Below are 72,089 nucleotides of genomic sequence, written 5' to 3' on the forward strand. Positions count from 1 at the left end.
GCACTCGAGCCTAGGCCGTCGGCGTATATTGGGTAAGCTGGCACTGACGATCAAAAAGTTGAATATAGGCAACCTGCAGTGTAGTTTGTCGGTACATGTGACGCCGTCTCGTGGTCGAAAGGGACAGCACTGAGTAGGCAGCTCGGCGCGGCCCGGCCGGCTCCGCTTCCCGAAGAAGGCGCCAACAGCGAAGTTGTGCAGCTTTGCGGATTTTCTGGAAGCTTTACCTCGGCCATCCTACACCATGGATGTCGGTTGTACTCGGAAAAAAACTAACCGGAGATACTGTTGCGTGAAGGACTGCCACAGCCGAGAAGGGAACGGAGACGTGAAGCTGTTTCGCTTTCCTGCAAGGCCGTACGAGTCAACCCAGCGACTGAAGTCGATCGTCGCGGTGCGTCGTGTCAAGTAAGTTGTGCTGGTGTTAAAATTCGTGCGAAGCAAAAGAAAAAAAAAGCATAAATGCGGAGCGGCTGAATGAAGCTATAATGATGAGCATTTATTAAATTCGCCGCTAGTAGTTTTCTCGCTTGGTGTCGTCGAATTTCGGTCGCGCTCCCGCGCTAAGGAGCCGTTTTTCTGGTTCTGTCAGAATCACGTTCTTCAAATCGAGATTCGTCGTGTTCGAAAGCGGGGCTCTTGGTCGCGGTTTTGTCCTATGCCGGTACTCAAGTACGTATGCACAACGTTAGCGCGTACGTGTGGAGGTACTTTGAATTAACTTAGCAGCACGCTTCGCAAGTTATTAATTCAGGCCCCACCTCCCGTTTGTCGTTCCCTTATGCTTTTGCGCGTCTTGCGCAGATTTGCATGCTTTGTCTATGAGGGTGAATTGCTTTTGCAGTGTTGTGTGTCAAATTTGGTTGCATTGTATTTCAGTGGTGAAGACTTCTCCAACTGGAGCCCAAATGACAACACAAGAATATGTTCAAAGCACTTTGTCAATGGTGAAAAGAGTACCATTGAAACGCATCCCGATTATCTCCCTACAATCTTCCCACCTGTGTACAGGAAACGGTCGAGGGATTCTGCTGGCCAGTTGTGAAGATTTAACAGCTAGCTTGGTTATATTTATTTACTTCACACGAGACTGTGACTCAAGTTTTTCTTTGCGTTAGAGCTAAACGTATGCATGGATGTTGAATAAAGAGGGCCCCTCATTTCTGGATTTCCAATGGTTTTGCAGGTGGATGCAAAGATCTGCAGTGCCGGATACCGCAAGTCCACAAGAAGAAGAATCCGTGGCATGTGCCACTGACGATGGCCATTCCCCTACATCTGGCCCATCTGAGCTGGACACATCCGGTGGAGAACCTTGGAATGGCCTAGACTTCCCCTGTGCTGCAGCTGAAATCCATTCTGCAGTTGCTTCTGTGGTGGGCTTCGTTGTCCAGTCAGGAACGTTTCACTGCAGTTTGGCAGCACAAGCGCTGTGTTTGCAGCAATATATATGCTATAAGCACCAAAAGAACATTTCCAGCATCACATTAGGTGCAACTGCCTCGCTTTCCTGCAGTACTTTATGCTAGGGCTCAGAAATGTGACGCCACAGTGCAGATTTTTTTTAGCTGTTGAGAACCACATGTTTCTGGTTTTATTACCAGGTCAGGAGCAGTACACTAAATGACCAATTGTTTTGAAATATGAGCTAACTGATGGAAGTGAAAATCAGTAATTTTCTGGGAAATTAAGAACAAATGCCTGAGGGCTTAAAGTTGCAGCGCTCAAGTAAAAATATATTTCTGAATTATGAAACTTAGTCATATGTAGCTTTCTCCCATGACTCAGCTGTGGCTTTTATTTTGCATCCTGCTTTCTATCTCTGTGCATGACGGGCCAGGAAAGGCGATCTTTCCAAGGCATTCGCGTAGAGTTCTGCCTGCTGTGACACATCGTCTTCCTCCACCTAATGTGACGCAGAATGCAACAGGCAATTTTTTTTATCTTTGTGGGCCAGCAAGGACATTTACAACATAAGCTACAAAGAATAACACTGGCTACAATTGTTTTTTAGTATGGCCATGGTAATGGCATTGTAAACTCTTATTCGCTTTGAAATTTGTTCCATAAAACTCAAACAGACCACGAATGTGCTGGCAGTGGCAGCTTTTCTGTGTTAATTTGCTGTGCCCAAGGGTGTGACGTGTCGACCCAGATCACACGTCGTGAGACCCTTGACTGTGAAGTGCACCGTAAGCCAGCTGTTACCACCACCTTCAGCGGGCCAGACCACCGGCCAAGCTACTTTGCTGGTTATCACAGCATTGAAAAGTTTTCGGGTGCTCTTGAATATTTGTGCAGTGTCAACTGTGTAGTTTTTGCACTATTCCTAAGTATGCTTCCCATATCTCGTGAGCGGAAGTGTGATGTTTCGAAAGAAAATAGGCTCCTCATTTCCTTATTGAAGCTCAAGCTCGGTATTAGCTATTCGTCATTGGGCAGCTTATTTAACATCAATGAAACCTCAGCATCACGGCACCTCAAAAGCGTTTTAAAAACTCTTGCATTTGCTACAAAACTGATTTTTCCGTCCACCAACTTGAGTTATTCAAGCTACAATGCCAACTTGCTTCAAAGCACACTATCCTGGCTGCACTATGATTATTGACTGCACAGAATTTCGCACTGAGCAGCCACCAACAATTCGGCAACAGAGAACTCTATTCCATGTACAAATGTGGATACACACTGAAATTTCTGGTTGGCATATTGCCATCTGGAGCAATTTGTTTTCATTCAGATGCTTATGGAGGCAGGATGTCCGACACCCACATCACTGTTGATTCCGGCTTTCTTGACTTGGTTGAGATTGGCGATTTAATTCTAGCAGACAAAGGATTTCCTGGAATCCGCACAGTTTTGGAAACACAGACTGCTGAGCTTGTGATGCCTCTATTTTTATAAGGCCCTCAGTTCACTGCACAAGAGGTCAGGGACGCGTATAATGTGGCACAAGTGAGGATTCATGTCGAGCGAATTATCCAAAGGATTACAATGCACATTTTAAACAACAGGGTGCCAGTTGAGCTAATTCCGTTAATGACAGATGTGTTTCACATGTGTTGTGTACTAGCAAATCTGCAGCCTCCACTTTTTAAATGTAAAAAGTGTATCTTTTTTTTCCTCCCAATGATTTTTTTTTGTTTAATGACAACCCTGCGTTGATTGATTTTGTGACGTTTAACGTCCCAAAACTACTCAGGCTATGAGAGATGCACACTGGTTTTGTTGGTCACGTTTTACAAGCCACGTTCAGCCACTTTTTTGTTAATCATAGAAATTGTAAATTGTAGGGTTTAACGCTCCAAACCAACACACGGAGTATTGCGGGATGCTGTAGTGGAGGGTTGCAAATTAATTAGACCACCTGGGGTACAGTATGCAGACACTGCACAGCACGGGGGTGCTTTTGTATTTCGCCTCAAACTGCGAAAAACAGGGACCTTCGGATCATTAGCCGAAGGCCATAGCCACTGAGCCACCGTGGCTGGTTTCTGTTTTTGTCAGTCCCTGAGTCAATTTTTAGGGTGGTCGACATTCAAGGCACCTTAACTGAGTTGCAGCCACTGAAAGCCCCTGCAATCTGATGTACGCCGGGGCCCGAACAAATGGCACGCGGAGAGCATATAGTGTGTTTTGTCTTTGTTTGGTATCTCAGTGTCTGTGTCTGGGTGTGAGGAGTGTCCACTGTAGGGACGTGCTATAACGTCATGGACCTAAGACTGATCTAAAGGGTCCCCCGAAATTTTTGTACACTTCGTTAGTACACAATTCTTGTTTAAAACAAATAATTACTGCACATGATGTATTCCTCTTTTCTTTCTTTAAAGCACACAATGTAATTTATTAAAACATGGTTAAGGGTTTTAAAACCTTCCCGTAACTATTCTGTCCCATCGACTCGTAATTTTGGCGTAGTTTCGCAGGCGAAGGAAGGTGGGCTCTGAGGCCACGGTGACGGCCCAATCGCTCAAACAATTGGGAAACGAAGCTGCTACGATTAGGCAGGCGGTGGCTCTAATTTTGCGCCGGAATGAACTTTTTTTACTCCGCTCCCAGAATGAACGGATTACAGTCGCCGATTCGGCCGAAGAGCTCTATGACAGTATCTCGGTTCATAATCTCACAGGTTAGCACCGGTTAGCAGGAAGGAAGCTGCCCTCAGTGAAGCATGCTATTCGCTGGATTCAGGCGGCCATTGTGAGGTTCTCAACGGCTGCATTGTGAAGCTGCAAAATCATTGTGCATGTTCGAACTGTCGTCTGAACTGAAGTGCCGATTGCTTGTCAGTGTGTTTGAACCGTCGGAAAAATCGAAAGCTGAAAGGCCCTCAACACTTGAAGCCAAAGTCTTGTAACATGTAGATAGTTTTGTCCTGCACATGGATGATACATTTAAGCACTTTATAGACTCGTTCCCCCAATGTACTCTTACTGCGGCCAGGGCTTTCCGCTCTTCGCTTACACACTGCGAAAAGCACAGCAACGTTATTTGTTTTCGATTAATAGCATATTGCGTTGGCTTACGGAGAATAGATACTTTCAAAAAGCGAGGTACCAGAATGACTTTATTTTTCTCGGGCACCACACACAGGCGCCTGGCTTTCATTTTAAATAAGGTTCTTTCATCTTATGTAACAACAAATCCTGAAAAACTAAGAAGCAGACGCCCAGCACTAAAATTTGCGAGCCGTTAATGCGTTCTCCTTTATCCAGTAAGCCACATACTTCTTAGCTTAGAGCACATTCAAGCACTGGTGGTATCAAGCGCTCATCTTTTTCTGCCAACGCTTGTACTCGTGTTTCCACGCCAACTTCTTCAGTTTGTAACATGGTAAAAACTTTCCAAATTAAGACATTACAGAGCAACAAAGGTGCAGGTGGAAGTTCACCATTGCCGCACGTTGCAAAAGTGCGCCACTAATATTTTGATTCCTCATGTGAAGGTTGAAGACAACCAGAGAGATAGTTTCTTTAACGGCATTTTGAAGGCCGGTATCTCTGGAAAGAATTATATTCCACTTCCAATATTGTTGCATTCTAAGAAGGCCTGCGGGCTGTCTGCTTCACTTGAAATGGATTTAGTTCAATCAAAAGTTTCAGCAGCGTTCTCCCATCAGGAATAGCCGTAAGTGAATTATTATTCCGCGCATTGAAGCCAAAGATCCATATTGCACTTCTAGCTGCTGCGGCCCTGCTAGCCTTGGGTGAAGTTAATGAAACCACGTTTGCAAGCAAATAGAGCTTATGCATCGCGTCTTCATGACGAATAAAGACACTTTCACGAATGAAATACAGCGTGTGAAGCGTGGTTTAGGACTTCAAACGGTTCGTTTCTGTTCGCGAAGGAACAGAAGAAGGCGTTTTCGAAAAAAAAGGCACTGCATTTTGCAGAGCCATTCGCAATTCTCACACCCCTGCTTTCCAAACGTGCATAAATTTATACTTTTATTCATTCACAAAAACGGCAAAGGCAAGTACTAATACTGAACACGGAAGGATGTCTACTTTAAAATGCGAAGCACGCCCGCAGTTTGAAGGTAAGACACCGACAAAAAAAATTGGGGAGTGTACAGACGATACGGCTACCGCAAGGAAGCCTTGTTCACAAGCGAGACGTCAGTATATTCTTCTTTTATTAGCCGGTGTCTTTTCTCCTTAATGTACGTGTCCACACAGACGAGTTTCCCTGAAACCATCCAGTTCATGTCCACGGTTTCCCGCAGAAAGTAGCCAACACTTGTTAGCCGCGCAGAAGCCCCGCTCGGCAGTCAAGTGTTCCGAAGGGGCGGTAGCGGACACTGCACAAGCTACCCGGCGACTATATATGAACTCGAAACAGAGAACGAGTGTGAATGCTTGTATCACCCATATTACGCTTGCAGCCGCGGAACGCAATGGGCATCGCCGTCGCAATGCACCGTGCACTTTCCTGCCTGCATCGAGGCAGATTGCTAAAGCTGGCGAAGAGATGTATTGCGTCCTGGGTGCAGTTGTATCTTTCCTGCCCCTGAATTCCTGGAAATATTTGCTCTACGGGCAAACGTAAAGGAGTATTTGATACACTCTGAGTGCCTCATTCTCTTGATCAGACGACCCACCCAATCATTTTACTTCTGTCTTTCGCAACTGCTTGAAAGTACAGGTCGACATTTTTCAGGCTTGATTTGTTTGACAAAAAATAACAGCAGAAAAAGGAATACGCATGGTGGTAAAAGGAGACACCATTTTTTAACTCATAGCCAATGCAATGGGGTGCAGAAATGCGAAGATCTTGCGCATTTTCCATGTTTAGCTTAGTGGTTTCGGGAGAAAGACGGAATCTTGCAGGTGCTTACCAAAGAGGAAGTTCTCGTTAGCACACTCGAGATGACAGAGGACGTTGTTTGAGAATACGATAAGATTAGGTCACTTGTTAAGTGCCTTTGCGCTGTTGCTTGCAACACTGGCTCAAGTTATCGGAGGAAGTTATGTGCAGACAACCGTAGGGCAAACGGGCAGGTGCCTCAACATCAGGCTTAGGAAACACGAAAGATCACGTGAACAAGTCGCAACATCCGGGATACTGGCACCTCATTGCGCACACTGTAAATGCACTCAAATCCTAAAAAAAACACCAAGGTAATAGGCCATGATAGAAACAGAAGGGAATCGAAAATTATTGACCCTTTCGCTATGCATGTTGGTCCAGATAAGTAATGCGTCAGCTTGCCTTAGGTCATACTAAGGAGAACAAAATTAGACTACGTGAAAAACAGTAGTCTTTGCTGTCGTTAGCGTACGTGTTGATCGTGCTCGGTTTTTCGTTTTTTCTTTTTATTTCTTCGTTTCACCCTTAATTGTTAGCGCGCTGTGCTCTTCCCTCTTCTGCATGTGACATGACGTTGATATGTGTATATACTCATGTTTCTCCAGACAATAAACAGTTGCTAAAAACGCTTCGTCCTGTATTGACGAAGTTAGTGCGAGGGAATATGGCCTGTTGGACTTAGAAGTTGTCCAGGCGTGGAAAAATGCGATCAGAAGGCTCTATATGAGCGCCGAAGAGCGTAGACGGTCTGTGATAATACCGATGGAAACATGACGGAAACTCGATGACGGAAACATGGAAGCTCGTTCAGTGCAGGACCCTTTTGAAGTCAAAATACACCGCAACCTGCTCTCAGTACGCGTACTTCCGGTGAGTAAAGAGGGTGAACGAGTATTGAGTAACTCGACAATTACTTACCGACCACTCTGAAAGTAGGCCGGCCTAAGGACTTTGCAGTGACTCTCCAGACGATGGGGCTTATAGAAAGCAGCACGCGTTTACCGCTTGTGCTTGAGGAACACGGCGGCGGTTATTCAGACCCGACAGTGATGCGGTAGTTATACCTGACCACTTTCCAGCGTACCGTCATATGTAGACTTTCCTCCTGTAGTGATATAGGAACTCGAAAATGTGGAGCACCTGTCTCAGGTCAATTCGTAACCATGGTAAACAAAGCATAGCCATTCCTTAATAAATATACATAGACAAGCGCCTTCTTTTCCCCATGCAGTTAAACTACGCGTAGTCCTGGTGCCGATTGAAAGCAGGGGTAGACGTTTTTCAGGCTTGAATCGTTTGACGAAAAATAACAGTAGAAAAGCGAATACGCATGGTTCTAAAATGATGAAAGCATTTTTGACCTTATAGCCAATGCAAAGATCTTACCCCTTTTCCATAATTAGCTTAGTGGTTTCGGGTAAAGGATTTCAACTTTTGCAGGTACTTACCAAAGAGGAAGTTCTCGCCAGCGTACTCGAGTTGACAGAGGACGTTGTTTGAGAATAAGATTAGGTGACTTGTTAAGCGCCCTTGCGCTGTTTCTTGCAAGACTGCCCCAAGTTATCGGAAGGAAGTTAAGTGCAGGTAACTTTAGGGCAAACGGGCAGGTGTCCCAAAGAGGCCTAGAGAACACGAAAGATCATGTGAACAATCACAAAATGCGGGAACCTGGCACCTCATCGCGCACCCCGTAAATGCGCCCATATGCAAAAAAAAGAACACCAAGGTAATAGGCCATGATAGGAACAGAAGGGAACGCGAACTTATTGAAAATTTCGCTGTGCACGTTGGTCCAGATAACGAATGCGTCAGGTTGCCTTCCGGCATGTTAGAGAAAACGGAATTAGACTACCTGAAAAATAGTAATCTTTAGCTGTCGTAAGCGCACGTGTTGATCGTTTTTTTTTCGTTTTTTGTGCACTGACATTGCACAACACACGGGCGCCTTAGCGTTTTGGCTCCATGAAAACGCAGCCGTCGAGGTCGGGTTCGAACCCGGGATCCGGAGTTCCCTGGTTCGAACCCGACCGCGGCGGCTGCGTTTCGATGAAGGCGAAATGCTAAGGCGCCCGTGTGCTGTGCGATGTCAGTGCACTTTAAATATCCCCAGGTGGTCGAAATTATTCCGGAGCCCTCCACTACGGCACCTGTTTCTTCTTTCTTTCACTCCTTCCTTTATCCCATCTTTTACGGCGCGGTTCAGCTATCCCAGCGATATATGATAGAGATACTGCGCAATTTCCTTTCCCCCAAAACGAATTAATATTATTATTATTATTTTCCTTTCTTCCTTTTACCTTTAATTGTAACCGCGATGTGCTCTTCCCTCTTGCGCATGATGTGGGGTTGATATGTGTATATATCCACGTTTCTCCAGAGAATAACCAGTTGTTAAAAGCGCTCCGTCCTGTGTTGGCGGTTAGTACGAGCAAAAATGGGCTCGACATTGAAGTTGAGATCGAGGCGTGCAAAAATTCGATGAGCAGGCTTGATATGAGCTCCGAAGAACAAAGAAGGTGCGTGAAAATACCGATGGAAACATGAGAAAAGAGCAAACTATGAAGCCACTCTAACTCGTCCAGTGCAGGATCCTTTTGAAGTCAAAATGCACAGCAAGCTGCTCTCCGTACGCATACTGCCGGTGAGTAAAGAGGGGGAATACTAAAGAGTATTCAGTAACGCGACAATTACTTACCGACCACTGCGAAAGTACGCGGGCCTAAGGAATTTGGAGTGACAATCCAGAAGATGGCGCTTATAGAAAGCAGCACGCGTCTACCGCTCGTGCTTGAGGAACACGGCGGCGGTTATTCAGACCCGAGAGTGATGCGATAGTTATTCTTACCACTTTCCAGCGTACCGTCATATGTAGACCTTTCTCAGGTAGCCATCTCGAAACTTGAAAATGCGGAGCAGCTGTCCCAAGTCATTTCGTAAACATGGCCAGCAAAGCATAGGCATTCCTTATTAAATATACATAGGCAAGCGCCTTCTTCTCCACATACAGTTAAACTACGCGGAGTCCTTGTACCCGAGCATAGCACGCGCATATATAACCTTCACACTAAAGAGGGGTCTCAGTCTCCCGTTGGCGAGGACCACGCCTAATGATAAAACACCTCTGCTGGCAGTATATGGGGTTCATCGTCCTTAAGCTCCACATGAGCTTTGCGAGGTGGGCTCCGGAATAACCTCGACCACCTATGGATCTTTATTTGTATCAGAAATCGGAGAGCCCACGGGTGTTCTGATTTCGCCTCCATCGCCATGCGGCCGCCGGTGCAGAGATCAGATTTCGAGTCTTCAGGCTCTACAGCGCCACAGAAAGTATGTCACGGCGGTGGGTAACATCTACTCTGTGAACGTCCTTCATTTAGGTATGAAAGCATAAGCGTTGTGCTGTGCTCTAGGACGCTCAGCTGCGGTTGGCGAGTAAAATACGCGGACTATGACCCTGTCTCCTGTTAACCCTGCAGGCGTGCCGGGAGCTGTTCGGATTCCTTAGAGTGTCTTTTTCGCGGCAGGTTGTGACTAAAGGACGCCAAACCAAGCGCGAAAATGTCACAGGAATGCAACGAGCTGACCGTGCATGCTTGGGCAAGAAATAAAAGCAAGCAGGAAGCATAGGCGATGGCTAGCACCATCACTTGGCACAAAACGACGGACTGATTAGAGGAACACTCGGGAGAGGGACAGAACGGCTTTACAGAAGGATTCAGTGGTGCTATCTTTCGCAGCCAGCATTTTAGTGGAGCAGTATCGCTCAGGCGCGGGTTACACAGCGAAGATAGTGCAATGTTGACACCGGCAGTCAGTGACTGCGATATTTGTCGCAGAGTCGCCGCTAGGGTGAGGTCGCGAGAACAATGAGACATATACGACATGTAGGGTTGCTCATGGCCTTATGGAGCTTCAAAGGTGTAACGGCAGGCATTGCGAATGAAAAAGTTCTCAATCGATGTCGCCACGGTGTGGTAAGGAAAAGTGCGGTGTTAATATCAGAAAAAGCGGCGTCCGTGTCCGTAAACTCGAGAACGCACACACCTTCGACGCGCACTTCCCTAGCATTGTTTGTAGAAATCAACGGCTTTGACACTTCTGCCCCATGAACAGCGGCTGTCATTCGGCCTCAGGGAAAGTAGGAGGTTGGTGGCACATGGTAAACAGAGAACGGTGAAGGGAAAGTGACCGGAGTGAAACTGCTGCTGCTCTGCAACCTGACTTTCTCAATTTTTAGAGTGCGTTGTGCCAAGTCCAGTTCGATCACATTGTTTTTGCTTTGCTTTTGATAGGATTTTGGCAGTCACAAAAGGTGCGGCACAAACAGTGGTGGCACAAATAGGGCACGACGCATCTTTAGTGGATAAGAAATCATTGTTGAAAGATACCTCGTGTAGCCATTGGCTTCGTTGGAGCGGAAAGAGCCGCAGTATGTGTCGGTGCTGTAGATCAACGCAGATGTGCATCGATTGATTGCAGCGACAACAGTAGCCACGCAGTGTTAGTTCTAACGGCATTCATTATCCAACCACGCTGAACACCAGCTTTTTGCTACGAGTTATGAATTTGACTCCTCCGCCAATCTTCCCACCGCATGCGGTCAGCTCAGCTTAAGTCGCCACAACGATTAACCCACGTGCGCGACTGGCGTCCATAGACATGTGCGCTTACCTACACGCCTGCCCGCAAGTGCGCTGCATCGCGCTCTGCTCTTAAATGGCATTGGAGTGAAAACCCGTGGTACACCGCAAGTTAGCGGGCGGTATTTCGGCACAATGACATCACAAAGTTGAAATTTAGTTAGACATTAATCCCGTTTTTATTATACGCTGTGGAAGGTATATCTGAAAACCCAGGAATGATCGCATACTTCTATCTTAATGATTTATAAATGGAAGTGATAATCAGTTGAAGTAATGGCGTTCATAGTGACGAGGCATTACTTCTTCTAGAGCTTTTCTGCTATCCAGTAACAAAGTTCCTGACCACTTCTGCAGTGCGGAGAGCGTATCTGTAGTCTTTGGGCAAAAGATGGCCTCCACATTTCTGAAAAAATAACAGAAAGGTATGCAGACACGTAGGTCAGCACACTATGTCATAATACACTGTGAAATTTCATATGCGCAGTTCCGAAGTAGCAAGCAGAACTTTGCATTTATCTCCTGCTTTTCTGGTGAGCAGAGGTTAGATTCTTGCGTCTTCTTATAAGTTACCCCAGAAATCGCGCCGATAAGGACAGAGAGAGGCAAACTCGTGCATTACAGGAAATGTGGACACGAACTTGAAAGAAAGCTCTGAAGGGGCCAGTTCTAATTTAGTGCGCTAGAATTGAGGCTTCCAATCATCCAAAAAGCCCCTGCGTGTCAGTTCGTGCGGTCTCTAGTTTGGCAGCTGGCGGGGTGGAAACCTTACCTCTGGATTGTGAGCAAACTACCCACCTTGGCAGGCGGAAGCTCAATTAATAGACGTTTTCAGCATTTCGGAGACGTGCTAGCGCAGAAGTATACCGGTTTACCGGACCCCTCCTGCGCACGCGCAGTGGCCCCACCTGACGGCAACAACGCCACTGCGCGTCCGCAAGAGGGGTCCGGTAAACCGGTATACGTCTGCGCTAGCACGTCTCCGAAATGCTAAAAACGTCTAATGTTTGGTTGTCAGACTAAGCTCGGGAATAGCAACCTGTGCCTCACAAGCTCCACCGATGCCAGCATCTGCCATCTCAGGGCAGTGGAGCGTCGCGTAACCACTGGAACGCTGTGGCAGGAGTGGTATGAGGACTCCCTGTTGTCTATGAATGTAGAGAAAGACCAATTCTACTGCAATAGAAGAATAACATAATGCAATATCACGCGCACTTACAGCACATGGTTTATCAACCAAGGTAATCCCCTTCAGGTCAAGCAAAACCATATAAAGTCAAGACAAACCATGCAAAACGAGGACTAACCGTGCTAGCGCATGACAATTAGTAATTATATCCAAGCTAAACCGTCCGTTAATTTTTTTTTTCCGCATAGTTGTTTAACCCTATTCTTGGGACTATTTTCTTCTGTGATCTTCACAACAAGCTACTGTGGGCATGAAAGATTTAGAGATGAATACTGCCAGCAGCCTATCGATACATTCCCTGTACTTGTCCGTGTGAGCTCGGCTGTGATCTGAAATAATGCTGCACAAACTAGCGCGACAGTGCTGCAATAGAGCTTCCTCCGTACCCACATATACTCACGACACGCCTCAAGTGAAAATGATGAGTCATACAGGGACAGAAAACACATTTTCGAGGAAAGTGTGGACTTTCTCATTGTATTAGGGAATCGAGTTGTGGAAGGAGAAGCATCTCATTTGCAGAAAATGAGAGACCCATGCGAAAACAACGGCTAAATGATTTGTCGTCTTCACGCGATGCCGTCACAGAGATTGTTTCACAGAGAATCCGGCATCGTCGTCGGCGCTGTTTGCTGTCTGCCAAAAATTCATGAAAAATGCCCAGAAAAGCAAACTGGGAGGCAGGCGGGCCACCTGTTGTTATTATGGCTTCTTAACATAGGGCGAGGTATTTATGTATATGGCTTCATCTTTTTCTGTTTCGTGTCTTCTTTAGCACGTATGATGGTGAACATCCATTTTATAAAAGTTAAAATATTGCCTTTTCTGCTCAATGTGCCAACCGAATGCGTGCCCATAACCAACAGTGAAATGTCTAGCTGCGCGTATTAAAGGCAAGTTCACTGTACAGCATTAAGTGCGAGAAACACCATCCACCGCATTTCCAGCCAAGTGATGATGATACGGCTCTCCTGCGTGCTGGGCGAGTGAAACACGTGTCCTTTCTTGGCCGATAACCCCGTGCGGGTATGTGCCATCTTTTGAAAGGCTAGCAACAACAACGTGTCCTTGAATCAACATGGGCGGTTCCTTTTTTTCTTCACCCAGCGATGCAGTTTCCTGTTTTGTTTATTGCAGATTACAAAGCGTCTTAGGATATAACTGGATTGCCAATCTGGCTGTAATGTGCACACACAAGTACTTCCAGTTATGTGAGAGATGTTAATAGAATCATAAAAGACAACTTACGAATATCTTGGCGGTAAACTCTGTAACGTTCAAGTTGTAGTCTTCAAGGTAGTGCTGAGAAGAAAATGCAGTTTAAGAAACTACAATCCATCAATCTCCATGCACTTATCCACACATTTCATGTGGTGAGTGACCCAGCTCGCAGCTTAAAGCCATCTTTTCTTGAGCCGGTAGAGGACTTTATATTCCATGCAAGAAATCGAACTCAGCGAAATGGAAAAGGTGGAAACCTGATCTGTTGGTATTGCCATATTTTGCATTGGAAAGAAGCAGTGAGCGCACGAGAGAGGTGGTTGTAGAAGCGACACTCACATCAACGGCTCTAATACCACAAAGGCATTGAAAAAAAGCACAAGTACATACATAAAGAAAAACGGTTTACTGCATATATGTTAACACAAAGTAGTGCACGAGAAGCCAAAGGAGTGCAGACTTGCGGTCGTACCGCATGTCTAAACTACAAGAACTACGTGTCAAGGTATAACTAGTGCCGTGCACGGAGAAGGAAGACATTTTCAAGGGTGCTGAGAGCTTAAGAGCATAAAACTGCTGAAAGGAAGCAGGGCCACCGCCCGCCAAAATGATCTGCTTCATTGCATATCTGTACGCCTCTGCCATCTTCTACTTACAAAGGAGAAAAAGCAAGCCGCTATCATCTGCGCGAATTTGATTGCCTTCTCAACAAGTTAGTCCCTCGCCTGCTCTATTGTGTGTGTTTGTACCTATGCATCGCTTTGTGCCTGCTTACTTCATACAGTTTTATTGCTCTCCAGTCGGCGCTGCCCGGTGGCACTGCCCGCTCTTCGTTGTCTCCTACGTGGCACCAATCCGGTGATTCTGACTAAAGAAAGATCATCTCTGGCGTGTGCGCAGCTGGCCTAGCGCGTGCGCTTAGTCCAGCCGCAATGCCCGGTCATCGCCGTCTTCTACGCAACAAAATTCCTTGCTTTCGCACTGATTCAAGTGTAGGAAATATTTTCTACAGTTTTTTGCCAGACAACTTTGCACTGTTAAGACACTTATGAACAGGTAATGAATGGCAGTTTACCAATATCCCTCAAGAGAAAAGCATATAATAGCTGTATCTTACCGGTACTCACCAATTGGCTAAAATTTTAGTTTCGAAATGACCAGCACGGAAACAGACGAAGGCAAGAGAAGAAAAAACATTGACGACAGTCGTGATCCCCCACCGTGGGTATGTGCCATCGCATTTGAAGCAACAACAACTGATGACAGGACGGGTGCTGACAAACAACTGTTCATTTTCGAGGAAAACCCAGCACAATATATGCCAAAAAACCACGTGACAGTCAGGGGGCCAAATAGTACAACCTAAAGCACAGTCATAAAAGGGCGGCCGACACATGCATGAACCCGAAGGAAAAAGAACTAAATATGATAAAAGGGTGCGGGAAACTTCATGAAATGATCACATCGAAAAAAGCACTATAACCTGCAAAAAAAAAAAAACAAGGAAAAACGCCTGCAAACAATATCGTGGCCAAAAAGTGGTGTCAAGAACACTTCACGAGCGAGCCTAAAAGGGCCGCTCCACAAGATGTCCACAACGTAAGAAAGATAGCAGGGCGTTACAACGTCCAGGTAGTCTTTTCCGCACCGTGCAAGCTTTCTAAGATATGTGTCTTAAACAACAGGGCAACAAAGGCGGTCTGCACAACGAGACTGCCTGACTGGGGTTGTCTATCAGATACTTCTAATGTGTGGTAGTGTATACATCGGCCAGACGGGAAGATACTTTATTATCAGGGCCAGGGAGCACTTCCTCAACGTAGATAGAGAGTCTGGAGGTAATCTCGCAGACCACTGCAGCCAGCCTCGCCACAAGTGAAAACCTGTATTAGAGGATAGAAGGTTCCTAGCAACGTCAAAAAAACAAAACAGAAAGGGGGGTCATTGAGGCCTACTTAATTGCTAAGGCAGGGGACATTTGCGTAAACACGCCCTCAATTTCACTACACGAAAAAGAAATGCGCTTCCCTGGCCATGCCTAACACTTCCTGTTTTTGCATGTTCGCTTGCCAATTCCCGTCCACTCATGAAGTTTTCTCAAGTCACCCGGTGCGTATACTACTCCTCAGGCTTTTGGCGCGGCTTGTAAGTTGAAATGTTCGAAACTGTGTTTTACATGTGGTCTGTTAGTTTTCTGTCAGTGTTTACCTCTATACCTTCCTAGCATTGACAAATTTTTGCTCTTTTTTAGGTTTTATTCGTTTGTTTCTAGCCATTTTTTTGTGGCATCCGTAGGATTGTATGACGTTTTATCTGATTTTAGATTACTGACTCTCATTTTGCTTTGCTTGCTTGGGGCGTTTTAGGCTCGCTCGTTGTTGCTGTTTAAGTGTTCTTGACACCGCCCTTTGGCCACGATGTTCTTCGCAGGCGTTTTTCTTTGTTCTTTTTTTTGCTGGTTATAGTGCTTTACTTTTATGGGACCATTTCAGGAAGTTTCCAGCGCCATTTTATTCAAATTTAGTTTTTTTTTCCTCCCGGTTAATGCATGTGTCGGCCGCCCTTTGATGACTGTGCTTTAGGTTGTAATCTTTTGCCCCCTGACTGTCACTTGGTTTTTTGGCATATATTGTGCTGGGTTTTCCTCGAAAATAAAGAGTTGTTAGTCAGCGCCCGTCCTGTCATCAGTGTTTTTTGTTCTCTTGTCTTCGTCTGTTTCCGCGCTGGTCATTTTGAATCATGTCCCACCAACTCGCCCAATCGGCAATTTTGATTAAAAATTTTAGGATAACGAAAAAAGGTTGAGATTAAAATGAGGAGAACGCAGCGAGGTATGGAATGTGAAATGCTTGGTGTAACGTTAAGATACAGGAAGAGAGCACAGTGCGTCAAAGAACAAACTCGGGGTTATGACCTCCTAGCTGAAATCAAGAAGAAATAGGCTTAGACAGGTCATGTAATGCGAAAGCAAGATCACTGATGGCCGTTAAGGGTAACGAACTAGATTCTAAGAGAAGCAAGCGTAGCAGGGAGTGGCAGAAAGTTAGATGGGCGGTTAAGACTGGGCAGTTTGCAGGTTTAAGGTGGCCTCAGCTGCCATAGGAAAAGGCTTTTTATAGAGGTGTGGGAGAACCCTTTGCCCTGCAATGGGCAGGCTGATGATGATGAACATATTGATGTAAATGTTCTAACAATCTGATTCGTAGCAAAATCTTGCTTTTAAAGTTTGTCCTGGGCTCGCATCGGGTAGGTAAGACTTCCATAGAAAACCAATGGGGTGCAATTTTCACAACAGCACAAAACTACAAGCGTACCAAGGAGTGATCTGTGGATATATTGATTGTAATGGCACAAACTTACGATACATGACAAGATTGCGTTCCTAAATAACCTCCTGTTTAAAAAAATGCCCTTGTCCAGAATTTGTATATGGAAGCTGTAAGAAATAAATTTGATCTAACGGTTCGCGTTGCGTGTGTAATTCATTCTTCAACAATAATAAATTAATTAACATCAATAATATGCGTGAAATCGCGCTCATTTAGTCCTCGAATGGAGACTGTTTACCCTTTGTTAGATGTACACAGCTCTCTGAAGTAAACGGAACACTTTAAAATACTATGAGGATTACATCTACCAGCTACACAGCATCAACAAGGGACCTCAATATGAAGTCTCGAGAGGATGACTGCTGTCAATTCGTCTCTCGCCTTTGGAAATTGCTAATCATGCTTGAAAATAGGCGCCAGAATCCTGTTAGAGCTAATAAGGCGTTTAGCAAACCGTTTGGCTACTTATATTATGGTAAGGCAGGACTGCAGTAATATGCTTTACTATACCATATTAAGGTTAGAAAAAGTATGAAAGCACGAAAGAGGATGAAATTATAATGAGCCAATATCAGCCACCACAGGCCTCTATTAGCGTAGCAGTACCATTTGTGATTCAGCGGCTGCTATTCAGGCTATGTGTACACGTGTAGGTTTAGCCAGTATATATAGGTAACAATATATTGCCTGACAGCAAATCGCTGCCCTCAGGGTTAATAAGTTAAATTTCTAATTGGCACCTTTTTCATCTTAAATAATGAATAAATATGCCGGTATTCGTTTACTGAACGATTCAATGGGACGCTTCCGCAGAAGTAAATAAACTGCTCGTTTTGAAAATGGTAATCGGGAATCAGCTACTTGAGAGTTTGACTCACGTAGTTACCTTTTACTACAGCTTTCGGGGTATCGATGCGTTCGGTAATGTATTTTGAGGACACTTAGTGGGCTTTACAAGCATGCTTCATAGGCGTGCACCTGTATAACGCTTTGCTCATTGAACGTACTCTTTAAATGACGTCCAAGACAGCTGTGCGCATTCAGTTCCAATAAAAAGACATTTCGTTTCTTTCTTTGAAGTGAGTGGGTGATTTGACATTCACTAGCATTAAGTGGCCAATATAGACCCCTGTCCGATTGGTTTTTAGGCTTGAAATTTGAGCCGCTGCTACCACATAATTGCACTTGTGGTTCAGCACAGATTTTTAATTTTATGCCGAGAACCAAAAAGCTTATTTCGTGTGGACGTTCACTCCTTCGGTCATTGTATTATTTGCAATTGCAGCTTTTAAATTTTTTAAAGAGCACTCGTAAAAGACTTACAGGATGAAGAACCTCCGTGATTCGACTAGCTTTGAGGAAGCAGTTCTGAAGGCACCTCTGGTGTACGTTGGCGTTCTACAGAAACATATAAACCATATGCTTTATTTAGAGCATGAAATTTATTATAGAAAACATTGGTCCCATTAGAAGACAGAGCTATTATATGAGCATTATATTTCGTTATACGTAACGCCCTATTGTTATTTCATATTTTGAGCAGACGCGGCAATTCCTGTGCAAGCTGTGTAGGAATCTCTACCAAAAAATCCGCTCAAGGACTTGTGACGGCACAGCTGTGGCTGCCTCGTCTTGTGACGAGATAAATACATTGCAATAGTTTTTCCAATGCACTCCGATATTAGTATGCACTTAATAGCTTAATTTTCACCAATATTAACGCTATCCACGTCGTCACTATGAACAGCTGTTTTTGTGTCGTGCCATATAGTCTTTTTTAGCAGCAGCTCTTTTGATATATCGATTAGTACCGCATCAAATTCGCACGGTATAAATAAGCTTTTCAGTTCTTTTCAGATGAAGTCTGAATGAAAAGTGGAGAAAAGACACTGTTGCCAGCAGGAATGTCCGTGTTTGTTCAGCAACTGCCTGGGTGGTCAAACTCAAGCAGTGCAAAGAAACACCTTAATGGCCAGGCGAACCTGTTCTTGTGTCCAAACGAAGATAGAGACCTAAGCCTGTGAGGTACGAGACGTTTCTAACTGCCTGAGGGGAGCACGATAAATGGTTTCTTATTTCCTTCGTGAAGTTGTCACCAAGGAAGTTCTATACAGACACATGAAAGAAGCATTGCAACTACACAAAAGCCGAACACTATTCTGATGCGTGAATTGCTGGGCGAGTCTGTTCTTCATGTTTGAGCAATAAACGAGCGATAACCTAGACACAAGACAAGAGGAATGTACACTGTCGCCGGACTTAGAACTGATTTATTTGTGGCTCATCCACGTACTTAAAGCAGTTTTCTTGCAAAGCGCCCATGCAAATAACAAAAATCAAATCCGGTCGTCCTTTTATCCCCGGCGACAGAGTATGTGTGTGTCCTCTTCTGGTCTTGAGTCTTTGTTTCACTTTTTTTTTTGCTAGGAGCTAAACACTACGAGTCTCTGAACAAACGGTACTCGCAACGCCATACATGCAATAATGTTCCCGTCTTGTCCTTACTTTTGTGCACTCCTCTGCATACGAGTAGCACAGGTGAAGAGCAACACATAGTCTATTTGTCTCCTGCAATGAAAAAAAAAAGCGTCCCAGACTATCAATGCAATTCATGCGGCACAGTATGCGTTAGCATTAGTGTTGCCCACTGGCGGTGGTGGGTGGTGCGATCCAGTTTTCCAATTACAGTACGACATGCACTTCCCCTCACCTCTATTTCTAACGAGCCTGCTAGCGTGACAATGGAGGGAGTGGCAGATGAACGGGGTAGTCTCTTCCCTGCATGGCCACGTTAATAGGTTCATGAGAATCAACCGACGCCATTGAGTTCGAGAGGTCCTTTGACGGGAAAAAGCCGCTTCGTTTTGAGTTGTATCCGACTGTAGTTCATTACAGGGGAGAGCGAAATTCGAACCCACTACCGTCTATGCTATTAGGCTACTACTGTTAGGCTACCACAGTGTGCAAAGAAAGCAGGAAACCACTTGCTTTGTGCGGAGCGTCGAGTCACCGCAGCAGGTCAGACGGGAAGCTAATTGAGATGCAAATACTGTCACACGCTCTATACGGAAAATACAGGACATGCGCTCAACAGTGCCTACCTTGCTTTAATCGAGCTGAGCTATTTAAGAATTTTTTTTCAACAAGCAGTCGCTATTTTTATTATTTTTTGTTCCAGCGGGTTTATTCTTTTGCAGTATGCGCTGTGTCACTTATGCGATATGGGGTTTTAAAAAATGTATAAACCAATACAAACTGAAATAAAAGACTGACTAACTGATTCCTATGCCTGCGACTCGGTTTGAAAAGCAAAGCATATGCAGCGAACTGAAGAAGCGTAATTGAGATGAGACAGCGCCATGGAGCCTGAACACGAGCTGCCTTTTACTACCACCTCGCTAGCTCGCTACCACCTCGCTACCACCTTGCTAGCAATTTGACGACTATGGCATGCGTTATGAACGCAAAACATCCTCGCTGTCCCAGGATATGTCTTGCATTCGGCTTTCACCCTTGACTGTAACACGGTGGCGTACGATGCGGAGCGTTGCGGCTAGTTTGGCCTGAGGTCGTTCTGTGATTTCTGCGCCACTTCCGACGTTCCACGCAGTCGTTCCTTGGCATTGAAGATGGGATCACCTAGCGCAATCCGGCGGTTGTCCTGCTCGGTCACAGAAAGCTTGATTATTTAGCTACTCCAAAAACCTTGGCGGTTGCGCATCTTCGCGACGCCGCTGGTCGATATTTTTAATGGGACATCGCGCTCCAACCACACAAGGGGAGAGCTAAACGCCTTCTTTCCAGAGGTCGAACAGTATGATGTATCGGATTGCGATGTGTGTATGTCTATTTCATTTATGCTCGTGAAAAAGGCAATTCAATTTTTGTGCTTGTACATACTAAGGCTACCGTCTCTGGTACCCACGCCGAACAATGAAGTGCACTTAGCAAAGTGGCATCGCTTTCAAGACATCACCTTCGATAACGTCGCCCGATAAATAGCACTAATGCACGTGCGAAAGCATTTCAAGGCTTGCGATGTAGGCCCTAATGCTGCGATCTCACTGATGCACGGCAGAGATGGAAGTACTGTTAGAATAGATACGCCACTGCTTTAAGCGTTCAGTCTCGATGGCGAGCGGCCCTATAGGGGATAGACGATGAAGAGTGCACACCGACTGCAACAAGGAAGAAGGAGTGCCTACTTCGGCGAGCAGCCTGTGGAACGTAATTCTCATTTAGATTTTCTACTTCATTTTGAGTAGTTTTCAAATGGGCGTCTTATCTACAGCTAAGGTTAATGCGTAAGGTACGCAAGAAACTACATTTCACTAAAGATATGCACAAGGACACAAAAGCGGACTGGCTTATTTCCATCAACGCATCATTTGGAGGGCTCCGCATATGGCAGTACAATATGAGCCAGGCATAGCTGACAAGGATACACAAGCACTGATTAGAACTCTCATAGCGGGAAGAAACGAAGGTAAGCAAATGCAAGGCGGAGTTGAGGCACAGGCATGAAAAGTCACCTCTTGTTTCCAGAAGCAGGATGAACATAACAGCAAGTGAAAGAGAAATGCTTATTGTACGAAGCTATACTGGGGTGGAGAGAGAGCGTAAAAGACTGCAGTGATGTGTTGGTTTAAGATACAATGGCAACTAAGACTATCATGCACTAATCACAATGTTAAAAAAGTCTGTTGCAATAAACAGACTGTAATTTATAACATCAATAGTTTGTTTATTACACCTTCTATGCTTAAAAACTTAGAAAACACGTGACAAGTAGACAAGATTACCTTCACCTAACCGAAGTGTAAAATTTTGGCGTAAAATAATGTGTTCATTTTAAAATGAAGCAAAATATTTTTTTCGCAGTGCTCCAACTTCTGTGCACAGCGAATAAGACGTGGTTTATTGCGAGCTCATATCGCATTTTTCAAATAAGGGCTTGTCTTGCATTCTCAACAAAAAGTTGTGTGTCAGGTGTGCGTGTGTCCAATGGGAGGGCGACATAAGATTGCTGCTACAAAACTTTCACGATGTCTGCATTTTTCCATTCTTCCAAGATGGGCTTCACAAAGCGCAGTTTGTTGTTTACTTTGGTTTCCGAAGCCGCTTGCCATTGTAGAAGTGGGCGATAGCCAAGTGGGCGACATTAAGCATTTATGTAGTTCTACAGCATTTGCAGCGCTCCTATCCTGGAGATTTCCGCCAGCGTCGAAATAGCAAGAGGTATTGCAAAGTGTCTGCAGTCAATAAAATTCAGTATCAAGATAGCTCTGTGTCCTGTGTCCCTCATGTCCGCGTCTCCTTGTGCGCTCACCTTTTCGTCAAAATTGGAGGCTTAAAGATATTCCTAAATTACGTACCGGTTGTGCAGACTATCATATGAACATTTCTCGGCCTTGTCTATAACCTGGCCGACACCCACAAACTTGGGATGGTTCAGAGAGCCTCATTTTGTATTGGATAAAAATTTGAGCATACAAAAATTTCACGGTAATATTGTTGCTATTAGGTTTCATCTAAACTTCGAACATAATGCGCCCCCGGAGCAAGTCGTCATATGATCACCATCGTGATAATATGGTTACGGAAGTACGGTATTTTATGCTGTTGGGGTTTACCGTCCCAAAGCGACTAAGGCTATGAGGGACGCCGTCAGGATGTCTCCGGATAATTTCGACCACTTGGGGTTTTTTGACGTGTACTGACGTCACACAGTACATTGACCACTAGTATTCCGCCTCCTTCGAAATGCGACCGCCGCGGCCGGAATCTAACCCGCGTCTTACGGGTCAGCAGCCGAGCACAATAACCACTCAGCCACCACTGCGGTTTTGTTTGCGGAAGTAAAGGCTTCGTTTGTAAATATTTTGCTCAAATTTGATGTTGACCACTTGGCCGACGACAAGGGCAAACTAGTGCACATAGAATTTTTTGCTGACAACAATCGGTGTGTGCGCAAAGCAATAAAATGCGCTCTAGCATGCATGGATTCCAGCAGTGCTCTGGTCTAGGGCTAGCACGGATTAGATTGAAACATTTTCAAATTTTTTCTCAAACCAGCACGCGAGTAGAGTTAAAACGCGCAGAACGTAGCTTTTTTTACCGTGCCGCTTTTATTGTCCTCATTTCTTATTCGAAGCCTGAACTATGTTCATTTAGAATAAGCAAAGCTAACCCTTGTTTGGCTACTTTTCGAACAAATAAAACTCTCACGTACCCGATAGATCGCCCCTGGTATATTCATGGTAATCGCAGTCTTCTTACAGGCCCACACGAAATCCGTAGCAACTCTCATGGCTTTGGCTGTGTCCCAGGCATCTGAAAAATAATTCACCTAAAGTTCCTCAGTAACAATTGTAGGGTGTATTGTTTGCGGACAACTGCCCCCTCCCAACCACAGAAAATTAAAATAAAGGGTTCAAGAAATGACCTGGCATGTTTCAGAAATAATTCACTTGCAACTAACCAGCACGGTTTACGTCAGAAGCTCTCATGTTAAACACAGCTTTATGAGTTGGTAGCACACCTCCACACTTTAGTGTACTTGTCTCATTATGTGGATGGTATATTCTTTGATTTTTCTAGCACCATTTACCCCGTACCTCATCAACGATTAACACTGAAAATTCGTAATCTCAAACTTGATGGTACAGCAACACGACATGGCTAAAATAATATTGTGTCAATCGTTTTCAGATGGTTAATACCAATAATAATACTTCCAACACAACCCGATTTCAATTCAAGTGTCCCTCAAGGTTCTGTAATTGGCAAGCTTATATTTTTATTACATACTATTGATAAAACAGTAAATATTACTTCTACCGTACTGTACGTTAGGACTGGCTATAGGATATCATCATCATCACGATCAGCCCGAGTACACCCACTGTAGGACGAAGGCCTCTCCCATGTCTCTCCAATTAACCCTGTCCTTTGCCAGCTGCGCGCAGCCTATGCCTGCAAACTTCTTAAACTCATCCACCCACCTAACCTGCTGTCACCCCCTGCTACGCTTGCCTTCTCTTGGAATCAGGGTTGGCGGTAGCGCGTTACAAGTAACGGCGTTACCGGTAACGCGTTACCTTTTTCGGTAACTTAGTAACGTACTCATTACTATTTCCGAACTGTAACGGGTAACGTACTTACGTTAACATTTTTCCGGTAACGTGAGGTGTCACGTTACTAGTTACGTTTTATTCCAATTATCCCACCCTCCGCCCCTTTTTTTAGAAAAAAAGCTCAGAGCACCTAAACTGGTGTTGCAAATAAACAAAATGTACAGGTGCACTCGACGACCATGGCTGCCGCTCGCATGCATGCATGCCAGAAAGCAGCTGCTCTTGTCGACGCACCCAACTAAAAGAGAAAAATACTCACAAAGCACGGAACACGTGCTCGAACACGCATTTATACACTTGCGTTCACCTACCTCCCCTTCCCAAATCACTCACACACACAGCTCTCTAAAAAGTGGAAGAATGCAGGGCATTTTAGAATATCACACTTTTCAGAATTACTGTGAATTTGTTGAGAGTTCAGCGCTGTTTTCTTTGTGAAGTTAGAATTGATGGCGAAGTGTCATTTTGTGTTTAATGTCACATGTAGGAAATGGCTTCACCATGTGCCACAGAGTTAGAAGCCGTTACATGTAACTCTACAGGACACTTTAAGCCACTATAGCATTGCTAAGCTCCTGCAAATTTGTGCAAAATATTCTCGTTTAATCAAGATTTTGGCTAAAATTGTTGTTCGGACTAGAAGTGTTATGTGAAATATGAGGTTTATAAAATTGTTATCGTGAGCTATTGCAGCGAAGACGCGCAGATTAAAAATTTTTGGCCGCGGAGTAACGGCAAAGTAACGTGCGGTATTTTTTCGGTAACGGTAACGCGTTACCTTTTTTGTAGGTAACGTAGAGCGATAACGCTTTCCTTTTTTTAGGGAACGAGTAGCGTACTTAGTTACGTTTTTTTCGGTAACGCCTGCAACACTGCTTGGAATCAACACTGTTAACCTTTAGGACCAGCGGTTATCTTGCCTTCGCACTACATGCCCTACCCAAGCCCATTTCTTCCTCTTGGTTTCGACTAGGATGTGATTAAACCGAGTTTCTTCCATCACCCACTCTGCCCGCTTCTGGTCTCTTAACGTTACACCTATAATTTTTCTTTCCATGGCTCGTTGCGTTATCCTTAATTTGAGCTGAACCCTTTTCGTTAGCCTCCACGTTTCTGCCCCGTAGGTGAGTACCGGTAACATACAGCTACCGTAAACTTTTCTCTTTAGGGATATTGGTAAAATTTTGTTCATAATGTGAGAGAACCTGCCGTATGCGCTCCACCCTATTCTTATCATTCGAGTTATTTTCCTCTCGTGATCCGGATCAGCTGTCACTACCTCCCAAAGTAGACGTACTTTTACCACTTCTAGCGCTTCGCTGCCAATTGTGAACTGCTGTTTCCTTGCTAGACTGTTGAATTACTTTGGTTGTCTGCATGTTAATTTTAAGACCTACCGTTCTACTCTGTCTAACTCTCTGTTATGTCTCTGTATATATGTACAGAGATATAGCCAGTCCTAATGACGTCATTACTTTGCAGTATGATGTTAATAGGCCATCAGAATGGCGCTGCAGATCGTAGATATATACTAATCCAAAAAAGACAATATCTGCACTTAATTTCTGATTCAAAGTCACAACCTGAAAACTTACATGATAAATTATGACACAGCAGGCTCAGTTTCATTGGTTAAAATATTCGAGGCACGCTTAGGCTCCGTATACAGGATATGACGCGATAGGGTTAATGGGTCTCTTCAGCGGCTCGGGGTCCGCTTTGCATACAATTTCACAGAGACGGATAGTGTTCACCTTGAATTATTGTTACAAATTTTATTTTTTCTCATTGTTTTTTGCAACAAGACACACAAGACCACACTATAAATATATCGTAAAGACGTTCCTCAGTCTTCGAGGAGCAGCGCGCCCAGATCACGGCAGAATTGTCAGTGGTTCGAGTCCCGGCTCGGCCACTTTTTTTTCCAGTGCAATTGCTTTTCTTTCTTACGAGGTACTACGTCATCACCATCATCATCAGCCTGACTACGCCCACTGCAGGAAAAGGCCTCTCCCATGTCTCTCCAATTAACCCTGACCTAGGGACTACGTAATGGTGCTGAAATGACGTTAGGGCCCTGTAGACCAATGAGGAATTGTGTAGTGACATAGTCACAGTTGCACTGTGTGATCGTTGTGGGGTTTTTGAATTACCCGTGAGAGGATGTGTGGTACTGATGTCACGACTTTCTCACCCAATCCGGATTTTATTTATTTAATTTTTATTTATTACTACCTCAAAGGCCCCATTGAACGGATATTCACAACGGCGGCGCCGGCTTTTCCGCTGAGCGGAACCAACCACTCTGTAGCGTTCATACCTCGGCGTGATCTTAAACTCTAGTTTAAGATACAATGGCCACATATTACATGAAGCAGCGTACAAGAAATTCGGCTTTCTCAAGCGAAGCTTATCCAGGTGTTTCAGGGAAGATTAAGAATTTTTATAAAATAGGATTTTTGAAGTAAAATTATGGCTTTTGCGGCATAGTATTACCAGTGTTCGCGGACACCATAAAATCGGTGAATTGTCTTAATTTGCAGGCTGAATGACTAATTTCTGACAATTAACATTTTAACTATAAGAGGTAGGCAACTGGTTCCAATTAGAGATTTGTAGCAGGTCATTAGTAATAGCCATATCAGATTTTAGAATTACGAAAACACAATTGCTGTTGGCGCTGTGGCTGGACAAAATTTGGCGACATTGTGCCAAAATACAAGCGCTTTGAAAACACATGCAAGCAAAGCAAGCTTTCCTATGCATGTAAATAGTCTAAAGCCAAATATTGTCGATCCACAAAGCCAATGGTCAACATTCTAAAAACTGATATGGCTATTACTAACGACCGGCTCCAAATTTCTAATTGCAACTAGACGCCTATCTCTAAAAGGTAAAAAGTTATTTATTAGAAATTAGTTAACCAGCATACTATTTAAGGCGGTTCGCCGGTTTTCTGGTGCCCGTCAGTAATGGTACTACCATTCTGTAAAAGCCATATCTTTACCTAAAAATCCTATTTTTGAGAATCACTTAGTCTTCGCTGAAACACCTGGTATCAGACCGACCGGGACAGCGATCAGTCATTTGGCATCACAACCAACTCACCCTTACCAACTTACTTGAAGCCCTTAAGAAGGCAGCTCGGTTCATTTATCATCCTACTTGCGGTACCAAAGCGTTTCACCTCTGAAGGAAACGCTCAGCACGTCTTCGCTCACAATGCGCAGAAAATTTGTTACATTAATTTTTTCAGACACTGTAATACAGTAACACGCCATTTTCCCGCCACCTCCTTCACCACCACCTCATTCCTCACATCGCGTCACAGTTGACCTTATATCCAGAAGTCCAAGGCTTGGGAGGATTGAGGACGCGAAGCCATTTCTCTTTCGGGAGGTTACGGTTGCTGAGGGTGCATAACGAGGCATGCAGCAAGCCGCACAATCAAACCCCTTGGGCCGTATACTTTTGACGGGGGGTTTACGTATCCAGTGATGTCTTCATAGCACACGGCCTTGCACTCGTCTAAATGTTTTGAAAAAAGCTAGTCTTTCGCTGTGTCACGAATTCCGATGATCGCAATAGCGAGATGGGGAAACCAGTTCCGTGCAAAAGAGATTGTATCCGGTTTCGGTACCCTGGACGACCACGAGGGGCAAAGTGCAGGAGTTTACGGTTATGCGTGACCCGTACCTTTCCGCTCCGATAAACAGGAGAGTCTATCCAGTCGACCTGGGTAAGAAGGAGCGTTGCTTGCTTCGATATAATATATCCGCGGTGGATTGTGCGTCTACATGCATTTCAACGCGGTTTCACTGATAATTAAGAAAGGGGCACGCACCGTAGCACACTTCACTACCCAAAAATTTATCGTCTGTCAACACCATCATCGTAATCTTGGAAAAAGCGACCTAAGAAGGTCAGCTCCTACGTACCCAATGCTGCGGCTGCATGTACCTGGTTCACTAGTTCTTGAGCCATCGTGAGTGGATGATGCTCGGGTTACACAATATTGTGAGTGTTGTGCAAGTTTATCACATCCGTCCATTTTTCATGCACATCTATCCAATCTGTATGCGTTTCTTGCCCAGTTCAGCATCCTTGTGCACGTTACCTTCAAAAAAGAACAACACTACACTGGCTGATAGCATGATTTCCAAGCAATAAACTTGCCGTTGAACTCAGGTATGCGAACGAAGCCAGCAGCTGCCATAGCGTACAGTCAGGGACAAAAGTCTCTGGACCACGTGTTTCATAAATGAAGCTGGTAGCCCTATGAATAGCCGGCGGCTGGAGATCACACTTATGGAGCTGAAAGTCACCTCCTTTCTTTCACCTCGACAAGTGCGGTCGTCAGTGGACGGCTGTTAACAGAGCTGTCGCCTTCGATGACGGAACACACGGTCTAAAGGCTTTTGTCCCCGACTGTACACTGCTGGTCGCTAGTGCAGCATCCGGTTCTCCGGTCAGTTGCGAGCCTTCCTCGTCGCGAATTGAAACGATCGGTCAGCCGTGGTAGGCTCCTGGCACAGGTTTTAAAAGAAGGCTAATATGAGAGCAGCAGCCGCGTTCTAGCACACTCGCTGTTACAACAGCCCCATGCACACGCTCTCGCAGAACAAAATCTCGAGCGCAGCCGCAGTGTTTACTGTCATCTACACTGATGATTGAGCAACATGCATTCCTCCTGAGAGATAGGGATAAGATGCTCATCCTGATCTGAAAGTGCCTGCCAAATGCGAAAAAGTAGGTGGTCCACCTTGCACGAGGGGCAGTAGGGAGCCTGTCCACCAAGTGCGACCTGCCCACTACGGAAGGCGACAATAAAATTGCCAAAACGTTCAGTGCAGTTGCCACTTGCCCACCGTGGCACTGCGCATCATGAGCTCATTGGTCGAGAGATAACCTCCCGAAGCACTATCCGTTGAAAATGAACCTTACGGGAGCATAAGACGAGCAACCTGGGCCTTTGAAGCCCCACCAGTGGCTGTGTTTGAAACAGTCGCCTGCCGGGCCAGTAGCGCATCCAATGAGATATCTGCCGCAGTTGATGAGAAAAGAAGACTTAAATATGCCCCAAAATACAGGGAAAGTATAGAGACTGGTCTTTGAGTTTAAGCAACCACAAAGGTCGAGAACAATCCAAGGCCATCTAACAGGGACCTCCACTAAAACATCATTACTAGCACGCCCACAATCTCGGCACGTGAAATGAGGCATACATCCTTTTTCAGGTGCGCCGAATATTGTGTTGCGTTGGGTTGGGTTTTATGGCACATAGGCAACTAAGGCCATCATGCGCCAAGCTCAAGGTATAAAAAAGTTTCCTGCACACTTGTGCAGAAATGTGAAAAATCATTGGAGTTACAATGCCTAAAATATTACTACTGCCTAGTGATGACAAAGGTATTTAAGAAATGGCTACTAAGAAAAGTTTTTAAGAGGATAGGTTAGCCTCAGCAGCCATCCTTGCCTTCGCAAGAATCTCGATGCTCCAAACCACAAGAAAAAAAAACCTCCGCCTTTATCTCAGGAGTGAGAATGTGGCTGAGGTGAATCAAAGAATGCAGCGAATCAGTTGGTGAAGATCCAGAATTCTCAGAAAAAAGTTGCTTCTCTTAAAAAGCTTAAACACAATACATATGAACAATTGCATCTTCATCCAAGAGCAACATTGGGTGCAAAAGAATGGGTTAATTATAAAAGTGAATAAAATATTTTTTCCGAAGTTTTGCATGTTTCGCGCATGAGTATAAAATGCGATTAACTGTTAGCTCATCTCCGCCTTTGTCACAAACAGGTTTGTCTTGTTTTGTCAATAGAATAGCGTGTTTGGTCTACCTGAAGACGACATAACCATGCACCTAGAACAGGCTTTACCAAGTGCAGTTTTTGTGTACTTCATTGTTCCAAGCAGTCTGACATTGTTTTTCCTTACAAATTTTATGCAGTCCTTAAAGAGTATATTTACTTTTTTATTTCCTTGCCACGAACTTAAGCAGAGCACAAATCTGCTCTCTCGTTGCCTTTTATTCCGAGATGACTCGGTAGCCAGCACATTTTTATATTTTGCTGTTGAGCTGTGGCAGTTACTATGTTGTGCATGATGTCGCCAAGTACAGGGGTGATTGCATTCACACAACGGAGAGCTGTAAGCACGCATAAGGAGTCTGTGTAAATAATAGCGTTTTTGAGGTTCTCGATGAGTATTTTTTGTATGGCCACAGATACTGCATAAGATTCCGCAGCGAAGATGGATGCGCACTGTGGAAGTCGTACTGTTTCCTCTGAATTGCCGCACACCACTGCGCTCCCTACGTCATCGTATGTTTTTGATCCATCAGTATATAATTCCGTAAAACTACTCATTGTTCTTCGAGGGAATTAAATTGTATTATATGTTGTTGAGCGGTTTGTTTCGTCCGGAAGTGTGTAAGAGTGAAATTGCATATTGCAGGGAAATTGTACCATGGAGGTACTGGGTCTCGTCTTTGCGAAAAACCAGGTAATGTGTTTAGTAGGCCAATATCCCCGCACATCTCTTCAAATCGCAAGAGCAATGTCACGGTAGCTTGCGGTTTTTTGTTAAAGAGTGTTCTAGATGGGCACTTCTAACGATGGGGTAACATAGATGCTTCTGCAATGAACGGATTTTTAGAATGCGTGAGCATTCGAGCATGCTTCTGGTCTGCAAGTGATGGTTCGTTAGTTTCAACATAAAGACTGTTTATGGATGACATCTCGTACGCACAAATGAAAAGATGGAAACCTGAATTATGCACTGGAACCAGCCGGCAAAGATACGATGGTCTCGCTGACCCATAAATTATACATCCGTAATGTAAATTAGAGCGAACAACAGACCGATAAATTTGTCGGAATGTCAGCTTTTTGTCAAAAGTAATGCCTAGAAATTTTACTTCACTTTTTATAGGTTGTTCGATTTTGTTTAGACGTAAGCAGGGGTTGGATTGTAGACATAGTTTTAGTAAGAACAGAATGCCCACTGTTTTCTGTGTAAACTGGAATCCATTTTTGTCTGCCCATGTCTCTAGTTGGTTTATTGTTAACTGTGCTTGTCTCTCGCATGTTGCTACATTGGAGGATGTGCAAGCTATTTGAAGATCGTCGACATAGACTGAATACATCATGGATTTCGGGATTATTTTGTAAATGGAATTCATCTTTGCAATAAACAGTGTTGTGCTAAAAATACACCCCTGAGCAACCTCGTTCCTGTAAAAAGCTTATCTCAGGTGTACTTGAAATGAGCGGTTTGACAGGAAATCATTTAGAAGTTTAACATCCCACCGTGGACGCCATGTTCTGCGAGGTTGCAAAGAATCCCCAATCTAAACGTTGTATCGTATGTTTCTCCAGATCAAAAAAGACAGCAAGGAAGTGTTGTTTATGTAAAACAGCTTCTCTGATTGTGTTTTTGAGGCGAACTAGATGGTCAGCTGTTGAGCATGTCTTTTTAAAACCGCATTGCTGGATGTCAAGAAGTTTGCGAGCTTCAAGGACAAAAGTTAATCTTATATTTAGAACACTTTCCAAAGATTTGGCGAGGCAACTTGTAATGGCTATTGGCCTATAGCTGCTAAGGAAGGTTGGCAGCTTTCCAAGTTTCAGAAATGGTACTATAACGGCTCTTATCCATTCGTTGGGTATATTTTTCCATTAATATTTTATCAAAGAAATTCAAGCGTGCTTCTATGGCAGGCTGGGAAAAATAGCCAACCATTTCGTAGGGTATCTGGTCGTGTCCTGGAGCAGTTGTTTTTGCCGGCAAACAGTACTCTATTGATTTTTGGAGGGTAATTAGATTATTATATTTTTGATTCACACCTCCACTTGTTGGCAGCCTGCATTTTTCGGCTGTGGTTTTGTATTTTAGAAGTGGCTGGCTATAGTGTGAACAACTTCAAACCGTAGCAAAGTGCTCCCCTTAAAATATTTTCTTGTATAGGTACTAAGTTGGGCTCCTGTAGACAGAGGGCGACAGGAGAAAGCAAGTTCACAATATTTTTTACATCGCTGTAGTTCTTAAATATCCACGACAATTCCAATGAATTAAAAATTAATGATAAAAGAGTTTTGGGTCTTGTTGTTAAAAATCTAAACTTCCGTAGCTTTTTGGGACCGTTATTTGAGTTTTTCTTTATCGCTCAAGAGAGCTACGACACCGCTAAAGCGGGAGTGAACTTGGCGTTGAGTCTATCGCATCCAGGAGGAGCTGGAGGACCGCAGAGAAACTGCGGGTGCACGAGTTGTAGTTCTCTCCCGATTAGCGGAAGCCTTGCGGGCTGCCAACCCAGGAGCCAGCGAACCCTTTTACAGAGGTGGCAGACCAGCCTTTGCTGAATCTGCCGGGGGCGTGGATGGCCCTGCCTCAGGCTCACGGTGTGTGGCCTGGGCAGAAACCGTAGGCCGATGCGGTGCTTCGCCCCGTCGCACCACATCGGCAAAATTTGTTTTTCCTGTGAAAAGGAACAATCATTGTGTTTGTGTGAATCGTTTTCTTGCTTCCTCAAATAATACGTTTTCCTTAGTTTTGATAGTTATGTTTTTCTCTTCGTTCCAGGATCGACCCGATCTCGATTATGCAGGGTGGTCCCCTTCAGTTAGCGCACTTTGGCGCAGCGTTACATTGCACGGATTCAAGACCTTTTGATGCCTATTTTGCGCAGGTTCGCCGGCCGCGACAGGTCTGGGAGGCATGTCCGAATCTTTGACACCTGAAACACCTTCTCGGGTTTGATATGTATGGTCAGACAGCTATTTTCATGTGTCCTAATTGCATGGTTTCTGACAGCTGGCTAACGGCGAAAGTCGGGAATAAGTGTTCTGTTGGTCTTTCTTTATCCTCTTTACGGATGTTGATACATTTGGCGTCAGTCACGTTCTGGTCTTTCAAGCCTTCCAGCATTTCTTCCTCTGTTAATGTCAGGAAATCGTGCTCTGAGGTTATACCTTTGACGGTATTTAGTGATCTGAGGGCGCTGATGGAAACAGGAATGTCTCCGAAGGTCACTATGTTTTCTACTTCGGAGCATTGCGCATTATCCCTGGTCTAAAGGAGGAGACCACATTGGCTTTGTAAAAGTCCTAACGCATCTGTCACACTTTTAGAGACCACGAACGTTGAAATGATTCGGGCTGGTTTTTCTCTTTCACTATATGTACTACATGGTACTTCGGGAAACCTTCTTTTGTTCTTTGAAAGAAGTATATAGTTGCATCGGTCCGCACCATTTTTTTTAGGGCGATAATTTTTTGCATGGGAAGCCATGAAAATAGTGTGTTTTTCGACTATGGTGCCAGCCACCCACCACAGAGCCCAACGAACGGGCGGGATAGGAACTTGCGCGCAAGTCCTGCCCACGCCAGCTGTTCAACCCAACTATAACCAAATATGACGCAACTCAGGGGGGTTGGCCACGCAAGGTTAACATCCGCCCCCAGGAAAAAAATGAAAAACCAAGAAGTGAATAGGAGACAGGAGGGTTGTGAGAAAGAAGATAGGAATGTGAAGGATGGAGGGGAGCACTGTAGGAAAAGGCGACTGCCGATTTCCCTCGGTCAGGTCAGGCCGGAGGTGCCGTCTACAGGAAGCAGTGGCCAAAATGGTGTGTTGCCTTCGCCGAAGGGCCTTAGAGGTCCAAACGCTCGGCATTGGCCACCAGGAACCCCTTTTCCCCGGACACGGCGATACCGTGCACGGCTGAGCGCGGGTGCTAGGGTCCGTGGTGACGCTATGTTCACCATCATAACTCCTGCGGGGATGTCCCTGTGGATGCTCAGGAACCCGTGGTGTCGCAAGTCACCAACGTCCGCACGCTGCAGACGCCCCCCTGTGGGGAGCGGAATATCGTAACATATTGCCGCGAGCCTTTGCAGTGTTTGTTAATTCGTCAAAGCTGTCGGCACGCCGCTTTATTGCTTTGTTGGCGATGAAAGACGTGACTAGATTTACCTCGATTGATCGCAGCCAGGCAGAGCTGATTCTGCGTTGTTCGTGAATGTTCTAGTAACTTTGCGCGCTTTATCTCGAAAGTTCGATATCAGCTTTAGACAGCACGGCCGACAGCGGCGGGCGTTCTGTTCGACGACCGCCGAACATATTTGTTGCTACGCCGCCGCGGAGTGATTGAATCCACTGTGGGCGCAAGTCAGCCCAAATAAAGTTTTGTTTAGACGCCATTTTCGCTGTCGTTCTGCTCCGCGGATTCCTGTCACTCCTTGGTGACATCCGGGGGAGGTTCTGGATAGCCTTCCATGTTCCAGACGCCCCCATCAAGTCGTGACGCCAGCACTCTACGCTTCGCACCCGAGGAAGAACCAGCAGTTCACCAAGCCAGCCGGCGTCTCCAGGGAGAAGAGTCAGAGCTGGCGACACTGCCGGACTGCACCACACAGCGAAAGGACGCTGGTACGAGCACCGCAATCTCGCCAAAAATGTTGACGATTTATGCTGCAGCAGCCGCGGGTGCCGCCAACTTTCAGTGGATCCCTAGGTGAAGACGCCGAAGAATGGTTGGGCCAATTTGAGCGCGTGGCATCATTCAAGAAGTTTGATGATGCGGCAAAAATTGGACATGTATTTTTCTCATTGGAGGGCTGAGCACGTACGTGGTACGAAAACCACGAGTCGTCCCTATCGACATGGCAGCTATTCAAGAGGGAAGTTTTGAAGGTATTCAGCAGTGTCATGAGGAAAGAAAGAGCCGAACGACTCCTCGAGTCCAGGATCCAGCTTCCGAATGAGCCCATCCGCGGTTACGTCGAGATGAAGCGTCTATTTCACCGCGCCGACCACGGGATGACCGAGGAGAAGAAAGTTCAGTTTTTAATGCACGACGTAAAAGAACAACTCTTTGGCAGCCTCGTCCGCCAGCCGCGAAAAACAGTCGAGGAATTCAAGCAAGAAGCCTGCAGGATCCAGAAGACCATCGACGTCCGGGGCCGGCAATGCAACCGCCCTTCCTCGGTCTGTGCAATCCATAGGGACACGACGACCACTACCAGCGACAACTTGCGGGAAGTTATCCGCGAAATCGTCCGCAAGGAGCTACGCCGATTGCTGCCATCCTCCCCATAGCCGCAAGCAGCGACTCTCATGGATGTGGTACGGGAAGAAGTGCAACAGGCCCTCGGCACCCCGACGGCCGCAGAACCCCAGGCCACGACTTACGCCGCTGCAGTATGGACTCCTCAGCCCCAACGACAACCCCTAAGTCCTCTCTGAGGTGAGCCACTTGTTCCAGAATGTCACCTCCCAGCTTCCTCCCGCCCAGCCTAAGAACGACCCTCATGCCCAGCAAATTGCGACGCCTGGAGGACTTCCAGCAACCGACCGTTGTGCTTCCATTGCGGTGAGTCCAGCCATATTCTTCGACACTGCCCACACCGAAGTATGGGTCTTCGTGGATTTGCCGTTGACGCACCACGACCACGCTTGGGCCAACGTCCGCAGGAAATCGACGAGTGCCTGAGCCGAGAGTAGTATTCGCCGAACCGCCTTTCGCGCTCACCATCGCCGTCAGCCTCGCGCTTTGAGTCGCCACGCCTCAGCTACGCAGCTGCGGTACGATGAAGGTCACCCAGCACACGTAGGGTAAACTAAAGACAGCGACCTTTGGAGGTGAGGTTGCTCCCGAGCGAAACGCCGAGGATCATTCAGTGAGAGTCAAATGTTTATGGGAATCCCGCAAGGTGGAGTAACTTTGTAATAAAGGAGAAATTACTCACTGGCATCCACCCAAGCTCAGCCTTACGGCTATAAAAAGGAAAGTTAGAGCTTCCTCAGAAACTTCGTAGTTAAAGAAAAATTTGTACTGGTCCGGGTCTGGGAAGCCGTGAGGCTGAGCTTGGGTGGATGCCAACGAGTAATTTCTTCTTTATCCTCCAATGACCATGCCGCACGAAGACGCCGCCCCGGAAACGCCGACGCCGCATACAATGACAACCTCGACCACGACGCAAACCGCCTTCAAAACGACGCCGCTACCGAGAAAAGCTTCGACGACACGCGCTAACCACGATTCCCATACCCTACGAAGCTGGGACCCGATGCCCAGGGCGACGTGCAACGCAAGAGCCAGGACGTCATCGACGGCCGGAGAGTTACCGCTCTAGTCGACACAGGAGCCGGTTACTCGGTGATGAACGGAATATTCGCTGCGCAGCTGAGGAAAGTCACGACCGCTTAGGACGGCCCACAAATTGGCACCGCAAGGAGCCACCTCATTACGCCATCAGGACGATGCACAGCGCGAGTGACTGTCAAAAGACATACCTCTCCTGCGGCCTTCGTTGTGCTACCGCAGTGTTCTCGCGAAGTGATCTTGGGCATGGATTTCCTTAATGAGCATCAGGCGATCATCGAACTGCAATCTAAGCTGATCAGGCTTTCGACAGACGAGGCCATCCCTTCTATGAGAACTCTAAGAAATAACGTTTCCCTGAGTGTCCTGGAGAAAGAAGTGAGCGTCCCACCCCGTTCAAGCGTTATCGTGACCCTAGGCGCCATGAAAGCCATTAACGCTGAAGAAATCATCGAGGGGGACATGCACTTGCTTCTTGACACAGGAATCAGCATCGCAAGAGGCAGCGCGCATTTCCGCAATGGCCAGGCCACAGTACTGCTGACTAACTTCAGCGCAGAATACCGGCACATTAACAGAGGATCGACGATTGATTTCCTCCACGAAGTATCCGACGTACGAGATTCCTTTGCTCTCTCCGACCCATTGACAGAAGATTCGCCTGGCCAAGAGAACTCGCCCAATTTTGACATCAACCCAGCCCTGCCCCGGAACAGAGAAGACCAAATGCGCAATCAGCTTCGAAGCTACAGCGAGTGTTTTTCGTCATCACCGAAGGTCCGACTGTCACATATGTTAAGGGGACTAAATTAAATTTTAAAGGAAAGAGGTGTGAAGAAGACCACGTGGATTAACCGAAGAATAAAGAGGAAGAAGCATTCGGTGAGGTGGGGAGAGATGATTGGTGGAGAATAGAAGAAGACGACGACAAGGCTTACGTGGACTAACACCGAGGCTATAAAAGGGAGAGTGAGAGCGAGGCACGGGGGAACAGCAAAGAAGCGGAGGCTCCGGCGGGTCAGGGACGCATTGGCTGGAAGAGAGCGACGCCGGCTACTTCTCCGGTGAGCTCACGTTCTACGGCTTCGCATCGTGGACTTCCTGCCGTGCCTGAGCCCGTTCCGGAGAGCCAAGGGAGGACGCTACCACCTGCTACGGCCAGGGCTGTTGCCACCCACCCGGGTGGTGCCCCCAATGCCAACAACACCGGCATCACCTCCACGGGCGCTTTGACCTGGAGCTTGTATGACGCAGCCAGCGACGCCAGCCCAAGCGCGTCGAACGCCGCCAGCGATGCCAGCCCAAGCACGTCGAACGCCGCCTACTGGATCCATACAACGCCGCAGCCGCACCGAACCAACCGTGAGCACGAACTCCGACCACGAATAGTACAACGCTAGTAGTAGACGCTGGTAGCAGTGTGTCCGGGTCGTGTGTATTTATAGCCTTTGTGTTTTGTGTTAGTTTTGGGTTCTAGTGTGTGTGTCACGTAGGGTGTATTAAATGTGCGTTTGTGTGCGTACACCTGTCGCCTAGTCCATTCTTTCGGTCCGAGTGTGCTCCCGAGAGATCCGTGACACCGACAAACGCCAATTGCCAAGCATCGCGTTATAACCGAAATGCACGCCCGACCTTTCCGTCAAAGCCCCTGCCATGTGTCGCCGCGAGGACGACAAGTCATCCGGGACCAAGTGAAAGGAATGCTTGGCGACGACGTCGTCCAGCCTTCAAACAGCCCATGGTAGGCACCGGTTTTTCTAGTGAGAAAGAGAGAAGGAGCACTTCGGTTCTGCTTTGATTACCGCCGCTTGAACAACATAACAAAGAAGGGCGTCTACCCCCACCCCTGCATCGACGACACACTGGACCGGCTCTGCAAAGCCAAGTATTTCTCATCGATGGACCTCAAGAGCGGCTACTGGCAAACTTAGGTCGATGAAAGAGATCGCGTAAAGACCGCATTCATCACTCCGGATGGGCACTTTAAGTTCAGGGTGATGCCATTTGGTCTGTGTTCCGCACCAGCAATGTTTCAGCGAGTAATGGATACAGTGCTGGCAGGCCTGAAGTAGTAAATTTGTCTGGAATATTTAGATGACATCGTTGGCTTCCCCTTGAACTTTGAAGAACACCTCAAAAGGCTTCAAACAGTACTAGACGCCATCAAGTCGTCTGGCCTAACCTGGAAAGCAGTGAAGTGACACTGTCTATTAAGAGCTGCTGTTTCTAGGCCACATCGTTATCAAGGAGCGAGTACGCCCAGACCCGCAGAAGACCGGCTGCTATTGAACAGTTTCCACCGCCGGCCGATAAGAAAGCAGTGCGCAGATTCCTCGGAGTGTGTGAATATTACCGACGATTTGTGAAAAGCGTTTCCCGCATCGCCGAGCCCCTGACTCAACTGACGAAGGCAGACGTGCCATTTAAATTGGAAGCGCCGCAAGCAGAAGCCTTGAAAGAACTTCAGCATCGTTTACAGTTCATCGCGCATTTTGATGAAAACGCCAATACTAAAGTTCATACCGACGCAAGCAGTGTGGGCCTAGGCGCCGCCCTCGTTCAAAAAAGTGACAGGCTGGAGAAAGTCATCGCATACGCTAGCCGTTCTCGTTCCAAGGCCAAGGCCAACTATTAGGCAACTGAAAAGGAGTACCTTGCCACCGCCTGGGTACGTCGAAATTCCTTCCGTACCTGTGCGGACAACCGATCAAGGTGGTCAGCGATCACCACGCGCTGTGCTGGCTTGCCAATTTGAAGGACCCCTTTGGCCGCCTCGCTCGATGAAGTCTGCGCCTCCAGAAGTTTGACGTCACCGTCGTTTACAAGTCCGTGTGCAAGCACTCTGACGCCGATTGCCTCTCACGAGCCCCTGTAGATGCACCGCCGCCGGACGACAATGAGGACGCCTTCCTGGGACCCATCAGCCTCAGCTCCTTTGCACAGCAGCAACACTCGGACCCCGACCTGAGACGCCTCATCAAATACTTTGAAGTCAAGGTTTCTTCACTTCCCGCGCCATTCAAGCGAGGACTGCATTACTTCTGTGCACAGACTAATGTCCTCGTGAAGAACTTCGCAGGGAGCAAAACAGCTTACCTCCTAGCTGTACCTGCGTGTCTCCGCGAAGAAGTTCACACTTCCCACCACGAGCCGACAGCTGGCCATCTCGAGTTTACTCGCACCCTCCGCCGCATTCAAGACAAGTAGCACTGGCCCCGACTGTCTGCCAATGTCGCACACTATGTGAAAACTTGCCGAGATTGTCAGCGACGAAAGACCCCTCCCACCCGACAAGCAGTAATTCTGAACCTCATTGTACCCCCCTCAAGGCGGCCCTTTTAGCAGATCGGCATGGACTTGCTTGCCCCTTTCCCAAACTCGACATCTGGAATAAGTGGATCATCATAGCGACCGACTACCTGACCCGCTACGCCGAGGTAAAAGACCTACCGAACGGAACAGCAGCAGAAGTCGCCAAATTTTCCGTGGAGTGCATTTTTCTGCAACACGGCGCCCCCGATGTGCTCATCACGGACAGAGGAACAGCATTCCCGGCGGAACTAATGCAAGCCATCCTGCGTTACAGCCAAACCAGCCACCGGAGGACAACTGCATACCACCTGCAGACCAACGGACTGACCGAGCGCCTGAACAAAACCATCGCCGATATGCTCGCCATGTATGTCGATGCCGAACACAAGACCTGGGACGTCATCCTGCCTTACGCAGTCTTCGCCTACAACACCGCAGTGCAGGAAACCACCCATATGATGCATTTTAGGCTGGTCCATGGCAGGGAGGTCACGACCACGCTAGACGCCATGCTGCCCAACGTTACCGAAAAAGAGAACGGTGACGTCACCGCAAACCTTCAACTTGCAAAAGGGGCCCCAAGACCTTCCCGATTAAAGATCAAAGAGCAGCACTGGACCGACGCCAGACGCTACAGCCTACGAAGACGCAACGCGGAATACAAGCCAGGAGACAAAGTCTGGGTTTGGACAAGGGTGTGACATTCCCGTAGAGCCAATGGGGACGATTTTGAAATGCGACGGTGGCGGTGCCTGGGAGTTGGCGGTAAAGGCATAAATTGCTCAAAACTTTTTGAAACAAGCTCAGCCAAGCCAATCCAGAAAAATCCAATATGGCGGCGTTTGTTTACCCGGCTGGTTGCGGGCGGTTGCTCGCGCGTTCGTGGTGCTGGCGACCGCTAGCTCGATGCAAGCTTCGTAAATACTGGTGACTTGCTGCTCCCGCGCTGCATTCCCGCTTGATTTCCTAAGTACTTACGACATCTGCTTACCCGCTTTTGCATTTCGATGTGTCTGTTGAGGCAGCACGGTGCATGGTGGCGAGCGGCGCGGCAAGCGCGGCTGATTAGCAGCTGCTTAGGGCGCTCGCTCGAGTACCAAAAACATAAATAGTTTTCTCCAAAGAACAGTTTATTAAACGAAACATCAGTAGTGACAATCGATGTACAAAAGTGATTTTAGGCATCTTGGGCATTGAAATATCAGTAACAATCGTTCTAAAAATCAAAATTAATAAATTCCATTATGGAAACCTAGAACACATGAGCGAGTGCACAGAGAATATATACAGGGTACAAAGAGGTAAGGTACTATCAAGGTAGGTCCGGTACATATAAGCATGTGCTACATTCATGTAGCATATGCTTTTGTGCAGGTTCAGATGAACAGAAGTGAAGTACAACATCCGAGATGTATTGAAATGTATCTGTCTGTGGCTATGCATACACACATACAGAGAAGGGCAGCGAAAAGTTTCAGCCTTTCACTCGTTGCATCAGACTAAGGACAACATAATATGCTGCAGTGCTATAACTTAGTAAACAGATGCCATGAAAAGAACTTAGGTAACCTTGGGCACGTTTAGCTCTTGGCAGATGAGTTACAGGCTTGCATGCTTTAGGACACAGCTCGTCTGCCATGCCCTATTTTGGTTTCTTTGTTTTGTAGATATCAAGGGGAGGAAGATGCAACCAGGGCAGGCCGAGAATTGTGTGGAGAAGCGACTTTATAAAAATTCTCTGAACAGTTGTGGCCGTGGCTGGTGACGAACAGTAATTGGAGGTCATTAATTCAGCTTGCGATGACACATTGAGGTGTAACAAAATATGCGTGCGTATAAATAACTCATCTGAGAAATGAAAAAGCACAGGGTTCGTAACAGGCCAGTAATGTTTCTCTATGTGGCGTTATACTGCATCTACCACAATGTCCAGTTATTATATTACTGAATGGTAAATTGCAAGTGGTCCGTGTACTGTACAGTATCTGCAAACGCTTATGGACGCCACACAGTTCAGCGTAATGCGCCGGCCGCTGCTATTGTGCCCCTCATGACCCATGTGTTGCTCCAAAAGGTGAAACCCCAAACGCTACAACTTCCAGAAGGAAAAAAAAAGCAACTACAAATAGCACCGCAGCATATTTCGAGCACGCTTGTAATGGACACCAGCAAACATGTCAAACATTTTTCATCTTATGCGTACACCCCTCTTAAATGTTACAGAGCCGAGCACCTGAGCCAGTCCGCGTTTGCTGCCTGTGGGTTCTGCTCTCTGTTTCATACATCAGGTGCAATGCTGTCAAAGCTAGCGCTCTTGTTTGCGCTGCCTGCATCCATGACCAAAAAGTAGTGCGTTCCTTGTGGTGAGCGAAACATGGTGAATGCTTTGCCTACAGGCTTACTACATGACGCATTTGTCATGAGCTTGATTAAATGCACTGTTATTGCTGACGACACGCTGTTGCTTTGTCAATCCTCAGACCACTCGGCCACAAAACAAGCACGGAATAACATACCTCCCTTCATTTTTCCTTGCTGATTACTTTCGTACATTTCACTGTGTTGTACCTTATGTATGAAATGAACTGTAGCTATCACCAATTTTCCCAGCAGCATAACAGAGGGCAAGCCATGACCAGAGGTTGCCAAGTTATATACCACAAGAACTCCTGGGTTCCGCAGAGCACTTTTTGGTTTTTGCGAGCACCTGAATCGATGTATGCTTTAACATTATGGTGTGCTTCACAAATTTACTTTTTGCACAAATGGCACTGTTACTGATCATAAGAACTATGGTTAGCATACAGCCAGTCATTAACTGAATTCTGGCATTCCTTGAAGGGCACTGAGCCTGTATACTTGTCACGCAGGAAGAAAGAGAAGCCAAAACAAAACGGTTTCCCTAGCACCTCTTGTAAGTTGTTAGCATTCAGCAATATTAATTTGAGAACCAATGGTCATAGCAATGCTCATACTAACAAGGCACACAAGGCTTCTAGAAGGCAAACTGGTACTTTGTAAAAGAAGTAACGCAGCAGGAGCAAAAGCAGTCAGTACAGTATATGTGCAATCGGAGCAGAATTACGGATAAACAGGTACATAAATACTTATATACATAAAAAATAAATAGTACAACAAAAAGTTAAAGAGAGAGCACATGTGTAGTAAGTAGGCAGCATTAAAAATCCAAATACAATAATATCCTAACACAGTGCCTCATGAATTTAGCCGGCTAATTTGCGCCTCTTTCTGGCGGGAGCACTCTGTTTTGTTTTTGACGTCATGCTCCTGTTTAAAAAGGAAAGGTGCCAATGCAGCCTTGTGCGGCAGAATAATTTAAGGAATTTAATTTTGCAGCCTAATGAACAGAAAACAGCTTGCTGGTTAGGCATCCTCTCAACAAGATTCCTGGACACATTGGACAAATGAGCACAGCAAGAGATTTCTTTTCTGAAGGCCGAATCCAATTTCTTTATATAATTTAGACATGCCTCAGAAGTTGGGGCAATTGACTGGAAAAGGTGCTCGGGAACACCATTCTCCTTGAGTAGTGCAAAGAATTGGTGTCGTCCATAGAGAGAGCCACCGTCTGCTGCAAGGAGTGTTCCCTCACATGTGCATTCTGTGGTTCTCTGGTCAAGAAAGCTCTTCACAAGAGTGCCAGCGACATGGTACACAACATTTTCGTATACTATGTCAGGGGCATCTTGTGAAGACGCCTGCAAGTCAGATGAACCTGAGCCTTGCTGCCTGCTGTGGCTTGTGCTTGGAGTGCTGCTTGGTGACAATACTGCAGAAACACTCTCCAAGTTGGTGAGGAACGCATGTGTTGTCACTTCGCAGTTTCCTTGCGAAAGTTTGAAAAGTTGGCCAATCCAGATATGTTTTACAGCAGCCACGAATTGGTACACATTAGGTGTCTCATTGCAGCCATGTTTTTGAAGAACTATTGCAAAAAAATTTTCCAACGGATCCTGCTGCAACCGACGAGTGAAAAGATGAGTGTAATCGAAATCTGCCTTTAGATCTGTCCACAGCAGAAGTAAGGCTTTGATTGTAATCTGCCAACCTTTGATGGTGTGTGGTTGCTTGTCCAGAGGACCACCAAAATGCCATTGGGCGATCCAATCTATGCACGACTCAAGGAAGACATGATGTTCCGAGCCTTCTGTCATTGCGTACCGCAACTTGTCGTCCTGCTTTTTCAGGGCCGAACTGTTCAGGCAGTCAAAAAGCTTATCCATCCTTTCCGTGAACTCTGCTGTAAATTTTGCATCAAGAGGAAGCTCTTGAATGGCAATGAGACTGAGGAGTGCCACAGATACGGATTCGCTGAACACTTGTGTGGCGTACTTCACTCTCATGTCAGCAAAGGGCATTCTGTAGATGTGTTGCTCTTTTAGTTTTTTTGCCAATCTGCTTTTGAGATGCTCAACTGGTGTTTTGGAGGCCCGATCAATGTGACGAGTTTTTTTGTAAAGGGTTTCGATGTGTGTCCAGTCAACAACCTCAGAGCCAATGGTGAGCTTATGTCGTCGCAAATTATTTCTTGTGCATTTGATTAGGTGTGGGGTGTCAAACATGAAGTATATTTTGCGGTTGTTGACAACAAAATATGGTTCATGGATAGAATGGATGAGCATTCTTGACAGACTCACATTGTTCGACCCTTGATCACAAATGACCGCTTTCACCAGAAGACCTTTGGTTTGAAGCTGCTGAATTAAATCTAATAGCAGCTTGCGCATTGCAAGAACTGAAGTTGCATTGTGGGACGCTGCAAAGGCTACTGGCTGCATCCAACTTCTTGATATGCCAGACACCGCCATAACAAGGGCTATGTTTGCCACACGAGAAGTCCTAGTATTCCCATCATCTGTGAAGCCAATTACAATATCTTTTGATTGATCATACATCAAATTTTTTTTCAAGGATATTTCATCGAATAAAAGACAGCATGCTTTGTCTTGTAGTGGCCAATCTTTTGTAATTGATTCTATTGCATCCATGGCACCTGGAATGATACCAGGTGTCATTGGGATGTCTGCCAGCCAGCGCCTTAGCGTCCTCACATGTGGCAAATGGAGCATTTCTCTGAGGAAGCGATAAGCTTTTGGAGAGTGAAAGAACAAATTGAGAGCGAATTGTTTCATTTGTTTTGACCAGTGCTTTTTGGATTTCGGAAATGAGCAGAGCCTGATTTGAGCTTTAACCAATTCAAAAAGGTCTTGTGGCAAATGCGGTTCAAGCTTGTTGAGAGCCTCCTGCTGCGTTACTCGCCTTGTGTCGTGCCTTTTCCTAATCCGACTCAGTGCCTTTCGGTACCTGTCGCTTCGAGATTGCAACTTCTCGAAGCGCTTTTTGGTGCGAGGGGTGTACACAACTGCGCCCTTCCTCCGCCGACTCTTGGGCGTTCCTGATGCTGGTGTCATCACTGGCTGTCTGACACTCTCTTTGGCACCGCTGAGGCCACTAGGACCAGCTTCAGCTGCAAAAAATATATAAAAAAGCATATTTATGTTTGCCTCAGAGCGAGACCTACATCTACATCCCTCACAAAATCAAGATTAGGGTGCAGTCACAGGGCTACAGGTTGCCAAACTTGCAGGGCAATGTTTTTGTGTGAAATGATGAATACAGTCGTGCCCCGTTAATATGATCCTCGCTGATAGGGACAGTTTTTTCTGGCGACCAACTTTACGCCTCGCTTAAATGGAAACCAGTTGCTCGTAATACAGACAGGGTAATAGTTAATGGATCTCATTGTTATCCATGTGTTTTGCCTGCCTAATATTCAGAGCAATTTTTCATGACAAGCTGGAGTTAAGCAAATGGAAAAACCAGAAATATTTATGTGCAGTAAAGCGATACCTACACGCTGTTACGGGCCTGCCGATACCCATCATGAATATATCAAGGTTACCGATGCATACTTTTTCATTGAAGTGGAAGGTTGTAGTTTGCAATAAATTCTAATGTTTTCTTGAGTACTTACCATAATCAGGTGAGTCCCATGATGCTGATGCAATCACTCTGATGGGTGTGCTTTGGGCAGCACCTGTCAAATAAATAAACACACTGTGGGAGGCTTCAACCAAGTATTTTAATTCTCAGGTGCACATTTTTAGCCTGGCTACGCAGCGTGTATGTGAATGGTAAGCAACAGGCTAGTGAAGCAATTTCCACAACAAGTACCTGAGAAGGCTATCCAATGTTTTCATTGAGCTGAATGAAAAATTACCTGTAAATATAATTCTGTACAGATAACACAGGGGTCCACCACGTAAACAATGCATTCATACATATGCACACAGAAAAATATATGAAATACTAGTTGGTGAGCATAAAGTTAACACTTGTTTCTTCTCTTCTGAAACAAATGTCTGGCATCCGAAGTAGTGGTACAGTAAGATGTGCCGACGTGCACCTAATTATTGCACACCACGACATAATTGCACACTGCTGCTATTGCAGAGGGTTAATTTATTACGTGCAAATCTGCAGCAATAGTGCTGCAGTCCATTGTTGAATTTTCATAGATTATCACTGCACTATTAGTGCATTGCACCTACCTTCTTCGTCAGCTGGGGGAGGGGGCGTAGTCTGCACATCAGTGAGCTGCGGGGCACGTGAAGAGTGTGGGTCGTCTGCAATTAAACGACCACTTAGACACTCCCAATCTAAAGAAATCAGCCAGCAAAGTAATTACATATGTTTATTTTTTTGTGCTATGACAGAGCCCTCAGCATAAGTAATACTGCATTACAGGGTTAGCCTGAACCAAATGAAAAGTTCTTCATTTCAAGCTGTAATGTAAAACAGATCCTGACTTAGTGCACCTACCTGTGTCATGGACAGCAGAATCTGCACCAGCAATTGTGCCTAGCCCAAGTGTTGATGGCAACGGCAAGTAGTCTGAAATATAGGTACCACTTAGTTACTCCCAAGGAAAACAAACCAACTGGTGTAGTGAGACATTAGGAATGTTTTCCTATGCAAGATTGCAGGAAGACTTACCGTGACCAAGCATGACTTCCACTGGTGCAGCAGTGGACTGTAGTGGTGAAGCGGATTCAATGCCTATGCGAACAAGGAAAAAAAGATAGCCAATCAAGCTCTGCATAGCAGCACCTTCTGCTCAGTGCACAGTATGGCCTTGATGTTCTATTTGGAACGGTTTCTCTTGCTGGGAGTTAGTGTGATCTTAAATTGGGCTTAAATCGTTTTTGTGAGCTTGTAGGCAGTTACGATTAAAAAGGAAAAATTTGTGCGATCAATATACCGCGACATACAAAATAGCGCAGCAGCACACAGGAAGAAGAATGAAAACACACAAACGAACACTTTACTGTGAACCACGAGGCCATAAATTCACTTGATGTGCATTGTAGGAAATACAAATCAAACTGCAAACCTATCTATGAAGCGTGCAATGTCACCACTATTAATGCTTGCAAACTTATTCCCGAAATCATTCAGGAAGAAATCAGATAGCCTAAGTGACATGTGCTTCGCTAAATATCCTGGCGGGTTGCTCCTCAAAGAACCATTTTTACCTTAGAGACCGGTAAAACGTTTACCCTCCATGCTTGCACAATATGCGGCCACTTCATGTATAATTACCGCCTCGTGTGTCACAATAAGCTGCTGGCAGTTTGTGCGTGTGTGTGTTCTTTCTTGACCCTGTGTGCTATTTTGGAGTGAATTCGCGCAGTCTGCCCTCTATTCACCGCAGCGAACAGTAAGTAATAATGACAAGAATACTAAACATAGAGTTGTAAAAATTATTTTCCTCACTGCTGCTGGAGTGCACTATCCAGCATCTGATTGTTAATATGGTTAAGAGAAATTTAAGCTACAACATGGTACACAACTGCAGTCTGATGCAACTGAAACAATGGCCACATGACATTGAAGCAGGAAAGTTTTGTGCCCGGGAAGTGATGTTTGCAGTTAGCCTCTATGAATGCAATTGTTCCCTTTGGTCTTACATTTACAGGATGGGTTTTTCTGAAAATAGTGCCCTCACCTTGTGCCGCACCTTCTTCATAGAAATCTGCAACAAAAAAGCCACAGGTTATACTGAGGGATCAAGCTTGGGAAGAATTTACTGAGAGAGGAATTTTGCTTACCCGGGTGCACCAAGGCTCTCAGACGAGGCTCATGCACCTTCACGGAAGGGACTGCTTCATGCGTGAGCCTTGTGCAGGCATCACTAGTGAAGCAATCCCTCGTGAAGTGCTTTGAGCAGAGCCTGTATGTTTTGTAGACCTTTTCCCTTGGTGTCTCCAGGAGTTCAAGCCTATTGGCATATTTCAGCCAAATGGAGAATCTGAAAAACAGCCAAATAACATGATTTCATACATTTTAAAGGTTTGCATACCTCACTTCAGGAATGCTTATTAGCATCTCCTTACACAGCAAAGGGGTACGAACATTATATAACATATATGCGTGAAAACAACTGTGGCAGGATGCAAGCAAAATAAGACAGCAGTTTGTAACACTGTGCCACAGCCTGCTAGTCTATTGCTATGCTGGCCAATCGAAACGATGAATGAAATCACCTTTTTAATGTCTGCCTATGATCGACAAGCCAGAACCTTTAAAATTCTTGAGCTTATGTTTTCTTTTGTGATCTGCTTTTGGTTTAGGTAACAATAACTAGTTCTTTGTTCCAACTGCTTTTTGGGTGCGGCATAATTTTGTGCAGCAGATAGAAATGGGGACAGAGCTTCACTGCAGACTTAAGCTCTATCTGATCATAGCAATTATTCCACTCACACTTTTCTCTAGGTAACTGCATACTAACCACCACCCATGATTCGTTCTTTTCTAATTCCTCCATTAAACACAAGTGCCAATGTAGCTATGCTATGGCAGACAGCTGCTTGCCCACAAATTTGAAGTCTGGATTAAGAACAGCAGGTAAATGAACCAGTAGGCACAGTTTTTCATCTTTTGCTTTCACTGTGATCAAATGGGAAGTGTGAAAGGGATGTGAGCAGAACATCAACAGGAAACACTGCTCTTTCAAGAAACTGAAGGCGCAGGCAAATAGCATGGGTCCAGAAGAAGGGGAAAAAAGTGCTTAAGCAAGGGAAATATCCCAAAAAAGACACAGACAAGAAGAAAGCGACCTTCGCCTTCCCCTCACCCACCCGCCGGAAACGAGCGTTTCCGGCGTACTAGGCGAAACTATTTGCGAGCTTCCCAAAAGCTGTCAAGGACAAGGCGCGAGATAAGAGACATATGTGAGGAGATGGGAATAATGCGGAGAGTTCAGAGCCCTCCAAGGTCAGTCGTGCGCCCCGCGAGCGAGCAGCGTAGAGGACAGCCGGGGTGGAGTGTGGAGCGAAATTTACAATGCTGGAGCGGCAGCACTACGGTAGGCAATTGTTTCGAGAAACGCTTCCACGGAGTACATGGGTGGTTGAGCGCGGATATCGCGAGGAAAAGCTCCGGTAAAAGTAAGAAAAACAAGACCGGCGGACTTTCTATATGCGGCTCACGGCGTGCAATGGACTTTCAGCGCGGTGTCCAACACTAGTGGTGTTAGTCTGAACAGCTCGATAATTTATGTGACGTGCATCACTGCTGCAGAAACCATGCACGAACACGCAAGAAATAATATTCAAGCGCGCTGAACTCCGTAAAGAAACAGCCAAACTGAGCATTACAATTACTCCGCTGACGACGCTATAGGCACAGAAGTTAGAATATTCATATTTAAAATACACTCTGAGGGCACCGGAATCTGCGGGGAATAAGCTTTTAAAGGCAGCGAGAAAAGTCAGTGAGTCAGACACACACACACACACATGCGAACAAGCAAGCAAGGTAACTAACGGTCCCACGCTTATGAGAGGCAACGGCTGTTGGGCCATCTCAAAATGCAGCACCTTCCCTTAATTTTGCTTTAATGTCCTTAAACGTACTTATCAAACTCATCTCGCAAAACCAAAGCCACTGCAGTAAACAGCGCCAGGTAAAACTAGTTCTATTCCGTCGGCAATTTCAAATGGTAACGACCAAGGGCGGTCAAAACAAAGGCACAACGGTCGACAACGGCTATGCAAAGAGGGATACGATAGTCAGTGAATTCATAAATACCTGTGGTCAGAAGGAAATCTGAAGAGATGTTCTCCACTCTTGCCGGATGTGCTGCACCACTTCGCGCAACGATACATATGCGACATGACGCTGAGGACGGTAATCACGCTGGTCCAGTGCGCACGTCGCGTCGGCAGTCGCTCGCGTAGTTTCGGTATGCTTGCGCCGGTCGCTGTCGTCTGCTGCCACTGCGCTGCAGCGTTGCCCGCGGCGGCGCTGGCGGCGCAGACGCGTTGTGTCATTTTCGCAATTTATTTCTTTGATATACTATTTTTAATGCTTACGACTGGTTATATTTTCATTCATAAGCATGTTTGTGTTGTCTACTATGGTCGAGAAATTTTACTTTTTATTAGGCTTGACTCCAGCCGCGTTTGCCGCCAGATACCAGGATCGCTGCAATCGTTCCGACCGTGGCGACACTTACGGCGCGGACGCGCAACTTGCAACATGCCACAGCACTGGTTTGGACGCCCATTAGCCGCCATGGATTGAGTGAAATGCTTTTGCGCCGCTATTTCGGCCCGTACAAGGTTCTTCGTCGGCTAGGTGAACTGGATTATGAAGTCATCCCTGACGCAATGACTACATCCCAGCTACGCCGTGTACCACCAAAAGTTGCCCATGTCATCCGTCTGAAGCCCTATTATGCGCGCTAAAGGATGCTGTGTTTCCACAGATTATTTTCACAATCCGTTTTTATTTTTCGCTGGTCGCCTTGATAATGCATCGGGTCGATGCTCCTTTTTGAGGGGAGTAATACCGCGAGCCTTTGCAGTGTTTGTTTGTTCACCCTTCAAAGCTGCCTGCACACTGCTTTATCGCTTTGTTTACGGTGCAAAACGCGACTAGATTTATCTAGATTGATCGCCGCCAGGCAGGACTGATTCTACGTTGTTCCAGAATGTTCTGGTAATTTTGCACGCTTTATCTCGAAAGTTCGCTATCAGCTTCGAATTGAGCACGGCCGACAGCGGTCATTCTGTTCGACGACTGCCGAGCATGCTTGTTGCTACGCCGCCGCCGAGTGATTCAGTCCAGTGTGGGCGCAAGTCAGTCCAAATAAAGTTACCACTTCGCGACAATATGAATAGAGGGGAGTATTCTGTTATGCTGGGACGCAGATCCGCACATGCTCAGATGTGCAGCTACGTGACTGCTCACGGCTACCTTCAGTGAGCTGGCATGCTCACAAAGCAGGTTATTCATGCATAGACTGGTTTTACAGGCGTAAATACGGCCTTAGGAGACACGAACAAAATTTGACGCGATATAGATATAGCAGGCCATCTGCTTCTTTACCAGCGATTTTTTTCCCGTTCCCAATTAAACTTTGCGCCAAATGGTAAATTTATTTCCGGCTGACAACAGCGCCCTCACCCAATCTCTACCTACATTGTACGGCATTTGATGCAGTAAGCATTTACTGCACAAAATTATATTTAAGTTGGATTCAATAATTGATTATGGACATAACACTAGTATAACATCCCTTTTGCCCTGAAAATCATTCACTAGCCTTTTGCACCGCTAGATATATCGATCACAAAAAAAGCCCTGCGCGTGTTTATCCGCCCACTTAGGCATCTAAACTGGCCTGAACTTCATGCCGGCAATAGGTTGCCATGGCGACTTTCAGTACTTTGCTATGCGTATCTTGATTCTGTTGTAATGAATGCAGCTGCAGAGAAGCAAGCCTTTCAACACATTTCGTACAACTATCACACTTCTGTAATCAATACCGCCTGTATTAGTTTGAGAAATATTGAAGAAAAATTATTTGTAGACCTGCTGCATACATTTCGTTGCAGTTCTGTGAGAGAAGGTCGTATTACTTGAGTGAATGTTACGTAGTTATATACCTTACGTAAGGGTATATGAAAACGTACGTGTACCACACTATCCCATTCCAAGCATTGTTCATTTTTTCATATCAGCCAGAATTGGCGTAAATTCATACAATGCAATGATGAACGTGAGGAAAAGTGCTGGATGAAGTCAATAATGCCATCTGGGACACAAGCTTACTCAAATGTGTGGTGCAGAGGTCTATAGAAGTCATTTCTTGGCAGTTAGCAGTTGCCATCGCGCAGGCAATGATGATGACAGACCGCATCATTGAAGAACTGCAGACGAAACACTAGTGTCATTAAATCGCCAAACGGGCCCTTTCAGCAGCCTGCCTTTCCAGCAAGAGCGCTATGCAGCGTGCAACGAAAGTCACTACGGCGCGAGGAGGCTTTAGCAAAGAAAAATTGGGCTGGGAGAATGAACTGGAGTGAAAGAAGTAATAGCACGCCCGTGCCTCGCGCGGCCTTGTGCTATTTAATGGCTGTCGGCTATTTCCCCGCACGCGCAGCAAACATTGAAAAGGAGCTGGCTTGAGTACTTCACATGTATCGTGGCTGTCTGGTGTTAACAGCTGCCTCCAGATCCTTGAAACGGCAGCCGGTTAATCTACGAAAGCAAATAACAGTAGGTGGCAAGTAAAAAATTAACAAATAAAACATTGAGCAAAAGTAATGAAAAAAAAACGTGAGAGAAGGACTAGACGCCAGAAAACATATTATTCATGTGGGTGGTGTAGCGCGAAAATATAGCCTCCATGAAAATGCTATGTACAATGCACCAGTGTCCAAGGTTGAAAAAAAAAATCTACATGGCATTTCAAGGCCAGGACGGCGAGATTTTTTTTTCATATCTACAGAGATTAAGCAAATCGCGTTTAATTACGTGAACTACTGTGCGCCCAGATTATCTTCTGAGCATTCAAGAGGCAAAATGAGGACGGGCACAACGCTGAGCTGTTTTTGTCTCTCTGGAAAGATTTGTGCGTCCGATAGCCTAGATGTTTTCGCAATGTACCAAAAGTAACATACTAGACCTAAAAAACACTCAGGAGCGAAATTTCAGGATTCCTTTCATTTATTTAAACTCAGGACCGATAAGCGTTACAGAAATGAGTGGGTGACCAGAAAAAGTACATGTGTAATAGGCAGATTAATTAAGACGACTATAAGCAGCAGACTTGAAAGCGTCGGGTGCAGTGATGGACACGATGGAGGCGGGAAGGTGGTTCCAGTCCGTGCTATAGTATTTGGAACAAATGAATCGGAAATACAAGTCCTGCAGCCACGAACGCAAACTTTGAAAGGGCGGTCCATGCGGTACGAAAAATACGTGGAAATAAAAAGCCATTGTTTTACGTATTCATTGGTGAAATATACTTTCTGAAAAAGACATAAACGAGAAATACGGTGGCGTAAGGAAAGATCAGGACGATTCAATATGTTCTTCATGAACGTGAGCTGGCTGAACGTGAATGTTCTGGCTGAACGTGAGCAATTCGAAAGTATAAAACAAGGAGAACGATTTTAGATGGATTCGAGGGCTTGTATGAGTGATTTCGTGTGGTGATCACAGACAGAACAGGCATACTCTAGTTTCCGGCGAGCAAGAGACATATAACAGTAGTTTTAGGGACAAAGGAGCGAGAAAAAATTACGGGGAAGAAAACGTAGCGCTTTGTTAGCATTATTAGTAATATGTTCAATATGAATTCTCCATCATAGGTTGGCGGAAATATATACGCCAACGTACAACGTACTTATAACCAGAGACAGAAGTTAAAGGAAAGTTATTATCATATAATTCGGGATACAAAGGGCAGTGTTATTTATCGAAAAAATATCACGTGGCGATGACGAGAAGCCGAAAAGCAGGCAGGCCGGCAGATTGGAGCACAACTTCTATGCAGTGGAATTGCCGATAACAAAGGAATCGTCTGCAACTGCCATACCGACACAGGCAGCTGGCCGTGGCCTTAATCAGGCTGGCCGTTGCAATTTGGTGCTGTTCCAATGCACAATTCGAGAGCTTTATAAGTAAACTTCCATGGAAGAATGTTTTCCGACCAAAGGGAGTTCAAAGACGCCATCTGGCATTCGCTTTCCAGAGGGAAGGTCACGTCCTTTTATCTGGGTGAACTTTGGATCCTAATCATTTGCTTTAAAGGTCACATGGAGAGCGAAGCTGAACAAAACGCTCAATCTGGCCATTCCATGCTAAGTCACAAGCACCCCTTCTTCGATTTTCTTTTTAAAAACAATGCAAAGTAAGATTTATTTTTGCAACATCACTTTGACAGATTGTAGTGTAGGAAAGCTGGGGCTCCGCTTCTCGTGCTGTTACCTTTTGTGTTCAGAGGACGACGTGCAAATGCAGAAGGCTTGTTAGTTAGATAACATCTTTGCGGAGAACCTGACTAGCAAAATTGTGCAAGTCGTCAATTCAAACGATATAGAAGTATTTAGCGTGACGACCCACATACTGCGCAAGTCGAAGTGGGGCGGAGAGACAAAGAGACACCGCTAGACTGGGTTAACACAAAACAAATATATTCAAGAATTACAGATTAGCAAGTACATGATGCAGAGGCTGGGGCGCCCAAGCTTACATGTCGCTGCGTTGGCGTCGAAGTCAGAAGGAACGGAAGAGCTGCGGAGATCTCTGCCCGAAAGCTTGTTCGCCTCCGTCCGGAGCACGGACTACCAGCCATGACGTCTCAGGCCTTGCTCGTCACCAACTGCCTGACGTTTCTTCGTTTTCTTCCCGCCAATTCGGGCGATCCTTTTTTCCAGGAAGCAGTGCCTCCTTCGCCCTTCTCTAAGCATCGTGTTCGAGTTTTCCCCGAGTTTCGCTCGCAGGTTATCTGACACCGCCTGTTCGCGATGCCGAAAAGCATTTTACAAGACCCGCTCCTACTATCACAGTTCAAGTACTCCGAAATAGAGGATTTGTTATGTCTAGAAGTGTTCGGACAAAGTCGCCATGACCCGCTTTCCGTGCACGGGTTCATGAACATCGATACGATGGACAATGGGGCCTTTCGGAGTGCGTTTAGATTTGATAAAGACGATATACTCAGTCTGCAGAGGGCATTGCTATTACCTGATGCGCTGACCACTCCGCAAAGGGTGACAGTGCCCGAGGATGATGCCTTCTGCATCATTTTAAGTCGGCTTGCGTATCCGAACCGCCTCCACGACCTCGAAGGCATTTTCTGGCGGCACAGTTGGACACTATCATTTGTAACAAACACCGTTCTTCAGCACCTGGAAGAGAAGTTCTTCCGTCTCCTGGATGATGTCAACAATCATTCTTGGCTGAAAATTGAGACATTGCATAGTCCAACCAGAGGAGGCGTCCCGCCGTCGGGAACGCGGAGAACAGCTGTGGGTGCAGGGGTCTGTACTTTTCTCAGGCGGCGTCGGAGGGTGGAACTCATGACGGACGTGTGCGCGCCCATATCGATCAGGACTCTGACAGGGACTCCATCGACATGAATAGCGAGCAAATTTTGGTGGGCGCGGAGGGCTAAGCGAGGATTTTGGGACTGGGGCTGTACTGCAGTGTATAGTTTTCCGCTTGCTAGCGCACGTAGGGGCCAGGAGAGGAGCGACGGCGTAGGGGCAAACGAGACTGCCGACGCCGGGGGGACGGGGAGCGGCTGGGGCGGGAAAACTGGCCGTTGACTGTAGCACCCTGCCGGGCTGGAGGGGGCGTGAAGTGGCTGGGCTGTTCGTCGTTGTGGTGAGAACTGAGAGGATTGTATGCGCTACGACGGGACCAATAATTGCGACAGTGACAGGGGATGCGGCCAATACGGTGGCAGAGGAAACAAATGGGCCTGTCATCGGGTGTCCGCCAGTCATTAGGGTTACGTCGACGTGGAGCGAAGTAGGAAGGTCGGTCAGGAGCAATCGCAGTGATGTCGGGTGGGGATGAAGGGCGTACGGGGCTGACGGGTTGGAGGCCAAGATTTGCAAGCTTTTGACGGACGACGGCTTGTACCATAGAGATGGTGGGCAAGTGGTTGTCGCCATCACGTAGGTGCAGGGAGGCAGGAAACATGACTTTGAGTTCGCGTCGAATGATGCGGGTCACATTTTCTGGAGGCGCAGGAGTTTGCCGGTGCAGCAGGTCTTCATATGAGGAAGTGGCAGCCGTGTTGGGGAGGCATGTGTACGGCTGGCTAATACGCCTGCTTTTAGCTTGCTCGAAGCGGCGACATTCCTTATTGTCGTCGACTGTAGTGCAATTCTTGTAGACGAGCAGTTGAAGGCATCATCGGCGATCCCCTTCAACACGTGACCCACTTTGTCAGATTCGGGCATGTTATTGTTAACATTGTTGCAGAGGGCCAACACATCCTGAATGTACGAAACATAGGATTCCGTAGAAGTTTGAGCTCGGGACGCAAGGTCCCTCTTAGCGGCGAGTGTTCGGCTGAGCGGTCGTCCAAACAGGCCGCGCAGTTCCTGCATGCAGACGTCCCAGCTGGTGAAGTCATCTTCGTGAGTCCCGTACGAGACTCGGGCGGTGTCTTTTAGGTAGAAAATGACATTGGCGAGCATAAGGGTTAGATCCCAGCGGTTGTATGTACTCACGCGTTCATACATCTGGATCCAGTCGTCCACGTCAACGTTGTCGGTGCCAGAAAATGTCCCAGGGTCACGAGGAGCAGAAACAACGAGTGATGGCATGTCCGATGGGGATGTTTGCTGGCAGGCGTCCTGGGTCATGATGAGCGAAGGCAGCTGTCGGTCGCTCCGGAGCGCCGTCGTTGGAAGACAGGGGAAAGGCGCACTTCCTCCAAATATGTTGCGGGAAAGAATATATTTACAGCTATGTACACCAGCGAAGGAACAGCTACGAGCGGCACTCAGAACAGTCAGAACTTCGATGTCGTCTTCGTTTTCGTCCACCCGTTCACTCGCTCAGTCTCGTCGTCGTCTTCCCGCTTCAATATCATCTGCTTTCGTGACTCTCCGAAAGCATCGGAGGGTGACACCGCGAAGTCCTGAGCTGTTGTTCTCGTTTAATTTCGTTGCGTGGTGCGAACTTTTTATTCCTTCCTGCGGTTTAGACGCCTTCTTTTCACTGTGCTGTGGTGTGTTGAAATGCGGTATGCCAACTTACAATGCGAAAGAAAAAGCTGCGGCAGGGGTGTGGCTAATTGAGACAAATTCAATGCACTACGTCCGCAAACAATTCATGGTACGGTTTCGGCGGCGGCCACCGTCTCATGCAGCCGTTTTGAAATGGCGCCGTAAGTTTAAAGACACCGGATTCGTTACAAGGCAAGTAAGAAAAGCTAAAGCAAAGGCACACCATGGAATCGGTGATGCGATTGAGGTAGTCTTTGAAACCAACCCTTGTATAGCCTGCACCCATGCTGGGCTTCTTTTCGGCGTAGCCCCTTCGACGGTGGGCCGAGCACTTAAGATCAAAGGATGGCGTCCGTACAGGGTACGCGTACACCAGAACCTAAGCCCCGCGGTTTTCATTCTGTCGCTCAGACCAGCAGAGGCTGGCAGCAGATTCTGGACACCTCGATATTTTGCTGTTCAGCGACGAGGCTGTTGTTCATCCGGACGGCCATGTAAACCGGCGAAAAGCAACCTGCGTATCAATCACACCAGGGCCGTGAACTCGCCATGTATTGTTGTCTGGTGCGCATTTTGGCGAGAGGGAGTGGTAGGCCCGTTCTTCTAAGAGGATACTGTGACAGCTGACTCCAATCTGCACCTGTTAAAAGAAAAATTTCAGCCGGAGCTGGCGGAGTACCACATGCAGCAGCAGCTAGGCATCTTCCAGCAAGAAGCGCCCCTGCTCACTATGCAGCCAAAGTTAGAAAATGGCTCAATGAAGAATTTCCGGGCCGGTGGATGGGGCGTGGGTCACCCAATATGTCTTGGCCACCGCGATCGCCAGATTTGAAGCCATGCAAGTTTTTCACGTGGGGATTCATAAAATCGCGCGTATACAGGGCTGGAAGCTTTCGCACTGTTGAACATCTTTAGGAGCAGATAAAAAATTTCGACACGATAAGCTACGACATAAGAGCTGCAGTGTTCAAAGAATACACTCACAGGTTGCAGCGATCCATAGACGCTGCAGGAGGCCACTTTGAGGATTGATCGCTTTGCAGCCTGAACGTCTTTTGTTTGCCAGCTTGCCAACCAATGCAGTTGCAACGGTGAGTCGGTGGTAGATCATTCTTAAAACAGTGCAACAAAGACACGGACACACGGAAGGGACGTACACACGAGCGGATGGCGTGTACTGCCAATAAATTACTATTGTTTCTTTCAACAGCTCACACCATTCCCTTCCGACGACGTAGTGTGTCCTGCGAGAGAAAGAACCTTTCTTCCGGCCTAATGTGTGTATATCGCTTTTATTGGGCAAATGATGACATAAGCCTGAAATTTGTTTGTTTTACAGTACTATAATTTGAAAATACCAAAGATGATGCAAATGCCAGAACGGCATATTCAAAGGGCCCGCGCTCCTTGCAACACTCCCCTCGGCGGCCTTGTCGTGACGCTTTCCGCTGCCGAAAACAGATGGTGCCCCTGCCGCCGTTTAGCGATAAAGCGTCGTCTGCGGGTTTTGGTTCGCCGATCTCTATGTGGACGATTTCGTTTTCCCATCATGCACGGCTCAACTATGTAAGTTCAGTTATCAAACTTGCTACGATACAAAAGTTACCATAATACGCAAGCTCTGTGTGCAGTTTCACCGCAAATGATCTAGCGGTTGAGGTGGGGAAAATTTGAGAGTCTTTACAACAAAAATGTACAATACTGTGTGTCACGCAGTCGGTGATCTGACTTCGTGGCAATCACGATGCTGCTACCCCGCCAATTTCGAGATCTACGGAAGGCTGGCAGTGCAGTTTTGTAAAGTATAATATTTTTATTTTATACTCATTGCACAAGATGAGGCACTTTGCATGCATTTTTTTGCAAAATTCTTGTTTCAAAACTGCTTGTGTTATTATTCCGCTAAATTGGCAGACCTTGCTTTGTTCGTTGCCCTGTTAGTGCTGTTTGCTTGAAAGATGGCCGCGCCCAGGGCAGAAAACGCGTTTTTTTAAATTTTTGAGCAGATTTCTTACCTGCATCTTCACAGCTTTTCAGCAGTGATTTTTAGGAGTTGTGGTGTAGTTTACCTTTGTTATATGACGAGGCACTTCCTCTTAATGTGTGAAATCAACCTCCAAAAATGCATTCGTTCTACAGGCACTTCATCGCATAGATTTTGTGCATCTCAGAAGGCCTTGTGATTTCAGCGGCACAGTCCCCCGCTGCTGATCTCATTGCTTTTTTTCTTACTCCAGTAGTAAAACTGTTGTGTGCTCCAGTTCTAGTATTTCGTGCCTTCTCATTATCCCTCATTGGGTATCCACCACATTGGGGGTCTCTCAAGTGATCCGCGATCACTTTTTACCCGGATCTACCTACATCTATGATGTAAATAAAATAAACTTGAAACAAGGCACTACGGTCGAGATGTGGTGAGAAGCTGTGACGTCAAATAAGATGAAATTTAATGGACCGTTGTGAAGGTGGAACAAATTTTGGTTTTGCTAGATTGTCAGGACGTGCTCAAGTGCGTAGCATGTGCATTGTGGTGATATATTTGCCGACTTCAAACTGCCGAAAAACCGCAAGATGCTTTGGTTACCTTGTACTAAAGAACGTGCACTTTGGCTGAGTTGCCTTTTTGCCGTGCTGTGGGCACACAGTATGCAATGTAAGCCTGTTCTGGTTGTTTATACCCAATTTATAATCCTGTATCTTACTTGAATTTTTTGCCTTTCAGTATACAAGTAAAAATGAGGCCTATTGCATATGCCGCTTCCTATTGTTGTTTTTCTAACACTGGGACACCACGCGTTCGACCAAATAAATGTTAGTGTACGAGCCCTACTTCAAGCAAGTTAACTTACACTGCATTTCCTTGAAGTGCTCATTCCTCGAGAACATTATTGACATTTCGTAACGAAACTATAAAATGTACTGATAGCAAAAGCTTGCCTTGATAAAGGGCATATGGGGTACTCATACAAGGTGTCATCTAAAAATCTGTGGCTACCCCATCTTTCAGTACAATCAGAAGTTATAGGAAACACACAAAACAGTGCCATATTTGAGCAATGCGAGCTCAAAATAAAAAGTTTGGCTCATAACAGCATGAACAGCTGGTAACAAATACCATAACAAGAGGACTGACATCTCCTGATGTGAGTTGCAGGTAGTGTAGGGTCTGCTAAGCGGTGTTTTCAGAGTTCTTTTAAGAGCTAAGAAGTTACATTATATTTCAATTCCTAATAGGCAACCTGTGATGAAGTCTGCTGGGTCGACTGCGGTGCTGCAACACAGCCTAGCAAGAAGAGCATGCATTTTACAGGTGCACCCATGGTGCTTTTCCATGCCACCTGCCTGCTTTTATAGGCACAAGCATGTGTGCTCAGTCGAACCCACACGTGATGTGTGTCATTTAAGTGGGGTACGATGGGGGCACCTAGGCAAGGGATGTTATCAGCCAAATGTGCACATTTATAATCATTCCTTATGTGGTGTTGCATTTGTCGCTAACAAAGCAGCTGACAGCAGCAGTTTTTAGAGGCACATTTGAACAATATATATATATTTTTTCACCAGAGGCATTATCTTACATAGAAGGCGTGAAAACTCGTCTGCCACCCAGAAAAATTGTTTGAATACAAAAGCACATTGCTGACACGGGCTGATAACGTGAACTGTACTAGCACAGCAGAAGCTGGAGGTTTGTTTTCAGCCTGTGAAGCTCAAGAAGGTGAGATGCGAATGTGCAGAGCGGCCATGTGAAACAGGCAGAATGCAGTGCTGCCTGGGCACTGTAGGTTGCCTATAAAGACAACATTGATAGATGTTTAATCCTGAATGCACCCATTTCAAGTGTTTGTCAATGCACCTTGCAACACTCAAGTCAGTTCTGAAAGTAAACTATTGAAGTGGCTTAACTTTCTATTTTCATAAAGCAGCTAAAAGTTTAAGAATATTAATGGTATAGGTATTTGAATTTGAAAGGATTCCTGAGCAACATTAATTAAAAGTAGGATTCGATTTTTACGCACAAAAGCAGCATCATGTATAGTGCTTCGCAGTTTCAAGCTTTGTGCTCAGCACTAATACACTACTTCGTAGTGAGCCGCCGCGGTGGCTGAGTTGTTATGGCGCTCGGTTGCCGGCCCGAAAGACGCGGGTTCGATCCTGGCCGCGGCGGTCGAATTTCGATGGAGGCGAAATTCTAGAGGCCCGTGTGCTGTCCGATGTCAGTGCACGTTAAAGAACCCCAGGTGGTCGAAATTTCCGGAGCCCTTCACTACGGCGTCTCTCATAGCCTGAGTCGCTTTGGGACGTTAAACCACCCTAAATCAAATCAAATCAAACTACTTCGTAGTGGTGCGAGTAGCTTCTTTGTACAGTCATTGCTATATGAGCATCAAGTTAAGTACTCTCCTTTTACTAGTTTTGTCTTCTATGTTCACCTTCTCTGTCATGTGTTCCTTGCCATGTTCATTTCATTCATCTCATTTAATGAAACTTAAGCAAATGTCAATGGGCCTCTGTGGTAATACAGCAGCAAAGCCATTCTGTTGGACTAACCCGGTTACAGGTTTAATTTAACAATACATCTTCCTGGGCCTAAAAACATTTTTGCCTGTCTGGGATGCAGTCAACGAAAAAAAGTCGCCATTGACCACTCCCCACAGTGCGACGTGACTAACATCCTTAACCGGCTCCCCCTCCCCCACGCCTTTCACATCAGAGCTTTCGTTCCTTTGACCCCCTCCTCCCCTTCATACTTAAAGACGCTAGCTACTGCCCCCAGTCACCCCTGATGAAGGAGCCGAGCCGGCTTCGAAATGGGTTAAAATCAAAGTTTTTGGTTGGAGCTGTACAGTTTATAATAAGTCTTTTGGGGCTAGTTGGTGGAGCATTGTCTAACAAAAGGCAAAAACAGCGCTCAATTTAACACACCCCACAAAAAGACGGACAGGACAGGCGTTGACTCCAGCTGTGTTTATTAAAGGTCACATGTAGCATATTTATAGCCCGAAGAAGGTGAACGCATGCAAATTTTCCATATGGCAAAAAAAATTTAAAAACACCACACAGACAAACTACTCATTGAGAATTTTTAAAGAATCGATGTTCACTTGCTCACAGGGAGATAGAAGTGCTACTTACGCACTTGTCACCTCTTTCTTTGATAAAGAAGGCTTCAGCCAGTTCGTGAGGTAATCTTTACTTCCAGCTAGAATAGTGATCTCCCCAAATTGTGGTTCAGTTTTTTTTCATTTTTATCAATGCAAGAGTGGCAATGGGCACGTAGGTTTTTGAAAGAATGTGATGCGTTCCCTAAAGACCTTTTGTGTTCCCCAGCACGCTCGTTTACGCAGCATCCAGTCTGACCGACGTACACCTTGCCATTAGTAAGGGGGATCTTGTAGACTACTCCTGTGGCACACCTTATGTAGGGCTTCGAGTGTTTCTTTCCACAGCCGAATGTTTCTTTAGCACGACTGCTAACCTTGAGGCACATCTTCACCAATTTGCAGGGTGCAGAGAACAACATAAGAACTCCGTGCTTGTTGCGAGCTCATTTTAGATTGTGGGACATCTTGCGAATATATGGTATCACCACTGGTTTGGCTTCGCCGAAATCTTTCCGGCATTGCCTCTTTGCCCTACTGTTACGTTTCTGCAGCAGTGCCTCGGTCACGGCAGCCAAGACATGGTTAGGGAACCCTGCTTTACGCAGCCTATTTACCTCACCCTGGAAGCTCGCCCACGTCATGTGAGAGCACGACTTGAGGTGTGCTGATTCCATGGAAAGGGTAGCAATAGCCCTCTTAACAGTTTTTGTCTGGGCCGCATCAAACGTTATGAAATCCTTCTTGGCCCTAGAAAGGTAGCAGCAGTGTTTTCTGGTGCTACCCATTCGACATCTCTGCTCTGTGTGTTTCTACAAATCTTCTTCCCTATTCTTTTATTAATTTCTTCCCTATTTCCGCTGACCACAGCTCATCCAGAACTTAACATAGTAGATAGCAATTGTTGCTGCAGTCATACATATTTTTCTTCTGCTTTGTTTTTTAATAAACCCACAGCAACGACAAGAGACTTCACTCTATTTTCTTTAGACTCCATTTTAGGGTGTTACACGAGGGACTGGTATTGACAAGATACAGGACGTTGCAGCAGTCAAAAAGTTTGATGGGCAGAATATTGCAGCAGTATAGTACGGCTATCGTAGTGGTATGGATTTCTCTTGCAGACTCAGTACGAAAATGCCTGCCCTCAGATAATTTTAAATCACATCGAACAACACTAGGTGAAAACATTGAGAGCACCATAATCTACATTTACTCACTAAGCATGCTGAAAGCACTCCAACCCAAAATATGCCGTACAGTTTTCATAAGAAGACATCATGCATAATACAGCAACAGCCCCAACACATCAACATGCAATAAAAGTGTGCTGGGTCCCGAGCTATGTAAGCATCTGCAGTAACAAAAGAGCTGACGGGAGTGCTTTATGAGCATACAACGAGAAACGAGAAAAAGTAAATATTCCACATACATTGCTTGAAGCTGGTAGATAGCAAGCTAGAAAAGAAATAGTAGACTACCTCATATAAGGCAATCAACAATAAGCTATACCTGGTAAAGCAGATTCTCAGTGAATCAAAGTTATGTCAGCACCAAAGACTGCGTTATTGAACTTGTCTTACACCACCTTCACATTGGACATATGCACGTTGCGCATAACTTCAGGCCATCGTGGTGGCTCAGTGGCTATGGTGCTCAGTTGCTGACCCGAAAGACACAGGTTTTACATACTGGCCACATAGATCACATTTCGATGGAAGTGAAGTGCTAGAGGTCCTTGCACAGTGCGATGTTAGTGTATGTTAAAGAACAACAGGTGCTTGAAATTTCCGGAGTCGTTCACTACGGCGCCCCTCATACCCTGAGTCGCTGTGGGAATTTAAACCACGAACCACATAAAACTTCATGCTTTTGAAACAAGAAAAGCCTGTTTGTGAATGTAGTTGAAAAATGGTCATGCTAAAACATATTCACGCAGAAAGCTCAAGGAACTAAGAATGCCTCATTGCCTGCTTTGCACTGGTATGTTTCACCTCATAATTTTAATATATGCCTGTAAAGTCCACATACATTCATAATGTATGTGTCTTAAGACATTTTTTATTTAAGAAACACATAGTGTGTGTGTTGTAGATTTGAAGTGATGTGTGTATGTAAATAAACAGCTCTTGTCAGAGCTACCTGTCGATGAGAAGGAGTCCGGGCTTAAAGCAGTTCGCTTTTGAACTGCAAGCTGAATATTTGGGAAGATTTTCTTGCAGCTTTTTCAGTACACCAACAATGGTGCTGCATCATTTTTGTTGCCATTTATTACGCATGCTAGTATGCAGTACTCTTTGTTGGGTTTAAAAGATTGCTAGAAAGTTGCCACGACCTTGTGGTATCCTCCTCAACAGGGAGTCTGTTCTAATGTGTGTGCAGGCTTCAGGTGGTGAGGACAGTGCTTTCACTTCACTCCTGTGTGCCGGGCATCAGCACTTTAAACTGGGCAGTTGTACTCGTGCTCAGTGCCTCTCTTGACTGCACAAAGTGAATGAGGCTAAGCAAAGGAAAGTCATTATTTTTGGTGCATTTGTTTGTCTTCTTGCCTCCACTAGCACTTAGTATTGCGTCAGCTCGCCACCTCGTTCCAATCGGCAAGGTGACATTGCTTTCACGGCACTGCAACCTGCCAGAGAGAAGCAAAAGAAAAAATTTAAACCTCAAGGTCGGTATGAAGTCTACGAAAATGTGAAATCTGCTAGCTTTGCTGGGCAGTTGCGTTCGATCTCGCTGGGCTGTAAATGCACCGCATGCGAGCAAGCGCCGCAGGACCCCATGACAACAGTCGAGACGGAGCTCCAGAAGATCTCACCTTCAGAAGTCTCCTTTAAGCTCACCGTTCACACAGCCTGTCCCATCCAAGCATGGATGCCAGCGCCAAGAGAGTAACGCCAGATCATTTACGATATTTGCAGGCATGTGGTTGGGATCGGGACGGAAAAATATGGTCGTAAGAGAAGACAGGATCATCCTGCGTATCACCAGAAATAAAGTAAACGCACTGCACACCAATGAGCACGACAAAATCGCGGGATAACTATCGAAACGGAGTTTCGGCATCGCTCACCTTCGGTTTTTTTTTCTTCTTTTTTTCAACCTGTACACCGCTCGCGCTGGCTTTGGGGCTGTGCCTTAGCGCGATACTCAGTCTTATGTACATTTCTTCCCGATGAAACTATCGAAACCAGCCAGCCCCCCAGCTGCCCCGTCGGCCGACGTGCAGATGGCGCGACGAACGCAGGCGATGTAAAAAGTGGATTGCTGTTGAAGTTTTAATGCAGCAGGTCATTTTATTAACAGCGGATTTCAGTTTGTGCAATATGTGGTATGCTCGAACAAACCTAAGCGCTTAATCGTTTTGTTTTGCTTGCGTCTTTGTGTTTGGTGACGTAACCGGAACTTCCACTGCTGCACCTTCGGGTCTTTGGAAACACGCTGATGTCACTTCGAACGCAAAAAAGCGGCACCGCCACTGCCGCAGTCTGGCGGCAGCTCAAGGCTATAACACGAACGGGCAGAGCATTTCTGGTGAGCCCAGTGGAACCCTGTCGACCCCATCGCCTGCTACGTTCGCGTCGCCTGCTTTGCGAGTACAGTTTAGGGCACCATCCGCCTCAATTTTATTCTTTACTTCCCAAGTACACATGGAGAGGGTCAAGGAAAAAAGTCAGTAAGATGTGGCTTGACATGCCCCTCGGCCCCTACACACAGGGCCGCATGCAACATGAAGAGCAACATATGCAATCAAGATAGGGGATAAAACAGCAATAATGACATACAAAAGAACAGAAAGAAAATATCGCAAACAAAGCGCGTCTGAGGTTACTTCAAGAACGCCGTTTCATGAAAAGAATTCGAAAGAAGCAGTGAAAGCAGTTCTTTTACGCGTTCCCCTTTTGTCAAGAACTGTTCGAGCTCCTGCCACTGGCACGATGCTTTTTCAGCCTAGCAGGCTAAGCGGGGCGGCGCGCCTCGTGAGAACACGAGCCGATTAGCACGGGGAAAAAATAGTGGCTCCAATCCATGCTGTGAAGGTAGTTGGACAACGAAGTACGGTTTATACTTAACATGAGAAACTTTGGGCATGCATGCTGTCAAAGGGATAAAAACTTCAGATTCGAGCGCACGCAGTAATGCATCTCAAGAAGTAAAACTTAATGGAAGTCAATGTTTAGAATGCAGATTACACACGCACATGAGCCTATATATATATATATATATATATATATATATATATATATATATATATATATATATATATACAAGCATTATTTTTTCTGATAATTTTCATGCATGCGTGTTCAGAAACATGTCCTCAAAATGACAATTTTAGGAACACGACGCCGCTGGTATGACCTTTTAATATTCATACCAGTGGCGAAGGAGCGTTCTATTAAGGGCCAGTTTTTAAGGCATTATCGAAAACATAACGCTGCGCCTCTATTGAGATGCTGAGGAACGGACATTTTCCAGGCGCTCTCATCCTACTTCTGTCTGGTTTGCAGGCACTGTGCTGTTTTCGTTTGCCAAAAGCCTCGGGAAACAGGCCTCACAAGCATATCGCATTGATAAACACATGCGACGTTCAAATCAGTCAAACTCCACACGTCTGGCTAATGGCGTTCGGCACTACATATGGTTGTTCGCTGCACTGTGCTTGCCGATGACGAGGTAGTCAGCGCCATATGTAGTGCCGAAAGCCACTACATATGGTTGTTCGCTGCACTGTGCTTGCCGATGACGAGGGAGTCAGCGCGGCTCGCACTTCCACACCCGGTGGTCGCAGCGTCCGACGTGTCCTGGGCCACGGTGCTCCAGCCAGTACGCCTCCCCTTACCTTGGCCATAGCCTCCTCTATTTTTCTATGCCTGGTCAATGGCGGCTGGGGCCGTTGTCAGGCGCCGTTCGCGCAAGTATGCGACGCCGCTCTCAGGTGGTGTGCGCAGCCCTGAATTGAGCACACGACGCAGCAATATTACGTAGCGTAGAAAACGTCGCACTTTGTTACAGCGCAGCTTCCATTTTCTCCAAACATAGATAACGTAGAATGGTCACGATGTTGGCTACCTATACAATGCTTTCATACATATACAAGCGTGTGTAAATAAGTAGTATTAGTATAAGACTTTATTCAGGCACAAAACATTAGGCACCTATGGTGTCGATGGCCTGCTGCATGAGCAGGCACTGTTCACCTTCAGCTCCAAGCTAGTCCAGCTAGTATGGGACGGTGTGGGAAAGGAACCCGATTGCAGAGCATCAGGGCAGGAGAATAGGCAATTGGAGAGTTTGGCATAAAGGAGCAGATCAGTCGGAACATGAAGGACCGCAATGGAATTTGTATACGTAACCTGTTCCTAGCCATTTTTGTTCCTTTTCTCTTGTCACGTAGTGGTGACGGCAGTCGAAGCAGCGATGAAGACGGAAGAAAGGATCTTCTAAAAGAACTGTTTATATTCGCGGCACTCTTATTAACTTGCACCTCGCTTCTTATCTTATTTCTGTCGTCAGGCGTTTATGTTCTGTGTTGTATATTTGTTAAAGTGGTAGAGACATCAAACCTAAAGTGCGAAGCTTGTACGCTACTCTGTACATAAGGGTCTTCATAGGCAAGTATTGAACGTAACTGGTGTATAAAACATATTTGATCGTATTTTAAAGTTTAACACAAATGCTCGCTCTTAGAAGCAGGACCCATCGCTTGTGCATCAGCGTGACGTAGAGAGGTGGCCTTAGTAATTGTCAAAGATTTGTGACGTCACCTGTGGGAATTGTGACGTGCGACACCACCATCGGGCCAAGCCAAGCCAACCAAGCCGCATACCTTGTACAGCCGGGCATGCTCGACGTACGGACGGTTTGTAATCAGGCACCCACTAGCGGCACGGTGTAGTGGTTATCCTGCCACAAGCGCAGCGCTGCTTTTATTGCATGCTTTTTGTAGGCAAAACAAAGGCAACCTCCGAAGGTGCACAGTTTGCCGTTGTCTCCATTCAACGTGATTGCCTGTGCAGCTTTGTTTGCGTCCAGTGGCTTCGAGGCGCGCTAATTGTCGTGCCTTGGTTTACCTGCGTCGTGGACTTCTGCCACAGTAAGAGAGGTACCGAAGTGGTGTTGCACAAATTTCCTCAAAATCCCTTGTAGATGAGGTCATCCTCTACTGTGAGTTCATCTCTAGATCGATGGGTGGTGGACATTTGATGCTTGGGCACTTGGTGCTTTTCTTGGGGCCATCCTGACAAGATGATTGCCATTAGCTTTTTGCAGGGAGTCATCTTTCTTCGCAGCATCACAAATTTTCTCCAGAGTTTCCTTGCACACTGGAAGGTAGTTCACAACACTGGTGCTTTTGAGTAGATTTTCGCTGCCTTGACTGGGAAGGAATGCCTTTGACACAGTGACGGTTAGAGGATGTTCTTTTCCTGGTCTCTGTTGAATGCTGAAGTTGTATCTTTGAATTTGGAGTATCATCCCTTGCAGCCGCCTTGGCATTTGATGTGGTATTTCATACATGATCTACTGTAGCAGGTTTTGGTCACAGATGATGTTGCTGTTTCAAAACTCTGCTGGTGAAATTTGTGCAGTGAAAAGAAAATCGCTAGAATTTCTTTTTTGAGTTGGGCGTTGCACATCTTTGTCCTAAGTGCTGTGCTGTGCTAGCAAACAATGGTTTTCGGTTCTTAAGGAGAGCCGCTGCTTCTCAGAGCTCGCTAGCAGCACACTATTTCAACTCGCTTTCGCATGCCATGTTGTGTGAGAAAAGGCATTCTTGTCACTGCACCTTTTTCACTCTGGAATACCTGCTCTTGCTCGTATCACCACTGCCATGGTAGGCCTTTGACTGTGAGCTTTCTCAGTGCACTTGTGAAATTTTTGGCAGGTTTGGAGAGGTAGTCGATCATTCTGCAAAAGCACTGCATGCCTATGACGTCACTTGGTTGAGGCATTTCTTTAGGGGCCTTCATCTTATCGATATCCACTTTTAGTCCCTCTTTTCTCAGTGTGTGTCCCAGGAAAAGTTAGTGGTTGGGCACAGTCAAGTCTTCTTCATATGTTATATGTTATCCAATCTCTCTGAAGCAATGAAGAAAGCTTTCGAGTTTTCTGTTCTGATTTTCATGGGCGTCATTTTCAGTTTCATTTGCTCCATAGACAAGAATGTCCTCTGCTATGTACAGAACTCGTTGACGCCTTCAGGCACCATATACAGTTTCTTCTGTAAGATTCACTTTTGACCAGGTTTCCAAATGGTCCAAATTGGTAGGCGGAACCATCGTTATCAACTTGTCGCTGTTTAAAACGTGGCCTTGAGGCATGATTCTTCATCGAGGCTAAACTGCTGTTATCCCTCTTGTAGGTGCAGTTTTGAAAAGAAATTGTCTAGAATGGGAAGCATGTGGTGCTCTTGTTCCAGTGGTTCATTTAGCATTTGTGGGTTGATGCATATTCTCACGCTTAAATTTTTCTTTGTTGCTGCGATCACAGACCTCTTCTTGCCTACATCATCAGAACTGCAGTTTCTGGTCTTATGGGCAAAATATATCGATTAGAGGTATGAGCTCATCTCCAACAACAAATTCTAGGGCATCCTTTGCCTTTTCAGGAAACTTCACTTTCATTCCATGCCCACAGTGTCGTTGAGCACGCTTTCAGGTGCTGTGGATCGACATTTTTGGTTGATATCGCATCAACTGCTGCTGCACTATGTACTTGAAACCTCACTGTTTCCATTCACTTCTAGGAGTGTGTAGACTGAGCAGTGCTTTTCGCTGCTGACTGCCAAAATGTCCTAATTTCTCTTTGTCACAATCAATGTCCACACCAGCCACTACCTTGCTGCTTTCGCACACTGCCACAAAGTGGATATGCTTTTTGCACGTCATGCACGTTTTCTGTCTAGCTGGGCAGGCTGCTCTTTTGCATTGCTGGCTTCCTCTGCAGTACTTGTATTTTCGTGGCATCTCCATCAAAGAAGTTTTCCCATCTGCTTTCGGGCTTTTACTCTTAAATGTGTGGCAGTTATGCTTTTTAGCAGCGTGAACTTCGGTGAAATTTTGTACTGTCGGCAGCAAGACACACTCTGAAGACTTCGGATCATTGAACTTTAGGATGTTTACTTGCACGCTGTTGTCATATATTGCACAGACAATCTGGTCACGGAGTGAATTATTTTGTTCATTTCCAAAACCACAGTCATGTGCATTTAATTTTAAGTCCATGAGGAAGTTACTGAACTGCTCTTCCAGGTGCTGCATTTGCAATCGGAAGACATATCGCTAGTTCAGCATTGTGTTTTGGTAAGAAGTGTGTCAAGAAGGCCCAATGCATGCATGAAGTCAAATTCTTGGTGTGGTCTCGCTTCTGTCAGTTCCCCGAAGTCCAAAGTCTTATAAATTTCCAGAAGTGTGGAGCCTCCAACAGTTGGAGGTGCTACTTGCCGGCCTGACAGTGCTCTCATTGTGCTGGTTCCTTTGAGATAAAGCATGAAGCTCTGCTTGAAGGCTTACCATTGCTCTGCTGTGTTGCCAGTTCTGTTGACTGACCGGTGGTACAATCTTCTCTATGATTGAGGTGCTGATAGTACTTTTATGCTTTGGACACGCATGTTGCATACCTGTCTATTAATATGTGATGGCTGAATGAACTGAGGGCTCATTTAACATGGGGATAACTGATGTTTTATTTCAGTCGAGGCTACATAGGTCTGGTTACGAGAAATACAAAGGTGAGTCTGCTGCTGCACAGCAGCTTGAGAGACGACACCGTGTGTAACATGAGCCATGGTCTGCTCCCTGCTTACTTGAGGGTGAGGAGGATGACGGCCACCGGCCAGTGTGCCTGGCTTGTTGCTTGCCGTTGCTTGCTCAGATTGCTGCACATCCAATGCGTCACTGGTATAGCTGGTGCCATCTATAGCAGCTACTTATGCATTTGCGTGATATTTGAGTTGAAGCTGCTATCAAGGTTAAGTTCATGTCATGACGATACATGCAGACTATTTTCATAGATATTGACCCTGCCGTTTATGCAGTGGGGGAAAAGTTTCGGCAAGGAGGATCATGGCTAATCCTGGTGCTGAGAATCTAGGAGGAGGCCAACTCACTGCCTTGAGCAGGTGCTGCCTTTTCTATTTTTTCTGCACATGCTTACAAAAGGTCCGAATTTGCCAGAGGTGTAACACTTCTGAGAGTAGGTGGTACAAGTGCACAGCTTTTACGTTGTTCCTTCGTGTGAACGTTTTGTTGCTTTTATAGCTGCTGTTCAGAATGTGGTATCCTTGCGGTTGTTGGTTTTGCCAACTTCATTTTTTGCTGCTTGCACATCTTATGCTCACAGTTTTTATGCTTGGCATACTGCACTCTTGTCTAGTGTCAAATGCCATTTATGAAAAAGCTGCTTCGTCAGTGCTGCATCTTTCATTCCTGCTATGATGCGGTCCTGATGCCTGTTTTATCCCCAGAATTACATTTTTCTGCTTGTCTTTAGAGGTATGTTATGAATTTGATGAACATTGTGTTATATTTCTATTGCATTAAGTTGAATACAGCACAAGCGTATATTCCGGGCAACACATTGGCCGCAAGGCCTGGCAGAATGAAAGAGGATGGTATTTGGAGTGGCAGGTGCCTTGAAAATAGAAAGATGTGCTGCGCATATTGAACGTTCTCAGTCTCGCATAAGCTGGAGGTGGCTCTTCGTCCCTCAGTACCTCTCCCTAGCCTCCTAGAGCTAAGTTCCGTTCGTCGCTTGGTCGGCTAACCTGCCACGATGGAGTGTGTCGACACCAGTCTTCAGCCCAGTCCACCATCCTTCCACCTGCAGCCTGGGATCAACTGTAACTACTGTCCCTGCGCTGCCAGGCCAGCCTACTTGGACGGTGAGCACCTGCGGCATAATCTTCCTGTTTTTGTGAGCCTTCGTGGTGACGAAATTGAAAACTAGCTGCAGCAGTACGATTGCATAAGCACTTTCAGCAACTGGGACGTTTTTATGGAATCTTATCAACCTCTCCTTTTATTTGTTTGATGTGGCCAAGACTTGCTTTCTCAACCATGAACACAATTCCTGACCGGCACAATTCTCGTCGCAGTTTCGCCATATATTTGGGACCGTCCAAGCTGGCCCTCCAGTCTACAATAAAAGTTTGGACACTCACGTTTAGCCTCCAGGAGAGGTTTAACCATCCTACATTGAGAACATGCTTGCTCTTTGCTTCCGTATGAACAGCGCTATACCTAAAGCAGGCTGTGATTGCCATGTCCTGAAAGGCATCGGCTTATTTTCGCTGCCCATAGCCCTTCCACGATACTGGACGTTCGCACCACGTATCAGTGTCTCGACGACCTGCAGTCACTCCAACTTCAAGAAACCTGCGATTCCCGCCTCTCTGGTGATGCAAACTTGCACACCCTGATTTGCTCGATTGTCCACGAAGAACTCCATGGCTACATTTCATCATCTGGAGCCTGTTTCCCACCCTCTCCTCCTTCCTCCCATTTGCGTGAAATGATCAAGGATGAGCTGGCCTCCTTCATGCGCCCCTTCAGCCAAGAACCACCTCTCTCACACTGCATCGAACGTATACGGAAGTTGCTGCAACACCACCCTCATCTTTCCTGCTGTCCCACTCTAAACCTGTGCTACAGAACCTCGCTATTTTCTTCAAGAGCTTCCC

At 46.0% G+C, this 72,089-nt stretch overlaps 1 protein-coding gene and 1 pseudogene across 1 annotated transcript; both read right to left on the reverse strand.

Moving 5' to 3' along the window:
• Nucleotides 1-11,226: 11,226 nt before the first annotated feature.
• LOC144119204 (uncharacterized) lies at nt 11,227-51,518 on the reverse strand. Its single transcript, XM_077651885.1, has 6 exons — nt 51,388-51,518; nt 22,921-23,021; nt 19,194-19,256; nt 18,012-18,086; nt 13,387-13,440; nt 11,227-11,355 (listed from the first exon to the last, which is right to left on the reverse strand). Exons 1-6 carry the CDS (start codon nt 51,476-51,478, stop codon nt 11,272-11,274), a joined length of 468 nt encoding a protein of 155 aa, XP_077508011.1. The 5' UTR covers nt 51,479-51,518; the 3' UTR covers nt 11,227-11,271.
• A 12,507-nt stretch (nt 51,519-64,025) lies between these two features.
• Nucleotides 64,026-72,089, reverse strand: part of LOC144120168 (uncharacterized) — a 21,182-nt pseudogene continuing 13,118 nt past the window's right edge.

This window comes from Amblyomma americanum, chromosome 2, assembly GCF_052857255.1.
Source record: "Amblyomma americanum isolate KBUSLIRL-KWMA chromosome 2, ASM5285725v1, whole genome shotgun sequence".
Lineage (NCBI taxonomy): Eukaryota > Metazoa > Arthropoda > Arachnida > Ixodida > Ixodidae > Amblyomma > Amblyomma americanum.

Bases quoted from the DNA above. Each gene is read 5' to 3' on its own strand.
- LOC144119204 (XM_077651885.1), bottom strand. From the start codon at position 51,478: ATGATGCGGTCTGTCATCATCATTGCCTGCGCGATGGCAACTGCTAAC. The intron at 19,257-22,920 runs GTACGTGAGAGT...TTTTCATTGCAG, and splicing joins TACCAGGGGCGATCTATCGG to GAGACAAATAGACTATGTGT. The intron at 11,356-13,386 runs GTAAGTTGTCTT...TTATTTTTTCAG, and splicing joins AGTTTACCGCCAAGATATTC to AAATGTGGAGGCCATCTTTT.